The following is a 72,089-nucleotide window of genomic DNA, read 5'->3' as shown; positions in this document are numbered from 1 at the left end:
TACAATACAATGGAAATGAAACTGAAACCAACGACAGTCACAGGCAGAGAAATACTGATGAATGATGAATGGAATATTTCATTACATTCACCCCTTCTATAGATTTAGTCTGTTCAGGGGTTTGATAGTCCTCTGCGACCGACGTGGCTGTTGTGGTGCCACGGGTGTTGGCTGGGTGTCCCCGGTGGCCTCCTGGGTCTCTGCCGGGGGTGCCTCCAGGGTTGTTGAAGTGGTAGTTGGTGGGGGTACCGTTGGTCGATGTTCTTCCGGGGGTGATGAAAGAGTAGTGGGTGGGTAAGAGTTGCTGTGGTCGTTGTTGCTGCCGTTGTCGTGGTTGTTGTCGTTACCGGCTGGGGCGACGTCTTTTATGGACACGGTGTCCTCCCATCCGTTGGCGTGCCGGACATACGCGTATTGGGGGTTGGCGTGGAGTAGGTGCACTGACTCCACGAGAGGGTCCGTCTTGTGGCCCCTCACATGCCTTCGCACGAATACCGGACCTGGGGTGGAGAGCCATGATGGCATGGATATGCCTGAGGTGGATTTCCGGGGAAAGACAAACATTCGCTCGTGAGGCATGGCATTAGTGGCAGTACACAATAGCGACCGTATCGAATGGAGCACATCTGTGAGGACTTCCTGCCAGCGGGAGATAGGGAGGCCTTTGGTCCTTAGGGCTAGAGTGACTGCTTTCCATACTGTCCCGTTCTCTCGCTCCACTTGACCATTACCCCGGGGGTTGTAGCTGGTGGTACGGCTCGTGGCGATCCCCCTGGACAGCATGTACTGGCGTAGCTCTTCACTCATGAAGGACACCCCCCTATCCGTATGGATGTAGCTCGGCATACCGAACAGGCAGAACAGGCTGTTGAGGCATTTAATGACCATGGCGCTGGTCATGTCTGGGCCGGGGAAGGCGAATGGGAAACGAGAGTATTCGTCCACAATGTTCAGGAAGTAAACATTGCGGTCGACGGATGGGAGGGGGCCCATGAAATCTAAGCTGTGCCGCTCAAAGGGCCGTGTAGCTTTGATTAAGTGGGCTCTATCTGGATGGTAGAACCAAGGCTTGCACTCAGCGCAATTGCGACAGTTCCTGGTCAGGGACCGAACTTCCTCAATCGAGTAGGGTAAGTTGCGGGACTTTATGAAGTGGAACAGCCGCGTGACCCCTGGGTGGCAGAGGTCATTGTGGAGGGTCTGTGGCCGATCCCCGGTGGCGCTGGCACACATCCCTCATGAGAGGGCGTCGGGGGATTCGTTAAGAGCCCCTGGCCGGTAAATGATGTCATAATCGAAGGTGGAGAGCTCGATCCGCCACCTAAGAATCTTATCATTTTTAATCTTCCCCCTCTGTTTATTATTGAACATAAATGCTACCGACCGCTGGTCGGTAAGTAGGGTGAAGCGTTTGCCGGCTAGGTAGTGGCGCCAGTGGCGCACTGCCTCCACGATGGCTTGGGCCTCTTTTTCTATGGAGGAGTGTCTGATCTCAGGCCCCTGGAGGGTCCTCGAGAAGAAAGCTACGGGCCGCCCCGCCTGTTTGAGGGTGGCCGCCAAGGCAAAGTCAGACGCATCACTTTCCACTTGAAAGGGAGTGTTCTCGTCCACTGCCTGTAGCGTGGCCCGCTCAATATCATGCTTAATGCTTTTGAAGGCGGCATGGGCCTCAGCAGAGAGCGGAAAAGAGGATGCTTTCAAGAGGGGGCGGGCTTTGTCGGAGTGGTTGGGGACCCATTGGGAATAATAAGAAAATAACCCCAGGCACCTTTTCAGGGCTTTGGGAGTGTTGGGCAGGGGCAGCTCCCGTAGGGGGTGCAATCGGTCGGGCCTGGTCCAATTTCCCCATTCTCCACCACGCTGCCTAGTATGCAGAGGCGCGTGGTGTTGTAAACGCACTTGTCCTCCTTGTAGGTGAGGTAGAGTTTTTGTGTGGTTTTCAGGAACCTCTCGAGGTTCGAGTCATGATCCTGCTGGTTGTGACCGCAGATGGTGATGCTGTCGAGGTAGGGGAAGGTTGCCTGCAAGTGGTGGTCATCGACCTCTGGAAGACCGAGACCCCATTCGTCACCCCAAAGGGGACTCTGAGTAATTGGTAGAGGCGTTCGTTCGCCTCGAAGGTGGTGTACGGGCGGTCCTCTGGTCTGATAGGGAGCTGGTGGTACGCTGACTTGAGGTCGATGCTGGAGAACACCCGGTATTGGGCGATTTGGTTCACCATTTCTGATATGCGGGGTAGCGGGTCGGCGTCTATTTGGGTGTACCTGTTGATCGTTTGGCTATAGTCGATCACCATCCGTTTCTTCTCGCTACCCCTTACCACCACCACTTGGGTGCGCCACGGGCTATTGCTGCGTTCAATAATGCGCTCTTTCAGGAGCCTGTCTACCTCGGTCGCGATAAACCACTTGTCCTCCCAGCTGTACCTCCTGCTTTTGGTCGCTATTGGCCGGCAGTTAGGGGTAAGGTTCGCGAATAGCGAAGGCAGCTTTACCTTCAGGGTAGCCAGACCGCACACTGTGAGGAGCGGCTGGGACCCACCGTAATTGAGCGTGATGCTTTGGTGGTAGCACTGGAAATCCAGGCCCAAGTTCACGCTCGCACGTAGATTCTTCATGATTAATACTTTAAAATTACCGTATACAGTTCCGTTAATGGACAATTGTACCGTGCAGTAACCCATAATGGTCGATGTCTGGGATTTATCAGCCATAGAGTTGGTACCCCGAGTAGGGACCACCTTTAGGGAGAGTTGTTGCACCAGTTCAGGGTGGATAAAACTCTCCGTGCTTCCACTGTCAATTAAACATTTAACCCTGCACCCGTTTACCTCGATGTCCACCATTGATTTGGATAGTGGGTGCAGCCTGGTCTGGTCCACTGTGACCGATGCCACTGTAGGGCCCTGATCGAGACAAGATGGCGTCCACGCTGTCTGCTCACAAGATGGTGGACCCCACGAGGTCGGGCAAGATGGCGTCCAAGATGGCCGCTCCCACGGTGCACACGCGGCGGTGGTGGGTTTTCCGGCGGGGTTCCCTCTGCACACCTTCCCGAAGTGCCCCTTCTTACCACCCTTAAAGCAGGTGGTGCCTTTCACCGGGCACAGGTTTCTGGTGTGCTTCGGCTGCCCGCAGAAGTAGCAGTTGGGCCCCCGACGCGTCGTGGCTGTCGTATGGCATCTGGGGGGAGAGCGGGGCCCCGACGGTGTCGGGCTGCCGGGCGGGGAAGAGGCCTTCCAAGATGGCGGTGCCCTTGGTGCACACGTAGCGGCGTGGACGGCGTGGGCTGAAGAGTAGGCATCCGAGTTTCTCTGGGCCACATCCAGGGATCGTGCTGTGTCTGCAGCCTGTTTCAGGTCCAATCCCGTTTTTTCCATCAGTCTCTGCCGGATGTAAGTGGAGCTGAGGCCTGTGATAAAGGCATCGCAAACAAGCTCGTCAGTGTACACTGTGGCTTTTACATCTTGGCACTTGCAGTCTTTGCCAAGCGTTTTCAGGGTGCCTAGGAACTCCTCCACCGACTCCCCAGGTCGCTGTGTGCGAGTAGCGAGCAGATGCCTAGCATACACCTCATTCGTAGGCTGCTGGTAATGCACCTTTAAGATGTCGCAGGCGGCCGGGTATGTGTCGGCGTCTTGGATGAGGGGGTAAACCCGGTGGCTTACCCAATTCCGCAGAATTCCGAGTTTCATACTCGCAGCGTCCGTAGCGTCTTTGACGGCTGCGGAATTGTCCAGGAAGAATTCCATACACATAAACCAGTGTCCGAAGCATGCCGATGCGTCCGAAGCATGCTGGTCCAAATCCAAACGTTCGGGTTTCAAGAGTTGATCCATTGTGTTGAAAATTAAGTCAATAAAATTGATGTGCCTCAATAAATCCGAGACTCGATGTTAGCGAAACAAAACAAGGCTTTTATTGACTTAGAAGGCAACACACAGAGGAGAATGTATCTTCCATCCAGAGGTCTGCCGTACTGGATGTGCTGCAGGCTGGGCCAGCCTACATAGGAGCCAGGTATGTGTGGAGCCCTACACATAGTACAATACAATGGAAATGAAACTGAAACCAACCACAGTCACAGGCAGAGAAATACTGATGAGTGATGAATGGAATATTTCATCACAAAGATGTTGTTAGATTCTTTTCTCAAAATCTACAACATTACCGCCTCCACCATTATACTTTGTCTCGGCCTGGTCTCATCCTTCACTTCAGCTTGTCCACTTGCCCCTCTGCTAAGCCTCGGTTCTGAGATAATCACACAGCTGCCTTGATGGCTGTCAGTTCACAAATCTCTGCTTCTTTTTCACACTGCTCATAGCAGCTAGTATTGCAGTCCTGCCAGATAAAATGTGTATAATCTTTGCAAGGCAATGTTGCATGATAGAAAAGCAATTGTTAACTTTTTTCGAGTGTACGAAGTGCAATGCCTGCGTTTCAAGATGCACTGCTTTCAATTTGAACAATTATGCCAGCCGAATGCAGCTTGCAAAGAAAATGTTGAGCAATCTGCTGTGCAGTCAAACGAAGCACTGGACAACACATATCTTTCTGCCCCGCTTATTTGGAACGGGGAATGAGATGTTGAGCCTATCATCTGATGTTGAGAACAATAAATCAACCGTCATTTATTCAGGCAGCAAACGGTCCACTAACCGTGGTTGGTATGCAGATGCCAAGCTTGTATGTCCCAAATTTCCAGCAGTTGGGGCAACAAGAATTCAGGTTCGACCGAGATTTGAACTCGGATCGTTGGATTCAAAGTTCGGAGGGCTCACCATTACACCATGGAACTGTTGCCAAAGAAATCATTCGATTCTATTCTCAAAATCAACAACATTACCGTCTCCACCATTGTACTTTGTCTCGGCCTGGTCTCATCCTTAACTTCAGCTTGCCTGCTTGCCCCTCTGCTAAGCCTCGGTTCTGAGCAAATCACACAGCTGCCTTGATGGTTATCGGTTCACAAATCTCTGCCTCTTTTTCACACTGCTCATAGCAGCTTGTAATGCAGTCCTGCCAGGTAAAATGTGAATAATCTTTGCAAGGCACTGCTGCACGAAAGATAAGCAATTGTTAACTTTTTTCGAGAATACGAAGTGCAATGCCTTCGTTTCAAGAAGCACTGCTTTCAATTTCAACAATTATGCCAGCCGAATGCATCTTGCAAAGAAAATGTTGAGCAATCTGCTGTGCAGTCAAACGAAGCACTGGAAAACACACATCTTTCTTGCCCCGCTTATTTGAAACTGGGAATGAGAGGTTGAGCCTCTCATCTGATGTCGAGAACAATAAATCAACCATCATTGGTTCAGGCAGCAAACGGTCCAGTAACCGTGGTTGGTATGCAGATGCCAAGCTTGTATGTCCCAAATTTCCACCAGCTGGGACAAGAATTGAGGTTTCATCGAGATTTGAACTTGGATCGCTGGATTTAAAGTTCAGAGCGCTCACCATTACAACATGGAACCGTTGCTGAAAAGTTCATTAGATTCTTTTCTCAAAGTCAACAACATTACCATCTCCACCATTATACTTTGTCTCGGCCTTTTCTCATCCTTAATTTCAGCTTGATCACTTGCCCCTCTGCTAAGCCCCGGTTATGAGCAAATTACACAGCTGCCTTTATGGCTATCGGTTCACAAATCTCTGCTTCTTTTTCACACTGCTCATAACAGATTGCATTGCAGTCCTGCCAGGTAAAATGACTATAATCTTTGCAAGGCACTGCTGCACGAAAGAAAAGCAATTGTTACCTTTTTTCGAGAATACGATGTGCAATGCCTACATTTCAAAAAGCACTGCTTTTAATTTCAACAATTATGCCAGCCGTATGCAGCTTGCAAAGAAAATGTTAATGAGAGGTTGAGCCTATCATTTGCTGTCGAGAACAATAAATCAACCGTCATGGATTCAGGCAGCAAACGGTCCAGTAACCGTGGTTGGTATGCAAATGCCAACCTTGGGTGTCCCTAATTTCCAGCAACTGGGACAACAAGAATTCAGGTTCCACTGAGATTCGAACTCAGATCGCTGGCTTCAGAGTCCAGAGGGTTCACCATTACACCATGGAACCGTTGCTGAAGGAGCTATTAGATTCTTTTCTCATAATCAACAACATTACCGACTCCACCATGATACTTTGTCTCGGCCTCGTCTCATCCTTAACTTCAGCTCGCCCACTTACCCCTTTGCTAAGCCTCGGTTCTGAGCAAATCACACAGCTGCCTTGATGGCTATCGGTTCACAGATCTCTGCCTCTTTTTCACACTGCCCATAGCAGCTTGTATTGCAGTCCTGCCAGGTAAAATGAGTATAATCTTTGCAAGGCAGTGCTGCACGAAAGAAAAGCAATTGTTAACTTTTTTCGAGAATACGAAGTGAAATGCCTACGTTTCAAGAAGCTCTGCTTTCAATTTCAACAATTATGCCAGCCGAATGCAGCTTGCAAAGAAAATGTTGAGCAATCTGCTGTGCAGTCAAACGAAGCACTGGACAACACACATCTTTCTGCCCCGCTTATTTGGAACTGGGAATGAGATGCTGAGCCTATCATCTGATATCGAGAACAATAAATCAACCGTCATTGATTCAGGCAACAAACGGTCCAGTAACGATGGTTGGTATGCAGATGCCAAGCTTGTATGTCCGAAATTTCCAGCAGCTGGGACAACAAGAATTTAGGTTCTACCGAGATTTGAACTCAGATCGTTGGATTCAAAGTCCAGAGAGCGCACCATTACACCATGGAACCGTTGTTGAAGAGGTTGTAAGATTATTTTCTCAAAATCAACAACATTACCGTCTCCACCATTATACTTTGTCTCGGCCTGGTCTCATCCTTAACTTCAGCTTTCCCACTTGCCCCTCTGCTAAGCCTCGGTTCTGAGCAAATCACACAGCTGCCTTGATGGCTATCGGATCACAAATCTCTGCCACTTTTTCACACTGCCCATAGCAGCTTGTATTGCAGTCCAGCCAGGTAAAATGAGTATAATCTTTGCAAGGCACTGCTGCACGAAAGAAAAGCAATTGTTAACTATTTTCGAGAATACGAAGTGCAATGCCCACGTTTGAAGAAGCTCTGCTTTCAATTTCAACAATTATGCCAGCCAAATGCAGCTTGCAAAGAAAATGTTGAGCAATCTGCTGTGCAGTCAAACGAAGCACTGGACAACACACATCTTTCTTGCCCCGCTTATTTGGAACTGGGAATGAGAGGTTGAGCCTATCATCTGATGTCGAGAACAATAAATCAACCGTCACTGATTCAGGCAGCAAACGGTCCAGTAATCGTGGTTGGTATGCAGATGCCAAGCTTGTATGTCACAAATTTCCAGTAGCTGGGACAACAAGAATTCAGGTTCCACCGAAATTTGAACTCAGATCGCTGGATTTAAAGCACAGAGTGCTCACCATTACACCATGGAACCGTTGCTGAAGTAGGCATCAGATTCTTTTCTCAAGATCAACAGCATTACCGTCTCCACCATTATACTTTGTCTCGGCCTGGCCTCATCCTTAACTTCAGCTTGCCCACTTACCCCTCTGCTAAGCCTCGGTCCTGAGCAAATCACACAGCTGCCTTGATGGCTATCGGTTCACAAATCTCTGCCTCTTTTTCACACTGCCCATAGCAGCTTGTATTGCAGTCCTGCCAGGTAAAATGAGTATAATCTTTGCAAGGCACTGCTGCACGAAAGAAAAGCAATTGTTAACTTTTTTCGAGAATACGAAGTGCAATGCCTACGTTTCAAGAAGCTCTGCTTTCAATTTCAACAATTATGCCAGCCGAATGCAGCTTGCAAAGAAAATGTTGAGCAATCTGCTGTGCAGTCAAACGAAGCACTGGACAACACACATCTTTCTGCCCCGCTTATTTGGAACTGGGAACGTGTGGTTGAGCCTATCATTTGCTGTCGAGAACAATAAATGAACCGTCATTGATTCAGGCAGCAAACGGTCCAGTAACCGTGGTTGGTATGCAGATGCCAAGCTTGTATGTCCCAAATTTTCAGCAGCTGGGACAACAAGAATTCAGGTTCCACTGAGATTTAAACTCGGATCGCTGGATTCAAAGCCCAGAGTGCTCACCATTGCTCCATGGAACCGTTGCTGAAGAGGTAATTAGATTATTTTCTCAAAATCAACAACATTACCGTCTCCACCATTGTACTTTGTCTCGGCCTGGTCTCATCCTTAACTTCAGCTTGCCTACTTTCCCCTCTGCTAAGCCTCGGTTCTGAGCAAATCACACAGCTGCCTTGATGGCTATCGGTTCACAAATCTCTGCCTCTTTTTCACACTGCTCATAGCAGCTTGTATTGCAGTCCTGCCAGGTAAAATGTGGAAAAATCTTTGCAAGGAACTTCTGCACGAAAGATAAGCAATTGTTAACTTTTTTCGTGAATACGAAGCGCAATGCCTACGTTTCAAGAAGCACTGCTTTCAATTTCAACAATAATGCCAGTCGAATGCAGCTTGCAAAGAAAATGTTGAGCAATCTGCTGTGCAGTCAAACGAAGCACTGGACAACACACATCATTCTTGCCCCGCTTATTTGGAACTGGAATGAGAGGTTGAGCTTATCATCTGATGCGGAGAACAATAAATCAACCATCATTGATTCATGCAGCAAACGGTCCACTAACCTTGGTTGGTATGCAGTTACCAAGCTTGTACGTCCCAAATTTCCAGCAGCTGGGACAACAAGAATTCAGCTTCCACCGACATTTGAATTCAGATCGCTGGATTCAGAGTCCAGAGTGCTCACCATTACACCATGGTACCGTTGCTGAAGAGCGCATTAGATTCCTTTCTCAAAATCAACAACATTGCCGTCTCCACCATTATACTTTTTCTCGGCCTGCTCTCATCCTTAACTTCAGCTTGCCCACTTGCCCCTCTGCTAAGCCTCGGTTCTGAGCAGATTACACAGCTGCCTTGATGGCTATCGGTTCACAAATCTCTGCTTCTTTTTCATACTGCTCATAGCAGCCTGTATTGCAGTCCTGCCAGGTAAAATGTGTGTAATCTTTGCAAGGCACTGCTGCACGAAATATAAGCAATTATTAACTTTTTTCGAGAATACGAAGTGCAATGCCGACGTTTCAAGAAGCACTGCTTTCAATTTCAACAATTATGCCAGCCGAATGCAGCTTGCAAAGAAAATGTTGAGAAATCTGCTGTGCAGTCAAACGAAGCACTGGACAACACACATCTTTCTGCCCCGCTTATTTGGAACTGGGAATGAGAGGTTGAGCCTATCATCTGATGTCGAGAACAATAAATCAACCGTCATTGATTCAGGCAACAAACGGTCCAGTAACGATGGTTAGTATGCAGATGCCAAGCTTGTATGTCCCAAATTTCCAGCAGCTGGGACAACAAGAATTCAGGTTCTACCGAGATTTGAACTCAGATCGTTGGATTCAAAGTCCAGAGACCGCACCATTACACCATGGAACCGTTGCTGAAGAAGTTGTTAGATTATTTTCTCAAAATCAACAACATTACCGTCTCCACCATTATACTTTGTCTCGGCCTGGTCTCATCCTTAACTTCAGCTTGCCCACTTGCCCCTCTGCTGAGCCTCGGTTCTGAGCAAATCACACAGCTGCCTTGATGGCTATCGGTTCACAAATCTCTGCTTCTTTTTCACACTGCTCAGAGCAGATTGTATTGCAGTCCTGCCAGGTAAAATGTGTATAATCTTTGCAAGGCACTGCTGCACGAAAGAAAAGCAATTGTTAACTTTTTTCGAGAATATATCTAGCAACCGTAATTGTAATTTTAACTAGTTATTATTTAGTTGTTAAATGAATGTTATGTACTGTTTATCTGAAAGGGGAGGAATTGTTATGTATGTACCTTTAAGGGAAGAACTGGTCTCAGACTGCAGAACCGGCAGTGACCACCCCTGTATAACAGGCCCTAGCAGGCTTCTGTAGCTTCAGTTTCCATGTTGTCTCCATTCAGTATAGACTTGTTATAATCAACTCCTGCAGTCCGTGTCTCAATTATACACGGACATAATAATCACAGGCACGGCTATCAATCAATTCATTGCCAGTATGAAAAATGCAATATTTGAAACTTAGCAACGTGTGCAAGACTGGAATCAGAGAGTCTATGGCCCATGATAATTTGAGCATTAAGATGTTCATTAGCCCTTCCTGTATTGCTCATTAGCCCACTGTGTGAGGGACTACGAACCACGGGCATTTTCAGTTCTGTGTGGGACTCAGCACCGTACCAGCAGCTGAAGATTGAACTTGATTTGGCTCGTGATCCGTGCGGCTCAGTGAGACTTCGGACCGACTCTCCCTTCACAACCCATCAGCGTGGAGAAAAGAACAGGGAATTTTACACATGTGTTGTGCTCTGTAACTTTATTTGAATATTCCATTGCATTTCACGCTGTGTCCAACACGGTGAGGTCCCCCGTGCTGTGTCAGCTTTGTATCTTTATCAACACTCCAGCTTTACATTAACACAACCTGAGCTCCGAGATCTGGTCTGGTCACATTACCCGAAGTGAGAATGAGTGACAGGGGCAATGCCACCCGGGGATAGAAAATCCTCCAAAATAACGACAGAATACTACATTTGATGTGAAGCCGAAATAACTCAGTAGGAAAGCGTTAGACTGAAAATTTGAAAGTCCCTGGTTCGATCACGGGTTTCGGCAGGTTTTAGTTACTTTTTTCTCCTTCACTACAAGAGGAGCGAATCAGCAGAGATTTTACGCATCTGATGCCGAGTTTCCCAAACGAATGGCAAGGAAACCACATTGGATCATGCTGGATCCGGCTCCAACCGTCCGATGCAGGTTCGAATCCAGTCGGAGTCCCGCCGTATGCTTTTTATACCGGGACAGTGTTTGAGGGAGGGGCTGTGGTGTGATAATAAATTTTAGAATGAGGTTTGTTAGACCATAGAGCTCTCTTTCTGTTACTTTTGATTTACTCACTGCCCAGTTGTATATACGAACAGTTATCAATGTTTAAGCGATGTGGTGTGTTCAAAGTTTGTGCCGTAACTCGGCCACACAGTGTGAGCCTAAAAGACAATCTGCCAGGCTGGGTTCGAGCCTGCCCAACGAGAGCATTGCGGTCGGTTAGCTCAGTTGGTGAGAGGGTGGTGATACTAACAGCAATGTCGCGGGTTCCATCCCCGTACGGTCCATCCGAAATTTTTTATAATTTTACGCTTTTCCCGCACATTTAAAATACAAACTTTATAAGGAAGCCAATGCACACAAATTCTCACGGGGGATTTATTTGGATTAACATCCATTGCACCTTTGCCATCGGGGCTGGAAACTTGCTGCAGTTTCCCTGGTGGTCTAGTGGTTAGGATTCGGCGCTGTTACTGCTGCGGCCGGGGTTCGATTCCCGGTCAAAAAACAGTGTGCTTTGGGGCTGTTTGAATTACCACCATACAATGCACACTTACGGAGTAATGCTCTCTTCTGATTCAACTTTCCACACTGCTGCTCAACATCACTCTTCATACAGCGATACAAAATGAATTTCCTTGACTTCTGTGAAATGCATGCTGTTTCAAAGTCAGCAGGAATTGATGTCTGTCATCATTAAGACTGGCTGATTGAAACTTTAAACAGTGTCAGGACAGTCACGGTTTTTATCAGTCTTCCGTGAATCTTCTTGCCCACTGCTTCTCCCTAACACACTTCCCTTATCACAGGCACGACGATCAATCAATTCGTTGCCAGTTTGAAAAATGCATCATTTGAAACTTAGCAACGTGTGCAAGGCTGGAATCAGAGAGTCTGTGGGCCGTGATAACTTAACCTGAGCATTGAGATGTTCATTAGCCCTTCCTGTATTGCTCAGTAGCCCACTGAGTGAGGAACAAAGAGACCACAGGCCGGGCATGGAGCTTAGTCATTTTCAGGTTTGTGTGGGTCTCAGCACCATACCTGCAGCTGAAGATTGACTTTGATTTCAGTTTGGCACTTGATCAGTGCGGTGAGAGCGCCGAATCCTAACCAGCAGACCACCAGGGAAGCTGCAGCAAGCCTCCTGCCAGCAAGCACAGCAACACAGTCTTTCCTGCTTGCTCCTTTGAATTTCACGCCAGGCAAACTGTTGGAATGAGGTTTGTTAGCTTAAAGACCTCTTTTACCTGCCCAGCTTCATTCCATAAAACTAAGTCCAGAACCGCCCCCTCCCTTGTTGGGCACGGATGTTGCTTTCCACTTATCAGCCTGACTGAATGCTGTCCAGGATTTCCATCATGCGGGCACAGACTGCTTCATTATCTGAGGAGTTGTGAATTGAGCTGAGCGTCCCAACTTCTGCCCTTACAACGGAGGGAAGGTCTTTGATGAAGCAGCTGAATATGTTGGGCCTAGAACACTGCCCTGAGGTACTCCTGCAGCGATGTCCTGGAGCTGAGATGATTGGCCTCCACCAACCACAACCATCGTAAATTGATCTAGGTGTAACTCCTGCCAGTTGAGAGAGCCCCTGTGATTCCCATTGACTTCAATTTTCCGAAGGCTCCTTGATGCCACAGTCGGTCAAATGATGCAATGATATCAAGGGCAGTCACCTTCAACTCACCATTGGAATTGAGCTCTTTAATCCATGGTGCAACAGAGGCTGTAATGAGGTCTGAAGCTGAGCGGTCCTGGGGGAATCCAATTTGAGAATATGGGAGCAGGTAATTGGTGTGTAAGCCACACCAGCCATCACTTGTGGTGATGATTGAGAGTGGAGTGATTCGGCAGTAATTGTCCGCTTTACATTTGTCCCACTTCTTGTGGACAGGATATACCTGGGCAATTTTCCACTTTGTCGGGTAGATACCACTGTTTTAGCTGTACTAGAACAGCTTCCCCGAGGCGTGGCTATTTCTGGAGCACACGCTTTTAGTGCTGCAGACGGAGTTTTGTCGGAGCCCGTTGCATTTGCTGTAACTAATGACCTCAACTGTATCTTAATATCGCTTGGACTTAATCGAATTGAATGATGACTGGCTTCTCTCAGGATGGTTACAGACACTTCAGCTTTGTCTTTTCTGTTTATTTACTCCATCTAATCATTTTCTTGATTTTAAAACCCTCTGTCAAATTTCCTCTTAGCCGTCTATGCTCTAAGGAGAACAGCTCCAGCTTCTCTGGTCTATCCACGTAACGGCAATCGTTCATCACTGGAACCAATGAAGTAAATCTCTTCTGTGCTCTCTTCAAATCCTTCATGTCCTTCTGAAAGTGTGGCGCCCAGAATAGGACTCAATACTCCAGCTGCAGCCCAACTAGTATTTTATATTGTTTATCCACAACTTCATGCCGTTTGGACATTATGCTTCTATTTATATAGACAAGGATCACACATGGTTTATTAACAGCGTTCTAAACCTGTTCTGCCATCTTCAACGAATTGTTCACAAACACCCCCAGTTATGTCTGTCTGTTAACCCTTTTAAAATTATTCAATTTAGCTTGTAATCTCGCCTTATTCTTCCTACCAAATCATATCAACTCACAATTTTCAGCGTTGAATTTCATCTAAATGTGTCCGCCCATTACAACAGCCTGTCTATGTCCTCCTTTTTTAAAATTCGTTCATGGGATGTGGGCGTCGCTGGAAAGGCCAGCATTTGTTTTCCATTCCTAATTGCCTTTGGGAAGGTGGTGGCGAGCTGCCTTCTTCAACCGCTGCAGTCCGTGTTGTGAAGGTAGTCCCACTGTGCTGTTAGGGATGGAGTTCCAGGATTTTAACCCAGCGACGATGAAGGATGGTGTGTGACTTGGAGGGGAACTTGGAGGTGGTGTTGTTCCCATGCACCTGCTGCCCTTGTCCTTCTAGGTGGAAGAATTCACGGGTTTGGGAGGTGCTGCCGAAAAAGTCTTGGCGAGTTGCTGCAGTGCATCTTGTAGATGGTACTCACTGCAGCCACGGTGCACCGGTGGTGGAGGGAGTGAATGTTTAAGGTGGTGAATGGGGTGCCAATGAAGCGAGCTGCTTTGTCCTGGATGGTGTCTAGTTTCTTGCGTATTGTTGGAGCTGCACTCATCCAGGCAAGTGGAGATTATTCCATCACACATCTTGTTTGTCCCTTGTAGATGGTGGAAAGTGTTTGGGGAGTAAGGAGGTGAGACACTCGCCGCAGAATACCAACCCTCTGACCTTCTCTTCTTGATACACTATTTATATGGCTGGTACAGTTAAGTTTCTGTTCAATGGTGACCCCAGGATACATATGCTGGGGAATTCGCCGATGGTAATACCGTTAATTGTCATGGAACAGTGGTTAGACTCTCGGTTGTTGGAGATAGTAATTGCCTCGCACTTCTGTGGCGCAAATGTTACCTGTCGCATGTCAGCCCAATCCTGAATGCCGCCCTGGTCATGTTGCATGCGGGCTAGGACTGCTTCTTTACCTGAGAAGTTGTGAATTGCGCTGAACACTGTGCAGTTATCATCGAACATCCCCATTTCTGACCTTGAAGGGAGCGCCATTGATGAAGCAGCTGAATATGTATGGGCCTAGGACACTACCATGAGGAAATCCTGCAGCGATGTCCTGGGCTGTGATGATTGAACTTCAACCACCACGAATTGAAGTCTCTTACTCTCTTCCTCACTGTTACATGTTTCGTACCCTCTGCAAATTTCAAAATTTTGCCTATACCCCCAAATCCATGTCGTTAATGTATGCCAAGCACAGCAGTGGTCCGAGTAGTGAACCCTAGGGAACACCAACTTACACCTCTATACATTCTGCAATAACAGCCATTCACCACAAATCGCTGTTTTCTATCCCTTCGCCCCCCTTTATATCCATGCTGCTACTCCCCCTTTTATTGCATGGGTTTCAAATTTGCTCAGATGCCTAATATATGGAGCATTATCAAACGACATTTTAAAGTCAATATTCACAATAACACAATCACTGCCCTCACCCACCCTCTCTGTTACCTCAGCAAAAAACTCAATCATGTATCTCACATAACTCTCTTGCACAAAAATCATTTGACGCTGGGTCAATTGTTAATTTTAAATCTGATATTGATAGATTTATGCTACCCAAAGTAATCAAGGGACATGGGGCAAAGCCCGGTAAATGGAGTTAGGTAATAGATCAGCCGTGATCCCCTTGAATGGCACGAGGGGCTGAATGGCTACTACTACTGTTCCTATGTTGCTATGCTCCTGTGTTCCTAACAGGTTTATTGGGGATCGCCAGCTTATATTTCTGAGGTTATGACGGATTACTGGGTCGACAGCCAATATATCTGTGATTAGGAGGGTTTATTGTGACCAACTGCCTATATATATATGGGTTTATCGCAATTTACTGCAAACTACAGCCGTTATATCTGGGGTTATCAGGGTTCACTTGGATTACCAGCTATATTATTGAGTTTTTCGGGATTTACTGGGATCAACAGCCTATATATTTTGCTGTCCATAGTTTATTAGAATTGCCAGCTTACATGTTCAGTATTTATTGGGAAAGTGTTCCTGTGTAACAGCCTCTGTCTGTAGCATAACACATTCTGCCGAGTCTCCGAGATAACCAGGGCCTCACAATAAGATATATTTAGGTGCAACCTCCAGAATGATAAATGCTTATTGAGATCAGTGACTTCTAGATAAGGTGGCTCTTACAGAGCACGGTTCAGTGAAGTGCACATCGTTCAATGAACATCGTTATATTTTTAAGCAATGCGAGGAGCTCACGGGTTTCTAAGTCATTGAGCTAAAGACAATCCATTCAGCTGTCAGTTCTGCATCCCTTTTCTCATTATCAGTGATTACCCATCAATGCAAGACTGCCGCATCTACACTCTACCCCTGAACATCGGCCTCTCTTAAATTTCTCCCATCTGCCTACCGCTCTTTGACCCCATTCCAACTCGGTGTCGTACCACCAGCTTAATCAGAAAACAATTCCATATCTACCACTGGCACATCTCCCGCCTTAATTTTGACCACATCCCAACCACCACTGAAAAACTCATCCGTGTCTTTTCATCTCCGATCTCAAGACTTCCAATAATCTTCCAGGCGGCCCCCCATCATCTACCATCCATGAAATTAAGAGCATTCTTATATCTGCAACCCATATCATAGCACAGACCAAGGCACACTGCCTAGCACCTCCGTCGTTGCAAAACTGTATTCTGGTATGCAAACGTCTCAAATTTATAATTCATATTATTGTATTTATATCCATCATTGCCCTATAGATTATTCAGGTGCTGCAACTTTCCCCATAAATTTCCCATTCTATACTACCCATCTGCTGTCCACTCCCTTTCCTTTCAGCTGTCTGGGATTCACGTATGAAATTCTCTCATTAACAACAACAGCAGCAACAACTTGTATTTACATAGCGCCATAAACGTGGAACAATGTCACAAGGCGCTTCACAGGAACGGAATCACACAGAATTTGACACCCAGTAACATAAAGAGATAGTAGGACACAAGACTAAAAGCTTGGTCAAAAGTTAGAATTTAAGGGGCGTTTTATGAGGAGAGAGTGTAGAGATTCGGAGGTTTACGGAGCAATTTGTAGAGCCTAGGGCTTAAACGTACTCTTGGCACCTCCCTCTGACCGTTTAATACATTGCTTAACAAACCACCCACTTTGACTGAGAATATGGTCAGTTCTCTTATTTCCTCCTTCTTTGCTATGAGGTGTCCCTCTTGTCTGGTGGAAGCATCGAGAGAGCGTTTTCTCCATTAAATGTGATATGTAAAAAATAAGGTATTTTTGCTGATGAAATATGAATTCCTAGAATTAATATCGTATCATGGCCGTTTGCACAGGTTAGTCAGTCCCACAATGCAATGGTTAATATTATATGGTAGTGGTGATTCAGTGCTGGTCAGTGAGATGGCGTGGCAAGTGCATGGGCTGAATTAGAATCAACAGTTGCGCTTCAATGTGATAGATGGCCAGTTAAAAGGGTAGTGCTGAGCTCAACAGGCAACTCAGTGCTGGTCAGTGGGAAGGAGGGGATAGAGGGCTGAATGCTACAAGGTTAAACAATTGACTCATTACAGGTCAGTGAGATGGGGTTAGTGGTACCGATATTACAGGCTCAATTGGCGAGTCAGTGTAGGTTACTGAGATAGATCGGGTAGTGGAACTGCAGGTCTGAGGCTCAGTGGATGAGTCAATGCTGCTCAGTGAGTTAGAGCGAGGGTGGGCTAAATAGGTGAATTAATGCTGGCCATTAAGATGGAGGGGTAGTGTAAAGGGCAGTACTGGCCACAACAGGCAAAAAAATGTTGGTCAGTGAAATCGAGGGAGTAGTGCGAAGTGCAGTACGAGGGTCTATAGGTGAATCAATGTTGGTTAGTGAGATGGAGATGTACTGGAACAGTAGGTGCTTTTAGGTTCAGTGGGTGAATAGCTGCAGATGATTGAGATGAACACCGAGTAAAGGAACTAGCATTAGGCGCGTCAGAATGCTGAAGGTATATTGAATTGACCTGTACTGTACTGTAAAACCCACTGCTCAGTGAAGGGGTCAAGTTGTGGTTATATATTTGGTGAACTAATTGATACCCCACAGGCCAAAGAGACAATTGCACGAGCAGAACTGAAAGGCGACTGTTGGTCTTTCATGGTAAGAAGTGGGTAAAACACAGGGCATCAGTGAGTAGACGGAGTGAGTGGCAGAGTGCCGCTTTTGCAGCTAAACCATATCACCAGGTTGGAAGTTGCTGAAGGTGTGGGTGGCACGTTTGTTCAGATAATCTCCGTCCAATATCAAAAAAGCACTAAAATGTGACGGTAATATGGTGGAGAACAAACGCTTGATCAGCTGGTCTCAAATCCCTCTCCCTGTTAATTAATCAAAAATATTACATCTTATATCAATCAATAATAAACGATCTCTAGCATTTCTGTATTTAAATCTGGTCAGTGCTTGTTCCAAAGTTGCCTACATTACAACAGTGAGTACAGTTTCTGTCTTTCTTTCTTGCTTTCTTACATTTATTTTTCTTTCTTTATAACTATTTTTCTTTCTTTCTGCGCAACATACATATTGGCCCAGTAATTCCTCTCTCAACGCGTGAGTACGGACGGGGTACTCACGTGTGTGCCCGGAGGAATTGCCAGTTTTCAGCATGCACAGCGCATGCAGGGAAAACCGGCATTTCCTCTCCTCTGACCCAAGGGGTTCAGAGGCTGAACGCGTGCGACTATACAGGCAGCGCGTGCGACTTGGATTTCCTTTATTTTTAGAGTTGCGCAAGTGTAAAACCTCCGGTTTTTACACATTGAAAAACCACACGTAAGTACTTAGTTTTACAGGTAAGTGGTCTATTAATACAATTTATTAAAAAAATTTCCACAGGTTTAATATTTTTAAAGAATTTACAGTAAGGTAAGTTTAGTTTTAGCCCCGATTTTTTAGGTAATAATTTTTTTCAAATTTTAAAATTATTGTTTAAAATAGTTTTTTTACAGTTATTTATGGTTCATTTAAGTAGTGCAATATTTTTTTTTAATTTTCTTTGAAGTTTAAGTAGTGTTTTGGGGCCAGGAGTTTTCATGAGTTTGACAGCTCTTACTTTCAAACTCATGAATGAACTTTTGCAACCTCCCATTGGTTGTCCTGTGCTCACATGATCCCAGCCGGCTCATCGCACTAAGTACGCCGCTGGGTCACGCACGCACAGCGGGTCAGTGAGAGGAAATGCAATGCGGGCCAGGATTGAAATGTCAGCGCGCCGGGTAAGTGCACATCGGGGGCTTGCACGCGCGGCAAGCTCCCGATCCTAATTTCAGGGCCATTGTGATGGATGTCATCAACTGGAATAGATATGTTCTGCGGTGAATGGATTTTATGTTAGATGGGGCCCAGAATAAATGCTCAGGCTATGTTTTATAAATTCTTAGAACAGAAGGAGAATGCTGCAGTGCTGGAAATCTGAAATAAGGGGAGAACATGCAGTAAACAGTCAACAGGTCAGGCAGCATCTGTGGAAACTGCAGCGCAGGGACTGGAGGGTGTGCTGCACACTGGGATTAACATTATTATTTAAGTTCATAAGTTTCCTTTGTTTAGCTTTGTGCTAATGTTCTTTGTTAGTTTTTACCACTAAAAAGGCACAATTGTGTTTTTTTGTTTGACACTGGGACATCCCGGTCTTTCCTTGTAGTTTTACTAAGGAAAGGCATCTATGGAAGTTCTTGTTAGAATTCTAAGACTTGTATGAATATATGAATGTGCAGCCTGTCTCCTGACCTTATGGGTTTGAATGGATTGGGAATTCCGCTCTTCTTGTTAACATTCTTGTTCTGAAATTTGCTGGCGTCATCTGTTTGTTCAATGACTGCAATTAAACCCAATCAGCAGGGGAGCCGACTTTCTGACTGGATGGAATTTCTCTTCAATAAATAAGGGGCTTTTTTTTCAACGTGTCAATTGGAGAATCGCTCCCAGCATCACAACCAACCATCGAATCATCGAATCTAACAGAAAGGGATAAAATGTCTCTTGGTTTTCTAATCAAGCTCAAGATTCTGTGGGTGATTAATGAGATACAAATGATTTATTACCCCTTCCTGGCTGCAGTCGGTGTCCCAGGTAAGTTACTACCTAGGTCAGGTACTTCAGGAACTGGAGAATAAAAGTATGTGACATCTTATTCTGTGTGGGCAGCTCTTTGTTTTATTACTTTCCTTATATGACAGCAGTAACTACACTTCAAATTACTGCTCAGGCAGTATAGCACTATTGGACGTCCGGAGGTTGTGAAAGATCCGATAGAAATGAGAACTCTTCTTTCTTTCCAACTTTCATTCATTCTTTCTTTCTTTCTTTATTTCCTTCTTTCTGTCTTTCTTTCCAACTTTCTTTCTTTCTTTCTTTCTTTCTTTCTTTCACTCTTCCTTTCTTTTACTTTTTCCATTCTTTCCTTTTATAGATTTCCAACTTTCTTTATGTTGTGTGTTTAATGTTGACTCACGTTTCTTTTATTGTTGTCAAAGAAAATCTTGCAATTTTCACCAAATTTTTCCTTCATTCTTTATTTCTTCCTTTTCTTTCTGTTTTCTCTCTTTATTTTTTCTTTCATACTTAATTCCTCCCCTCCTTCATTGCTTCCTTCCTTATTTCTTTCTTTCTTTCTAACTCTCTTTCCTTTTTGCTTTCTTCCTTATTTTCTTGTGTTCTTTCTTTCTTATTTCATTCACTCTTTCTTCCTTTCTTTCCTTTCCTTCACTTTTTCCCATCTTTCCTTCTGTTGTAGATTTCCAGCTGTGTTGATGCTGTGTGTTTAATGCTGACCCAGGTTCCTTTTATTGTGGTGAAGAAACTTTAGCAATGCTCGCAAGCTATTTCCTTCCTTCTTTCTTTCTTTCTTTCTTTCTTTCTTTCTTTCTTTCTTTCTTTCTGTCCTTATTCTGTTCTTTATTTCATTCATTTGCTCTTTACCTTTCATCTCACTTAATTTCATTTTTTTGTTTGGTTCTTTCATTTTTTCATTCTTTCTGTCTTTCACTCTTACCTTATTCCGTTCTTTATTTAATTGTTTCACTCTTTCTCTCCTCCTTACTTAATTTCTTTGTTTCTTTCTTTTAACCTTTCTTTCTTTTTTGATTCTGTCTTTCTTTCTTTCTTCCATTCTTTATTTCATTCTTTTGTTCTTTCTCTTTCTTCTTATTTAATTTATTTTTATTTCTTCTATCCTTTCTTATGTCTTGCTTTCTTTTCATTCTTTATTCCTTCCTTTATTACATTCTATCACTCTTTCTCTCTCTTCTTTCTTAATTTCTTTCATTCTTTCTCCTTTCCTTCCTGCATTTCTTTCTTCATTTCGTTCTTTCTTTCTTTCTTTCTTTCTTTCTTTCTTTCTTTCTTTCTTTCTTTCTTTCTTTCTTTCTTTCTCTCTTTCTTAATTTATTTCTTCTTTCCTTCCTTTCTTTCTTCCTTTTTATTTTTTTCTTCATTTCTCTCTTTCTCTTTCACTCTTTCTTCCTTTCTCTCTTATTTTCTTTCTTTTCCTTCTTCCTTTCTTCGTTTTTTGGTACTTTTCCTCTATTTTTCCCTTTCTTTATACATTATTACTCTCTTTCTCTCTTTCTTCTTTATTGCTTTATTTTCATCTTTCTATTTTTCTCTGGTGTTTGTGTTTTATAATGGCACAGGCTCCACTGATGTGAACTCGCAATCACTGGTTCAATGCAATGACTGGTGCGTCCTAACTTGTCACAATAGTTACATTTCAGCCAATTGCTTTAAGACCCCATTGTTCTTTCAGTCTACAGCAGAAGACATGTCCCGCGATTATTTTCTTTCCTTGCTGTAAATACTGAGTCAGAATGTCAGATGATAAATTGCTTTATGACCTCACACAGTCTTCGGATTCTGCAGGATACTTTCATTTATTTCGTTGTACAAATCAATCCTAACAGATAAATCACAAATGCATCGATGATCCAATATGATTCAGCTGTCTCACTTTCCAACGTTACCTGCTCTATGTCAGTGTCACAGTTTCTGAAATGTTACGACAGAATAGTAAGATTGATTTACTGTTTATTATTACTCAACTCATTTAATGATTTAATTTGAGTAATTAATTAGCATTATTAATTAATCCCATGCATCCGTGGAAAAGTTCTTCATATCTCTTTGTAGGACACTTGCCATTTTGGTACTGTTCATCGTATCTCTCATTTGTATCCACAATGTTTGAAAGGGGAATGTTTTGCGATTGAACCCACTCGATCAATGATTGTGTCATGCTCTGTTCATTAATTGCAAATCGACTGATTTCACAGCATCTGAGGGAGAGAACAAGATTAACATTATTTGTCTAGAATTAAGCTCTTTGCTGAAATCTCAAGATGGTGTGTTATATTATCATTCATATTATGCCTCAATTTACAAGAAATGAGCATTGTTACAAATGTTACATGTAATTCAATTCCAAAACCTACCATGAACTACACTAAATGTTAATTTTTTGCCTTTGTAGATTTAGTGACTCTGTATATACAATTACCGAGCATGGAGCGTAGTGTGACTGTAACTCGTCTGAACCAATGATTGACCATTGGTAATCCAGGAGCAGAGGATCTGACTGTGCCTCACGTCTCACATCCAAAACAAGCAGGGATACTGTATTTAATATGTCAGGCCAGTAGCAGAAAAGTGGAAGAAATACATTACAAGCATTGAATGGGAAGGTTTGATTTCTGAAATTATACTCAAGCGCTCAATGGTTTGAACAAAATTGACCACAGTAATTGCATGAGCAAAGAGTGGGTGTCGCTAGCTACCTGTTCCATTCAGAGTGCTCCTACTAATCACCCACTCCTCTTACTCCCATGCCCTTTTTCGCATCACCCCACCTCAGGACATTTAGTTCAAATATAACACCACTACAACAAACTCACACACACACTGCAATGCAACTTTCAAAATGTCCCAACTGTTGCAAGTGAGGCTCCCAATTCCCAATTGGATGCATTTGTATATATACTAAACTCTAGTTTCTGTTTTTAACCTTGGTTTGTTTAACAAATGCGATGCAGTCTTTTCATCCTCTTGAGCCATTCAAATAGATACTGGATGAGTTTTAGCTTCGCTCCATCGACCAGCCTTGGTTCCATATGCCTAAACACCCTTGTCTATCAATAATCTATCACTTTCAATTTGATATTTTACTTGAGCCACAACCTGAAAAGCATTTTTGGGGAGAGAGGTCCCGATTTATACTTCCCTTCTTGTAAGAACATAAGAAAATAAGAAGTAAGAGCAGGAGATGGCCATACGGCCCCTCGAGCCTGCCCGGCCATTCTATATGATGATGGCTGATCATCGACCTCGACTCAACTTTCCCTCCAGATCTCCATATTCCTTGATTCTCCTTGGATCCAAAAATCTATCTCAGCCTGGATTAAAGAAGTGCTTCCTTGAACCCTTGAACGGCCTAGCTTTAATTTTAGTGACTCCGCCAAAAGAGATATTAGGTTACCCCTATATACTCTATCAAATCCTATAATCATCTTAAATGGATCACCCGTAATATTATATACTCCAGGGAATACATTACTAGCCTGTGTAATTTGATCACGTTGTGTCACTTAAATGACGATTCATCGCTGGCACGCTGAGTACAACCCCTATCTCCAGGATGCCCTATCACAGGTAGAATAATCACGATCCATCACTGGATGCAAAGCCGAGCTGCACATTTTCGAAGCATTTCAGGTAATTGTGAAGAACGTTAATGTCCCTGTTATATAACGGACTGTTACTTCCATGCAAACACGAAAAACTACTGTTAATGCCCCGTGTCTTGTGAATGATTATCGTATTTTATTGCTGCACACAGTTAACGTGGTGACAATTGCGATCCTGTCTCGGGGAAAGTGTGGACTCTCCAAATGTGTCACTCACTACCTGGTGGCCATGGCAGCGGCAGATCTACTGGTCGTGATCATCGATCTGATACTGAGGCAGATTCCTATTGTTTATCGGAAAGAATTTTTGTTTTTGAGGGAGGCTAGAGTGTATAATATTCACGCCGTCCTTCTTTATCCCGCCACAGGCTGTTCTGTCTGGTTCACAGTCACTTTCACTTTTGATCGATTCGTGGCCATTTGTTGTCAGAAGGTGAAATCTAATTATTGCACCGAGAAAATGGCGGCTGTGGTTCTAGGCTGTTTGAAGAACATTTTCTGGTATTTTCTAAATACAAGTCAGTATTGGCTTTCTAACACTCCCTGGTTTTGCCGCATTGCCCTTGTTGTATCACGTTCACTGGCCTGGGCCGTGGTTGAATTAATGAATTATATCTTAACGCCATTCATTCCGTTTCTTTTGATTCTACTGTTCAATGCTTTAACAGTCAGGCACATTTTAGTGGCCAGCAGAGCCCGCAGAAGACTCCGGGCTCGGAGCAGTGGCGAGAGTCCCAGTGACCCAGAGATGGAGAGCCGAAGGAAATGCACGATTGTACTGTTCGTTATATCAGGGAATTTCATACTGTTTTGGGTGGTGTTTATGGTCTGTTCTATACTGAGATGGTTGGATTACTTGGGATATCCTGTCCCTCTGCCCACATTTGTACCTGAAATCGGCTTCATGCTCCAGCTACTGAGTTTCTGCACCAACACTTTTATTTATGCAGTGACCCAGAGGAAATTTAGAGAGGAGTTGAGGAGAGGAGTGAAATATCCCCTCGCAATGATGAACAAATTAAATAGATGAGAAGGCCTAACACTTTCTAACAGTATCCTGTATTTTTGTATCATGTGTAGATTTCACTGGGTTCCTTTAGACTTTATATTTTCTGAAACATTTCACAATCTGGTCCAGTATTAAAACGCAAGTTAATATCATAGTTCGGGACCTTGTAGCCTTTTTGCACAAGGACAGGACCTGGACACAAGCTATCTACAGCTGTGGTTTTAGCAGATACTCGCCCAGGAGTGGGTAGCTGCTTCACTCAGTCTCATGCTGAGGTCGCAGTACAAGGGTGTTTTGGGAATGAGTCCTTGTTGTGACTGATTCCAAAATATAGACAAATCGTGTGAAATTTCCCGACATTCAGGCCGTGGTTTGATCCTCAGAGTTATCCTTTATCCGATCTGTGTTAGTCTGTAAAGGAAGACTTGTTTTAAAAATAAAGTTCTGAAAAATTTAAGGCAGCAGGATGGTTGCGATATATATTAATCTCTGTCTCGTCACTGGGAAAGATATTGAAAAGGAATCAATCTATATTAAATTCCAGTCAACCCCATGCGTTCGTCTAAGCCTGTTCTTCATTTTGTACATTTCTGGGCAGATGCCGTTCTGATTAAAGCGAACATATTGCATCCCATTCAGTGTTATGTATGTTTTACCTGTTGTTGAATGAAACAGAATGTGACCTGAAATAAATGACATTTTGCCCAGTGATAATTTAGTCCACATATAGAGTTCTTGCCAAATTAGATGGGAATAACGACCCACATTTTCCGATTCCCTACGTGTGTGTACGAGCTGTGTACACACCAGTCGGGACCTCATAAGTGCCGGATTCACGCATGTGAAGCTCATGCCCTGAAAACCGGCCCTTCCGATCTGTCAAGCATCCTCTCGGCAGATCATGCACCTGCACAAGAGAAGGGCCTCTGCGGGCAGAGAGTTTCGCTTTCTGCAATGTCTCCGCCCGCTGAAATCTCTTTAAAATATTTTGCCTGGTAAAAGGAGGCGTAAGGCCTGCTTTTACCAGCAAAGAGTCTAAAAAAGTAAAAATATTTTTTTTCACTCATTTATCATTTAAAATACCTTTAAAAAAGGTAAGTTTATTTTAGCCCCATAAAATGGTTAATTTTTTTCGAAATAATTACATTTTTGTTTAAAATATTTAATTTAATGTAATTTTAAATAATTTTAAAAACGTGATTTAAAATAAATATATTTATTGTTTTGATATATTTTTCATTGATGCCCATGCATAATTTTGACAGGTCTAAGCTGAGCGACCTGTCAAACATATGAAGGGGATTCCCTTCTTTCATTGGTTCCCCATGGCGCATGTGATCCCAGGGATGCTTGCAGACCACCTGCGCCACTGGGATCCCTGGGCCCTGTGCATTTCGTAGAGCAGAGGCTCAGGAGCAGAACTGTCCAGACCTCCGGAGCCCTCAGGTAAGGCCGCATGCAGGAATCCTCTGATTGGATAATACGGGCCGACATTGCTTAACAACTGGGTTCCTGTGCAGCACACTCCTTGGTCCCGGTATGGGAAACTAGAGAGTTCCGCACAGCACATTCAGGGTTACCGTTACTGTGTTTCCCCATTCCCAATTCCGTATACTCCCCGATTCCGATGCTGCACACTCCTGGATAATGTTAAAGCACATTCCCTAGTCACATTACTGCACATTTCCCGCTCCTGCTACAGCAGTAATAGAAAACCACTTGGAGTTCTCCTCCTGAAAAAGCAAGTTACCGGATCTCTTAAGGAAGTGACTAACTGAACAGCAGTAGACACTTGCAGCAGACCCAAGTTGGCTAGAGTTTGCAAATTTAAATAAGCGTCATACTCTCTGTAAAATGTATATAATGTCTGTGTATTCATTAAACTACTGTTAACTCATTATCATGACATCTTTTTAAATTATCATTAACAAAAACTCTCCAGAATAAACTCATTCCACCATCTCTGTTGTTATTTGTGCCGAATCTTAATTATTGGTGTTGGCATCAGTAGTCCAGCAAGACTTGAGACTGCCTGTTATTTTTCCTGCCTGTGTTGAATAGCTACATACCCGTTGTGTTGAATGGGGTAATACCCGGTGTGTGAAATGTTTAATACCCGGTGATTTGAATGGGTTAATACCTGGTGTGTTAAATGGGTTAATACACGATGTGTTAAATGGGTTAATATCAGGTGTGTTAAATGGGTTAATGTCCGGTGTGTTAAATGGGTTAATAACCGATGTGTGAAATGGGTTACTACCCGGCGTGTTAAATGGGTTGATACCCGGTGTGTTAAATGGGTTAATGTCCAGTGTGTTAACTGGGTTAATGTCCGTTGTGTTAAATCGGTTAATACCCAGTGTGTTAAATGGGTTAATACCAGGAGTGTTAAATGGGTTGATACCAGGTGTGTGAAATGGGTTGATACCCAGTGTGTTAAATGGGTTGATACTCGGTGTGTTAAATGGGTTGATACCAGGTGTGTTAAATGGGTTGATACCAGGTGTGTTAAATGGGTCGATACCAGGTGTGTTAAATGGGTTAATACTAGGTGTGTTAAATGGGTTGATACCCGCTTTACAATAACAGACTGTGGAAAGTAAATGTGATAGATTCACTGTTCAGAAAATAATTTCCCAGAATGCCATAAACGAGATCAGAAGTGCAACCTGTCCCGGTCCTTTCAGCATCCCTGTTCTTCCTGCCAGTGACTTCTAAACCAGGACTCAGAGGAAGGAGCAGTGGAACCCGGGAGAACTAACATAAATATGGGGGAGAAGTATTAAGGTAACGATCTAAGATGAAATTAAAAACTGGACCAATTAAACTAGTATTATTAAAGCATGACTTTTTCCAGCTGCTTCCTCCAGCTAGGATAACATCTTGGACCTTGAGACATCTCCCGATAGCAGGTTGATGATTAGTTGATGCTCCTATACGCCTGCTGCCTTTATCCTTCTCGGTGGCAGAGGTCGTGGGTTTGGGAGTTGCTGCAGTATATCTTGTAGATGGTACACACTGCAGCCACGGTGCACTGGTGGTGGAGGGAGGGAATGTGTAAAGTGGTGGAGGTGCCAATGAAGTGAGTTGCTTTGTCCTGAATGGTGTCGAGCTTCTTGAGTGTCCTTGGAGCTGCACTCATCCAGGCAAGTAGAGATTATTCCATCACACTCCTGACGTGTGCCTTGTAGGTGGTGGAAACCATTTGAAGAGTGAGGAAATGAGTCACTCGCTGCAGATTACCCAGAATCTGACCTGCTCTTGTAGCTAAAGTACTAATATCGCTGTTCCAGTTAAGTTTCTGGTTAATGGTGACCCCTGGAGAGTTGATGGTGGGCGATTCGACGATGGTAATGCCATCGAATATCAGAGATGTGTTTAGACATTTATTCTGTAGATGATCTTTCCTGTCACTTGTGTGGCGTGAATGTTACTTGTCACTTAGCAACTGAAGCCTGATTACTGCCAAGGTTTTACTGCATGCTGGCACGGACAGCTTCATTATCTGAGGAGTACCGAATGGAACTGAACATCCACCCTTCTGACCTTATGATGGAGGGAAAGTAATTCATGAAACAGCTGGAGATGGTTCATCCTAGAACACTGCCCTGAGGTACACCTGCAGCGATGAACTGGGGCTGAGGTAATTGGCCTCCAACAACCACTAACATCTTCCTTTGTGCTGGGTCCGACACCAGCCAATTACTTCCCACTGAATTCAATTTTACTCGGGCTCCTTTATGCCACACACGGTCAAATGCTGCATTGATATCAAAGCCAGTCACACTCACCATATCTCTGGAATTCAGCTCTTTTGTCCTAGGTTCTACCAAGAATGTAATGAGGTCTGAAGCTGCGTGGTCCTGACGGAACCCAATGTGAGCAGAAAATTTTGTGAATAACTGTTGCTTAATAGCACTTTCAAAGGCACCTTCCATCACTTATAAGAAGACTTGAAAGACTTGCATTTATAAAGCACCATTCACGACCACCGGATATCTCAAGGCGCTTTAAAGCCAATGAAGTACTTTTGCAGTGTAATCAGTGTTGCGCACAGCAAGATCCCACAAAGAGCAGTGTGATCATGACCAGATAATCTGTTTTGTTGATGTTGATTGAGTGATACATTTTGGCCAGAACACCGGGGATAACTCCCCTGGTCTTCTGCGAAGTAGCACCATGGGATATTTTACATCCACCTCAAGGAGCAGATGGGGTCTTGGTTCTGCGTCTCATCCAAAAGACATTGTTGGTGAATGCGAGTGGGCTGTCTTCTGTGATGCTGGGGATAACAGGAGGAGGCCGAGATGGACCATCCACTCGGCGCTTCTCGCTGAATTGGTGGCAAACGCTTCAGCCTTGTCGTATTCACTGAGGTGCTGGACTCCGCCCATCATTGAGGCTGGGGCTGTTCATGGAGCTTCCACCTCCTGTTCGTTGTAAAATTGTCCACAACCATTGATGACTGAATGTGGCGGGACTGCAGAGCTTTGATGTGTTAAATTGATTGTGGGATCGCTCAGGTCTGTCTATGGCATGCAGCTTCCGCTGTTCAGCATTCATGTAGTCCTGTGTTGTAGGTTCACCAGGTTGGCACCTCATTTTTATGTATACATTGTGCTGGTCCTTGCATGCTCTTCTACGCTGCTAATTGAACCAGCGTTGGTCACATCGCTTGATTGTAATGGTAGAGTGAGGAATATGCCGGCCATGAGGTTACGGATTGCAGTTGAATACAATTCTGCTGCTGCTAACGGCGCACAACACCTCATGGACGCCCAGTTTTGAAACGCTATATTCTGAACCTATCCCAATTAGCACGGTGTTAGTGCCACACAACACGATGGAGGGTTTTATTAGTGTCATAACTGGACTTTTTCTCCACCAGGAATGTGCGGTGGTCACACCTAACAATGCTGTACTGCTCAGATGCATCTGTGAGAGGTGGATTGGTGAGGACATGGTGAACTCGTTTTTCTCCCCTGTTGTTTGATAATTCACCAGCTGCCGCAGGCCCATTCCTGGAGCTACGTCCTACCGGACACGGCCAGCTCTGTCAGTAGTTGTACTACCGAGCCACTGTAAGCTAGGGGAGTATTTTAATAGAGGAACTAGGAACGTCTAACTTGCTAACACTTTATTAAGTTAATATATTAAACTCGATAAATTAATTAGTTTTAAAAACTAAAAATGAATCAAATAAATTATTTACCTAAATCATTTAAATAATTAAATATATAGAACAATGTTAGATGGAGACGGCAGTGTGGAAGGTGTGTCGCCTCTGCTACATGTGAGAGTTTCTGCAGAGCAGCTTGATTCGAGACAACCATATCTACAGTGCGTGTCTGCATCTCGAGGAACTTCAACTCAAGTTGTTAAGCTGGCCTCCGTGGTACAGGGATTGCGATGCATAAGAAAGGTAAGGAATTACCTATACATTTTGACCCAGGAGGCCGTCACACTGCTTAGGTCAGGTACTGGTTAAGATTGGATTAGTGGTCAGAGACGGGATGATGTGAAAGCGAGTCAGGCAGGTACAAGGGCCTCAGTTGCAGACATCGAGGAGCCTCAGCATTTTCCTTTGTCCAACAGGTACGAGATACTTGCTCCTGGAGTGGCTGAGAACGAAGACTTTAGGGAGAAGGGTCAAATTGACCACGTTACACTCGTACAAGAGGCCATTCAAGATGGGTGGCGTGGAAAGGAATATGGTAGTGGTAGGGTATAGTATAGTCATGTGCATAGATGATGTTCGCTACAGCTCCGGCTGGGAGTCTGGAAGGCCGTGAAGCTTGCCTGGTGCCTGTGTTAAGGACATATCTTTGCGGCTGGAGAATACTTGGAGCATGAACGGGAGGACCCAGTTATCGTAGGAACAATCGAGATAGGAAGAATTAGGAATGTCTTCTGCTGAGGGAGTTAGGTGACACATTATAAAACCAGGACCTCAAAGGTAAAAATCTCTGGATTAGCTGAGTACTGCCTGGTGTCCTGGCCAATGTGTGTTCCTCAAGCAACATCACTGAAATAGATTGTCTGAACAGGATCACATTGCTGTTTGAAAAACCTTGCTTTGCGCAATTTGGCTGCAAAGCATTTTTGATCCTTCCACGATCGTGAAAGGGGTTATATGAAAGTAAGAATTCTTTATATTTCTTATTTGAGCTCCTCCCAACCTTCTCTGCTCCAATGGCGATCTCAAATACAGTTGATCAACTCTCTGCTGATAATCATAGAATTCCAAACTCTGCCCCATCCGGGTGACTAAACCCGGTACGATCCTGATGTTTTCAACCTCCTTGCTTTCATAGCACCTCAAACATCCCCCAATCTCGCGGTTTCAGAACTGCTGATAATTCTCTTGGTCCGATGTGTGTAATTGTGCCGGGGCAGCAGGTTATTGAAATCAGCCCCGTATCAGTGTCGACAGTTAATTGGTGCATCTGATGGTATCTCACTCCCTGCGGGTGATGGAGCAGATGGCAGATCGATTACCTTGCTCTGCTGTCGTGGTGTGAATCTTGCTTTCGGGCGGGAATTTGTGAGAGGTCCGGCTTTCAAATGCCGAAAAGCCTAGATATTTTATTGTCGTATTTTGATTCTGAATTTATGTGAAAATTCCACAGAGTATTTGATGAAATTTGCCATTACCGAATCATGTTGCATGAGATGATGGTGCCTTGAAAGCAGGTACTGTGAGTGGGCCCAGTATTGATAAAGCCCTGCAAGGCTACTATTTAATCTATAACCTCAATCCGATCAGGTAATGCATTCCAAATCCTAAATACTCGTTGCGTAAAATAATTCCTCATGTCGCCTCTGGCTCTTTTCAAAATCAACTTAAATCAGTGCTCTCTGGTTACTGAACCTTCAGCCCTTGGAATCCGTTTCTCTGTATTTACTTTGTCTACACCCTGTCATATACCCCCATGTCCATGTCGTTAATGTATTGCAAAATCGGCAGTGGCCCGGGTTCTGAACCAAAGCGAACTCCACTGTATACATCTGCCCATTCCGATATAAAAGCCATTCACCACAACTACAGAAAATGCTGGAAAAACTCAGCAGGTCAGGCAACATCCGTGGAGAGAACTTGATTTGGCTCGTGATCAGTGCGGCTCAGTGAGACTTCGGCCCGTCTCTCCCTTCACAACCCATCAGTGTGGAGAAAAGAACAGGGAATTTTACACATGTGTTGTGCTCTGTAACTTTATTTGAACATGTCATTGCATTTCACGCTGTGTCCAACACGGTGAGGTCCCCCGTGCTGTGTCAGCTTTGTATCTTTGTCAACACTGCAGCTTTACATTAACACAACCTGAGCTCCGAGATCTGGTCGGGTCACATTGCCCGAAGTGAGGAATGAGCGAGAGGGGCAATTCCACCCGGGGATAGAAAATCCTCCAAAAGAACGACAGAATACTGCATTTGATGTGAAGCTGAAATAGCTCAGTTGGGATGAGCGTTAGACTGAAGATCTAAATGGTCCCTGGTTCGATCCCGGGTTTCGGCAGGTTTTAGTTACTTTCTGTCTCCTTCACTACAAGAGGAGCGAATTAGGAGAAATTTTACGCTCCTGATGCCGCGTTTCCCAAACGAATGGGAATGAAACCCCATCGGACATGCTGGATCCGGCTCCAACCGTCCACTACACGTTCGACTGCAGTCGGGGTCCCGCCGTCTGCTTTTATACCGGGACAGTGTTTGTGGGAGGGGCTGTTGTGCGATAATATATTTTAGATAGACGTTTGTTAGACCATAGAGCTGTCTTTCTGTTACTTTGGATTTACACTCTGCCCAGTTGTATATGCGAACAGTTAACAATGTTTAAGCGATGTGGTGTGTTCAATGTTTGTGCAGTAACTCGGTCACCCAGTGTGAGCCTGCAAGACAATCTCCCAGCCTGGGTTCGAGCCTGGCCAACGGAAGCGTTGTGGCCAGTTAATTCAGTTGGTGATAGCGTGGTGCTAACTAACGCCAAGGTCGCGCGTTCGATCCCCGTACGGGCCATCAGGATGTTTTCATAATTTTACGCTTTTCCCGCACCTTTCCAATACAAACTTTATAAGGAAGCCAATGCACACACAGTCTCACGGGGGATATATTTGGATTAACATCCTTTGCCACCGGGGCTGAGAGACACATCTTTCTGTTCATTTGTCTTTCTGGGTTTGCTGTTGAAAGTTGAACAGGGAGCCTGTTGCCGATAAGGGTCACAGGCAGGTAAGAGACAGACAGAGCGGCTCTGACCGCGCGAGATGGGCAAAAGGCTTCAGTTTAGGACAAATGCATCAATGAATTGTTCGCCCAGCACCGAGAGAGACAACATCCAGAGAAAAACACAGGAGGAAATCGATTTCAAGTGGATGCCTACCCGCTCTTGGTGCCGTGCTTTCGCGAACACGTCTGTTGTGTTCTCATGTAAAAAATATAATTTTGTCCGTACAGTTTGCATGGCGTGAAAGGATCTGAATTGCAAAGTGATGCGCTATCAATTACTCATAAAAGACTGAGAGTTAAGAGAGTAACTAAAGGCTTTTATTAGCGAAGAACAGAGCATGCCTCTCGTGGTTGACTGGGTTCCAAGAAGGCAGGGGGCTGCAGGTCAATCACCTTTATACCTGGGCCTGTGTGGGTGGAGCCAGCCGAGACATGTTGAGGCATGCATAGGTACAACAGTGTGTAACAACAACAACAACAGTGGTTTACCACATTCACCCCTTGATTAAAATTGAGTCCGGCGGGGTGAAGTGTACTAAAGGTTCGTGTAAGTAAGTCTATCAGGTGGCGTTGTATGCCGTCCTGATTGTCATGGTGGCGGCGGTGATGGTGCAGCATCCAACGTTGAGTCTGGCGTCTCATTGAGTGGTTGGGTGGTCAATGACGGGTCCTGGGGCTGCGGCATGCCGTCTAGCAGGGTTGGGTTGTGGGTAGTGGTGGATGGCAATGGTAGTGTTTCAGGGGCACCCAAAGGTGCGAGATCTCGTCTGGGGGCTGTGTCCTCCCGCCCGTCCGGGTACGCTACGTAAGCGTATTGGGGGTAGGCGTGGGTAGTGGAGGGTGGCGAGGGGGGTTTTTCGGGAGCACCCGAAGGTGCGAGGTCTCGTATGGAGACTGTGTCATCCCGCCCGACCGGGTACACCACGTAAGCATACTGAGGGTTGGCATGGAGGAGGCTCACCCTCTCGACCAGGGGGTCCATCTTATGGGACCTCACGTGCTTCTGCAGTAGGACGGGTCTTGGAGAAGTCAGCCATGTCGGTAACGAGATCCCCGATGTGGACTTCCTGGGGAAGGAGAACATTCTCTCCTGAGGGGTAGCATTGGTGGCTGTACAGAGCAGTGACCGAATGGAATGGAGCGCCGCAGGGAGGACTTCCCGCCAGCGAAAGGTCGGAAGGCCCTTAGATTTCAAGTTTAAAAGGAGTGCCTTCCAGTCTGTCGCATTCTCCCTTTCCACCTGGCCATTCCCCCGGGGGTTGTAGCTGGTGTTCCTGCTTGTAGCGATACCTCTCGAGAGCAGGTACTGCCCGGAGTTCGTCGCTCATAAAGGATGAGCCCCTGTTGCTATGAATATAGCTAGGGAAACCGAACAAGGTGAAGAGGTCATTCAGACATTTAATGACCGTGGTACTGGTCATGTCTGAGCAAGGGATGGCAAACGGGAAACGGGAGTACTCATCAATTATGTTGAGGAAGTACACATTGCGGTCGGAGGAGGGGAAGTGCCCTTTTAAATCGACGCTCAGCCGTTCAAAGGGGCGCGTGGCTTTGATCAGGCTTGCTCTGTCTGGCCTATAAAAATGCGGTTTGCACTCGGCACAGATTTGGCAGTTCCTGGTCATGGTCCTGACCTCCTCGATGGAGTAGGGCAGGTTACGGGATTTGATGAAGTGAAAAAACCTGGTGACCCCCGGGTGGCAGAAGTCATTGTGGAAGGTCTTCAGTCTATCGACCTGCGCGTTGGCGCATGTACCACGTGATAGGGCATCTGGGGGCTCATTGAGTTTCCCAGGCCGGTACAAGATATCGTAATTGGAGGTGGAGAGTTCGATTCTCCACCTCAAGATCTTGTCGTTCTTGATGTAGCCCCTCTGCTTGTTATTAAACATAAAAGCTACTGAACGCTGGTCAGTGAGCAGGGTAAATCGTTTTCCGGCCAGGTAATGCCTCCAATGTCGCACAGCTTCCACAATGGCCTGGGCCTCCTTTTCGAAAGAGGAGTGTCGAATCTCGGGGCCCTGGAGGGTCCTTGAGAAAAAGGCCACGGGTCTCCCCGCCTGGTTAAGGGTTGCAGCTAGGGCAAAGTCGGATGCGTCGCTCTCCACTTGGAAAGGGATGGACTCATCCACTGCGTTCCTTGTGGCCTTCGCAATATCTGCTTTTATGAGAGTGAAGGCTGCACAGGCCTCTGCTGTCAGGGGAAGGAGGTGGACTTGATGAGGGGTCTGGCTTTGTCTGCATAGTTGGGCACTCACTGAGCATAGTACGAGAAAAACCCTAGGCATCTCTTCAGTGCTTTTTGGCAGTGGGGGAGGGGGAGCCCCATAAGGGGGCGCATCATGTCGGGGTCGGGGCCGATGACTCCGTTCTCCAATACACAGCCAAGAATGGCAAGGCGCTTGGTACGAAACATACATTTGTCCTTGTTGTATGTTATGTTCAGCCGCTGGGCCGTACGGAGGAATTTCTCTAGATTAACATCATGGTCCTGCTGGTCGTGGCCGCAGATGGTGACGTTGTCTAGATAGGGGAAAGTGGCCTAGAGCGCGTTCTGGTCCACCATCCGGTCCATCTCCCGTTGGAAGACTGAAACCCAGTTGGTGACGCCGAAGGGAACTCTGAGGAAGTGGTAGAGATGACCGTCAGCTTCAAAAGCTGTGTACTGGCGGTCCTCAGCCCTGATGGGGAGCTGGTGGTATGCCGACTGCAGGTCAATCGTCGAGAACACCCGGTATTGTGCTATCTGATTGACGATGTCAGATATGCGGGGGAGTGGGTATGCATCTAGCTGGGTGTAGCGATTGATCGTCTGGCTGTAGTCAATAACTAGGCTCTGTTTTTCGCCAGTCTTCACTACCACCACTTGTGCTCGCCATGGGCTGGTGCTACTTTCAATAATCCCTTCCTTCAGGAGTCTTGCTACCTCGGATTTAATGAAGCTCCTATCCCCAGCGCTGTAATGCCTGCTTTTGGTAGCGATGGGCTTACAGTCGCGGGTGAGGTTAGTGAACAAGGAGGGGGGGGACTTTAAGGGTGGAGAGGCTGCAAATGGTGCGCGGTGGGCGATTTAAAAGCTGCTGGCTGCAGACTGTGAGTGGGCGGAGGGGTCCGTCGTGCGCTAATGTGACACTCTTAAGGTGGCACTGAAAATCCAACCCCAGTAGAACGGCAGCGCAAAGATGGGGCAGGACCAGGAGTTTAAAATTTTTGTATTCTGTGCCCCTTACTGAAAGGGTCACTACACAGTAGCCACCAACGTCCGCTGACTGGGCTTTGGAAGCCAAAGAGATCCGATGTCGCGTCGGCAGGACCGGGAGAGAGTAACTGCGCACCGTGTCGGGGTGGATAAAGCTTTCCGTGCTCCCGCTGTCAAAAAGGCAGGTAGTGGCGCGGCCGTTTACCGTAATGGCCATCATGGACCTGGACAGTTGATGAGGGAGAGATTGGTCCAGTGTCACGGAGGCCAGCGTATGGTTGAGCGAGTCGATGTGGTCGTCAGATGAGGCAGTGGTTGAGTCCGGGTCCCCCGTGGTTGAAGTTGGAGACGTCCGAGATGGTGGACAAAATGGCGGCGCCCATGGTCCCGATCCCCACGCAGCTGGGGGAGCACAAGATGGCGGACAAGATGGCTGCCCCCACGGTTTGCAAGCGGCGCTGCTGGCGTTAGCGGTTTTACCTTTGCTGGCGCTGACATAGTGTCCTTTCTTCCCGCAGCCGGAGCAGGTAGCATTTCTCGCTGGGCAGCGTGCTCTGGGATGTTTTGTCTGGCCACAAAAATAACATTGCTGTGCCTTGGACATCGCAGCAGCAGTTGAAGGTGGTGGTCCCATGACCCAAGGTTGTGGCGTCTACGTTGCGGAGCGGTTAGGGGAGAAGGCGTCCATATTCCTGTGGGCCGCGTCGAGCAAGAGCGCGAGGGACACTGCCTTTCTCAGGTCCATTTCTCCCTTTTCCAACAGTCTCTGCCGGGAGTAGTCGGACCTTAGACTCGCAACGAAAGCATCTCGGATCAGTCCCTCCTTGTGTGCTGTGGCTGATACTTCTTTGCAATCGCAGTCTCGGCCGAGTATCCGTAGTGCCCGTAGGAAGGCCTCCACCGATTCCCCGGGCTGCTGTCTGCGGGATCTTAAGAGGTGCCGGGCATAGACCCTATTTACCGGGCATGTGTATTGCCCATTTAGCATACCGATAGCCGCCGCGTAGGACGTCGTGTCCTGGATTATTGTATAAACTTGGCAGCTCACCTTTGAGGCCAGGATTTCCAACTTGTTTTCGTCCAGGGTCACTGTTGAGGCTTGCAGGTAGGCCTCGAAGCAACGCAGCCAATGCGTGAATTTGCTAGCCGAACCCGCTTCTTGGGGGTCTAGGTCCAGGCATGTTGGTCTGAGGGCTCGCAGCAGCTCCTGCTGCTCAGCGTTTGGTGCAGCAGCCTGCTGGTCAGCGTTTGGTGCAGCAGCCTGCTGTTCAGCGTTTGTCGACATTTTCTTTTTGCGAATAAAATTGATGCGCTATCAATTACTCATAAAAGACTGAGAGTTAAGAGAGTAACGAAAGGCTTTTATTAGCAAAGAACAGAGCATGCCTCTCGTGGTTGACTGGGTTCCAAGAAGGCAGGGGGCTGCAGGTCAATCACCTTTATACCTGGGCCTGTGTGGGTGGAGCCAGCCGAGACATGTGGAGACATGCATAGGTACAACAGTGTGTAACAACAACAACAACAACAACAACAGTGGTTTACCACACAAAGGAGCAGGCAGGAAAAACTGCGTTGATGTGCTTGCTGGCAGGAGGCTGGCTGCAGCTTCCATGGTGGTCTAGTGGTTAGGATTCGATGCTTTCATCACCGCGACCCGGGTTCGATTCCCGATCAGAAAACAGCGCGTTTTGGGGCTGGTTGAATTGCAACCATGTAACGCACCCTTACGGAGCAGTACTCTGCCCCTGATTCAACTTTCCGCACCGCTGCTCAACATCACTCTTCATACAGCAATACAAAATACACATCCTTGATTTCTGTAAAATGTGTGCTGTTTCAAAGTCAGCAGGAATTGATTTTTGTCAAATTTAGACTGGCTGACTTTAAATGTTGCCAACATTTAACTGCAGCTCACAGTGTCAGGGCAGTCACGGTTTTAATCAGTCTTCCGTGTATCTTCTTGCCCACTGCACCTCCCTAACAAACTTAGCTTATCACAGGCACGGCTATCGATTAATTCATTGCCAGTGTGAAGAATGCAAATTTTGAAACTTATCAACGTGTGCAAGCCTGGAATCAGAGAGTCCGTGGCCCGTGATAACGTGAGCATTAAGATGTTCATTAGTCCTTCCTGTATTGCTCAGTAGCCCACTGTGTGAGGAACTAAGAACCACGGGCATTTTCACTTCTGTGTCGGGCTCAGCACCGTACCTGCAGCTGAAGATTGAACTTGATTTGGCGCGTGATCAGTGCGGCTCATTGAGACTTCGGCCCATCTCTGCTTCACAACCCATCAGTGTGGAGAAAAGAACAGGGAATTTTACACATGTGTTGTGCTCTGTAACTTTATTTGAACATGTCATTGCATTTCACGCTGTGTCCAACACGGTGAGGTCCCCCGTGCTGTGTCAGCTTTGTATCTTTATCAACACTGCAGCTTTACATTAACACAACCTGAGCTCCGAGATCTGGTCGGGTCACATTGTACGAAGTGAGGAATGAGTGAGAGGCTCAATTCCACCCGGGGAGAGAAAATCCTCCAAAAGAACGACAGAATACTGCCTTTGATGTGAAGCCAAAATAGGTCAGTTGGGAGAGCGTTAGACTGAAGATCTAAAGGTCCCGGGTTTCGGTAGGTTTTAGTTACTTTCTGTCTCCTTCACTGCAAGAGGAGCGAATGAGGAGAAATTTTACGCTCCTGATGCCACGTTTCCCAAACAAATGGGAGTGAAACCACATCGGACATGCTGGATCAGGCTCTAAACATCCGCTGCAGTTTCGAATCCAGTCGGGGTCCCGCCGTCTGCTTTTATACCGGAACAGTGTTTGTGGGAGGGGCTGTGGTGCGATAATAAATTTTAGAATGAGGTTTGATAGACCATAGAGCTGTCTTTCTGTTAGTTTCGATTTACACTCTGCCCAGTTGAAAATACGAACAGTTAACAATGTTTAACCGATGTGGTGTGTTCAATGTTTATGCAGTAACTCGGTCACCCAGTGTGAGCCTGAAAAGCAATCTCCCAGCCTGGGTTCGAGCCTGGCGAACGAGAGCATTGTGGCCGGTTAGCTCAGTTGGTGAGAGTGCGGTGCTAATAATGCCAAAGTCGAGTGTTCGATCCCCGTGTGGGCCATTGGGATGTTTTCATAATTTTATGCTTTTCCCGCACATTTCCAATACAAACTTTATAATGAAGCCAATGCACACAGACTCTCACGGGGGATATATTTGGATTAACATCCTTTGCCACCGGGGCTGAGAGACACATCTTTCTGTTCATTTGTCTTTCTGGGTTTGCTGTTGAACGTTGAACAGGCGGCCTGTTCCCGATAAGGGTAACAGGCAGGTAATAGACAGACAGAACAGCTCTGACCCTGCGAGATGGGGAAAAGGCTTCAGTTCAGGACAAATGCATCAATGAAATGTTCGCCGGCACCGAGAGAGACAACATCCAGAGAAAACCACTGAAGGAAATCGATTTCAAGTGGATGCCTACCTGCACTTGGTGCCGTGCTTTCGCGAACACGTCTGTTGTGTTCTCATGTAAAAAATATCATTTTGTCCGATAAGTTTGCCTGGCGTGAAAGGATCTGAATTGCAAAGGAGCAGGCAGGAAACACTGCGTTGCTGCATTTGCTGGCAGGAGACTTGCTGCATCTTTTACTGGTGGTTTAGTGGTTAGGATTCAGGCACTTTCACCACCACAGCCCGGGTTCGTATTCCCGATCAGGAAACAGTGCGTTTTGGGGCTGTTTGAATTGCCACCATACAGCGCTGAAATAGCTCAGTTGGGAGATTGATTAGATTTGAACATACAGATTTTCGTATCTGGAGTTAGATGCGCTACCGTTGCGCCATGAGGTCCACAACATAACCATGGATGCTCATAGTTTGTATATATACACCTTCCACAAACACTGTTTCATTCCTCCTGCCTTCTCCTGATTCCTCAGTGTCATGCACAGAAGCGCCTGATGCCCTCATTTGTTTAAAGTAACAAGCAGACACAAACACAGGTATTCGTTCAAAATCTACCCGCAGGTGGCCACAGACACAATAAACAGAGCCAGAGAGACAGACAGAATCGGGAATATCCGGGAAATAGACAAGAGATATTGACAAGGACTGAAGCGATTTGCGATCAGAAATTTGCCTGAACCCCTGTGGTTAATGAATGGGATTTTGCTGCTTGAGCTCCTTATACGCCTTGGGCTTCTGGAGAACTAGTTTCGTAGTTTGCAGAAACGCGGCTCAGACATGCTGTTGTGACCGGGCCGGAGCAACAAGGTTCCTGACTGCAATCAGCGACAAGGCAATACTATTTCAACAAGCTCGGCTAGCTCAGTCGATAGAGCATGAAACTCTTATTCTCAGGATCGTGGGTTCGAGCCCCACGTTGGGCGGTAGTTATTTTGTTAAACTTTTATGTTGCTTTCAAAGCGTCATTAATTAAGCGATATCCTTGTTTTGCAGAATGAAAGAAATGCGAACTGAGAAAATACTGCAGATGCTGGAAATATGAATTGAAACAGAAAATGCTGGAGATACTCAGCAGGTCAGGCAGCATCTGTGAAGAGAGAAACAGAGGTAACGTTTCAGGTCGATAACCTTTCGTCAGAACTGGAAAAAAAAGGTAATGGAACAGATTTTTAAGCAGTGCAGGGGATTCAATGAGATCATGGCTGATCTCCTGCCTCAAATCCACTCACCGGCCCTATCGCCATATCCCTTGATGCCCTTACCAGTCAGAAATCTACCCACTTCTGTTCAGAATATACCCAATAACTGAGCCTCCACAGAACTCTGGGGAAGAGAATTCCAAAGATTCACCACTCTCTGTGTGAAGAAATGTCTTCTCTCAGTCCTGAATGGCCTAACCTTTATCCTGAGGCTGTGTCCGCTGGTTCTAGCTCTCCAGCCAAGGGAATCATTCTCCCAGCATCCAACCGATCAAACCCTGTAATAATTTTGCATGCTTCATGAGATCTCCTCTCATTCTTCCGAATTCAAGAGATTACAGGCCTAGTTTACTCAATCTCTTAACACAACCGCTTCCCCGAGGCGTGGCTAGTTCTGGAGCACACGCTTTTAGTGCTGCAGACGGAGTGTTGTCGGAGCTCATTGCATTTGCTGTAACTAATTAGCTCAGCTGTTTCTTAATATCGCTTGGAATTAATCGAATTGAATGAAGTCTGGCTTCTCTCAGGATGGTTACAGACACTTCAGCTTTGTCTTTTGTATTCATCCATCTTTTCTGTTTATTTAATCTATCTAATCGTTTTCATGATTTTAAAACCCTCTGTCAAATTTCCTCTTAGCCGTCTATGCTCTAAGGAGAACAGCTCCAACTTCTCTGGTCTATCCACGTAACGGCAATCGTTCATCACTGGAACCAATGAAGTACAAATGCATCAATGATTAGTTCGCCCCGCACCGAGAGAGACAACACCCAGAGAAAAACACAGGAGGAAATCGATTTCAAGTGGATGCCTACCCGCACTTGGTGCCGAGCTTTCGCGAACACGTCTGTTGTGTTCTCATGTAAAAAATATAATTTTGTCCGAACAGTTTGCCTGGCGTGAAAGGATCTGAATTGCAAAGGAGCAGGCCTGAAAAGCTGCGTTGATGTGCTTGCTGCCAGGAGGCTGGCAGAAGCTTCCCTGGTGGTCTAGTGGTTAGGATTCGGCGCTTTCACCGCCGCGGCCTGGGTTCGATTCCCGGTCAGGGAACAGTGCGTTTTGGGGCTGTTTGAATTGCCACCATGCAGCGCACCCTTACGGAGCAATGCTCCGCCCCTGATTCAACTTTCCACACCGCTGCTCAACATCACTCTTCATACAGCGATACAAAATATACATCCTTGATTTCTGTAAAATGCGTGCTGTTTCAAAGTCAGCAGGAATTGATTTCTGTCAAATTTAGACTGGCTGACTTTAAATGTTGCCAACATTTAACTGCAGCTCACAGTGTCAGGGCAGTCACGGTTTTCATCAGTCTTCCGTGTATCTTCTTGCCCACTGCACCTCCCAACAAACTTAGCTTATCACAGGCACGGCTATCGATTAATTCATTGCCAGTGTGAAAAATGCAAATTTTGAAACATACAAACGTGTGCAAGCCTGTAATCAGAGAGTCCGTGGCCCGTGATAACTTGAGCATTAAGATGTTCATTAGCCCTTCCTGTATTGCTCAGTAGCCCACTGCGTGAGGAACTAAGAACCACGGGCATTTTCACTTCTGTGTGGGGCTCAGCACCATACCTGAAGATTGAACTTGATTTGGCTCGTGATCAGTGCGGCTCAGTGAGACTTCGGCCCATCTCTCCCTTCACAACCCATCAGTGTGGAGAAAAGAACAGGGAATTTTAAACATGTGCTGTGCTCTGTAACTTTATTTGAACATGTCATTGCATTTCACGCTGTGTCCAACACAGTGAGGTCCCCCGTGCTGTGTCAGCATTGTATCTTTATCAACACTGCAGCTTTACATTAACACAACCTGAGCTCCGAGATCTGGTCGGGTCACATTGCCCGAAGTGAGGAATGAGCGAGAGGGGCAATTCCACCCGGGGATAGAAAAACCTCCAAAAGAACAACAGTATACTGCTTTTGATGTGAAGCCGAAATAGCTCAGTTGGGAGAGCGTTAGACTGAAGATCTAAAGGTCCCGGGTTTCGGTAGGTTTTAGTTACTTTCTGTCTCCTTCACTACAAGAGGAGTGAATGAGGAGAAATTTTACGCTCCTGATGCCGCGTTTCCCAAACGAATGGGAGTGAAACCACATCGGACATGCGGGATCCGGCTCCAACCGTCCGCTGCAGGTGCGAATCCAGTCGGGGTCCCGCCGTCTGCTCTTATACCGGGGCAGTGTTTGTGGGAGGGGCTGTGCTCCGATAATAAATTTTAGAATGAGGTTTGTTAGACCATAGAGTTGTCTTTCTGTTAGTTTCGATTTACACTCTGCCCAGTTGTATATACGAACAGTTAACAATGTTTAACCGATCTGGTGTGTTCAATGATTGTGCAGTAACTCGGTCACCCAGTGTGAGGCTGAAAGACAATCTCGCAGCCTGGGTTCGAGCCTGGCCAACAAGAGCATTGTGGCCGGTTTGCCCAGTTGGTGAAAGCCTGGTGTTAATAACGACAAGGTCGCGAGTTTGATCCCCGTACTGGCCATCAGGATGTTTTCATAATTTTACACTTTTCCCGCACATTTCAAATACAAACTTTATAAGGAAGCCAATGCACACAGACTCACGGGGGATTTATTTGGATTAACATCCATTGCACCTTTGCCACCGGGGCTGAGAGACACATCTTTCTGTTTATTTGTCTTTCTGGGTTTGCTGTTGAACGTTGAACAGGTGGCCTGTTCCCGATAAGGTTAACAGGCAGGTAATAGACAGACAGAGCAGCTCTGACCCCGCGAGATGGGCAAAAGGCTTCAGTTCAGGACAAATGCATCAATGAAATGTTCGCTGGCACCGAGAGAGACAACATCCAGAGAAAACCACTGAAGGTAATCGATTTCAAGTGGATGCCTACCCGCACTTGGTGCCGTGCTTTCGTGAATACGTCTTTTGTGTTCTCATGTTAAAAATATCATTTTGTCCGAACAGTTTGCCTGGTGCGAAAGGATCTGAATTGCAAAGGAGCAGGTAGGCAAACACTGCATTGCTGTGCTTGCTGGCAGGAGACTTGCTGCAGCTTTTCTGGTAGTCTAGTGGTTAGGATTCAGGCACTTTTGCCACCGCGGCCCGGGTTCGATTCCCGGTGAGGAAACAGTGTGTTTTGGGGCTGTTTGAATTGCCACCATACAACGCTGAAATAGCTCAGTTGGGAGATCGATTAGATTTGAACACACAGATTTTCTGATCTGGAGTCAGATGCGCTACCGTTGCACCATGAGGTCCACAACATAACCACGGATGTTCGTAGTTTGTATATATACTCGTTCCACAAACACTGTTTCATTCCTCCTGCCTTCTCCTGATTCCTCAGTGTCATGCACAGAAGCGCCTGATGCCCTCATTTGTTTAAAGTAACAAGCAGAAACAAACACAGGTAATTCGTTCAAAATCTACCCACAGGTGGCCACAGACACAATAAACAGAGCCAGAGAGACAGACAGAATCGGGAATCTCCGGGAAATAGACAAGCGATATTGACAAGGACTAAAGCGATTTGTGATCAGAAATTTGCCTGAACCCCTGTGGTTAATGAAAGGGATTTTGCTGCTTGAGTTCCTTATATGCCTTGGGCTTCTGGAGAACTTGTTTCGTAGTTTGCAGAAACGCGGCTCAGACATGCTGTTGTGACCGGGCCGGAGCCACAAGGTTCCTGACTGCAATCAGCGACAAGGCAATGTTGCTCCAACAGAACCGGCTAGCTCAGTCGGTAGAGCATGAGACTCTTAATCTCAGGGTCGTGGGTTCGAGCCCCACGTTGGGCAGTAGTTATTCTGTTAAACTTTTATGTTGCTTTCAAAGCATCATTAATTAAGCGATATCCTTGTTTAGCACAATGAAAGAAATGCGAACTGAGAAAATACTGCAGATGCTGGAAATATGAATTGAAACAGAAAATGCTGGAGATACTCAGCAGGTCAGGCAGCATCTGCGAAGAGAGAAACAGAAGTAACGTTTCAGGTCGATAACCTTTCGTCAGAACTATAAAAAAAAAGGTAATGGAACAGATTTTTAAGCAGTGCAGGGGATTCAATGAGATCATGGCTGACCTCCTGCCTCAATTCCACTCACCGGCCCTATCGCCATATCCCTTGATGCCCTTACCAGTCAGAAATCTACCCACTTCTGTTTGAATATACCCAATAACTGAGCCTCCACAGCACTCTGGGGAAGAGAATTCCAAAGATTCACCACTTTCTGTGTGAAGAAATGTCTTCTCTCAGTCCTGAATGGCCTAACCTTTATCCTGAGGCTGTGTCCGCTGGTTCTAGACTCCCCAGCCAAGGGAATCATTCTCCCAGCATCCAACCGATCAAACCGTGTAATAATTTTGCATGCTTCATGAGATCCCCTCTCATTCTTCCGAATTCAAGAGATTACAGGCCTAGTTTACTCAATCTCTTAACACAACCGCTTCCTCGAGGCGTGGCTAGTTCTGGAGCACACGCTTTTAGTGCTGCAGACGGAGTGTTGTCGGAGCTCATTGCATTTGCTGTAACTAATCAGCTCAGCTGTTTCTCAATATCGCTTGGAATTAATCGAATTGAATGAAGTCTGGCTTCTCTCAGGATGGTTACAGACACTTCAGCTTTGTCTTTTGTATTCATCCATCTTTTCTGTTTATTTACTCTATCTAATCGTTTTCTTGATTTTAAAACCCTCTGTCAAATTTCCTCTGAGCCGTCTATGCTCTAAGGAGAACAGCTCCAACTTCTCTGGTCTATCCACGTAACGGCAATCGTTCATCACTGGAACCAATGAAGTACAAATGCATCAATGATTTGTTCGCCCCGCACCGAGAGAGACAATATCCAGAGAAAAACACAGGAGGAAATCGATTTCAAGTGGATGCCTACCCGCACTTGGTTCCGAGCTTTCGCGAACACGTCTGTTGTGTTCTCATGTAAAAAATATAATTTTGTCCGAACAGTTTGCCTGGCGCAAAAGGATCTGAATTGCAAAGGAGCAGGCATGAAAAGCTGCGTTGATGTGCTTGCTGCCAGAAGGCTGGCAGCAGCTTCCCTGGTGGTCTAGTGGTTAGGATTCGGCGCTTTCACCGCCGTGGCCTGGGTTCGATTCCCGGTCAGGGAACAGTGCGTTTTGGGGCTGTTTGAATTGCCACCATGCAGCGCACCCTTACGGAGCAATGCTCCGCCCCTGATTCAACTTTCCACACCGCTGCTCAACATCACTCTTCATTCAGCGATACAAAATATACATCCTTGATTTCTGTAAAATGCGTGCTGTTTCAAAGTCAGCAGGAATTGATTTCTGTCAAATTTAGACTGGCTGACTTTAAATGTTGCCAACATTTAACTGCAGCTCACAGTGTCAGGGCAGTCACGGTTTTCATCAGTCTTCCGTGTATCTTCTTGCCCACTGCACCTCCCAACAAACTTAGCTTATCACAGGCACGGCTATCGATTAATTCATTGCCAGTGTGAAAAATGCAAATTTTGAAACATACAAACGTGTGCAAGCCTGTAATCAGAGAGTCCGTGGCCCGTGATAACTTGAGCATTAAGATGTTCATTAGCCCTTCCTGTATTGCTCAGTAGCCCACTGCGTGAGGAACTAAGAACCACGGGCATTTTCACTTCTGTGTCGGGCTCAGCACCATACCTGAAGATTGAACTTGATTTGGCTCGTGATCAGTGCGGCTCAGTGAGACTTCGGCCCCTCTCTCCCTTCACAACCCATCAGTGTGGAGAAAAGAACAGGGAATTTTACACATGTGTTGTGCTCTGTAACTTTATTTGAACATGTCATTGCATTTCACGCTGTGTCCAACACAGTGAGGTCCCCCGTGCTGTGTCAGCATTGTATCTTTATCAACACTGCAGCTTTACATTAACACAACCTGAGCTCCGAGATCTGGTCGGGTCACATTGCCCGAAGTGAGGAATGAGCGAGAGGGGCAATTCCACCCGGGGATAGAAAAACCTCCAAAAGAACAACAGAATACTGCTTTTGATGTGAAGCCGAAATAGCTCAGTTGGGAGAGCGTTAGACTGAAGATCTAAAGGTCCCGGGTTTCGGTAGGTTTTAGTTACTTTCTGTCTCCTTCACTACAAGAGGAGTGAATGAGGAGAAATGTTACGCTCCTGATGCCGCGTTTCCCAAACGAATGGGAGTGAAACCAGATCGGACATGCTGGATCCGGCTCCAACCGTCCGCTGCAGGTGCGAATCCAGTCGGGGTCCCGCCGTCTGCTCTTATACCGGAGCAGTGTTTGTGAGAGGGGCTGTGGTGCGATAATAAATTTTAGAATGAGGTTTGTTAGACCATAGAGCTGTCTTTCTGTTAGTTTCGATTTACACTCTGCCCAGTTGTATATACGAACAGTTAACAATGTTTAACCGATGTGGTGTGTTCAATGATTGTGCAGTAACTCGGTCACCCAGTGTGAGGCTGAAAGACAATCTCGCAGCCTGGGTTCGAGCCTGGCCAACAAGAGCATTGTGGCCGGTTAGCCCAGTTGGTGAAAGCCTGGTGTTAATAACGACAAGGTCGCGAGTTTGATCCCCGTACTGGCCATCAGGATGTTTTCATAATTTTACACTTTTCCCGCACATTTCAAATACAAACTTTATAAGGAAGCCAATGCACACAGACTCACGGGGGATTTATTTGGATTAACATCCATTGCACCTTTGCCACCGGGGCTGAGAGACACATCTTTCTGTTTATTTGTCTTTCTGGGTTTGCTGTTGAACGTTGAACAGGTGGCCTGTTCCCGATAAGGTTAACAGGCAGGTAATAGACAGACAGAGCAGCTCTGACCCCGCGAGATGGGCAAAAGGCTTCAGTTCAGGACAAATGCATCAATGAAATGTTCGCCGGCACCGAGAGAGACAACATCCAGAGAAAACCACTGAAGGAAATCGATTTCAAGTGGATGCCTACCCGCACTTGGTGCCATGCTTTCGCGAACACGTCTTTTATGTTCTCATGTTAAAAATATCATTTTGTCCGAACAGTTTGCCTGGTGCGAAAGGATCTGAATTGCAAAGGAGCAGGTGGGAAACACTGCATTGCTGCGCTTGCTGGCAGGAGACTTGCTGCAGCTTTTCTGGTAGTCTAGTGGTTAGGATTCAGGCACTTTTACCGCCGCGGCCCGGGTTCGATTCCCGGTGAGGAAACAGTGCGTTTTGGGGCTGTTTGAATTGCCACCATACAACGCTGAAATAGCTCAGTTGGGAGATCGATTAGATTTGAACACACAGACTTTCTGATCTGGAGTCAGATGCGCTACCGTTGCACCATGAGGTCCACAACATAACCACGGATGTTCGTAGTTTGTATATATACTCGTTCCACAAACACTGTTTCATTCCTCCTGCCTTCTCCTGATTCCTCAGTGTCATGCACAGAAGCGCCTGATGCCCTCATTTGTTTAAAGTAACAAGCAGGCACAAACACAGGTAATTCGTTCAAAATCTACCCGCAGGTGGCCACAGACACAATAAACAGAGCCAGAGAGACAGACAGAATTGGGAATCTCCGGGAAATAGACAAGCGATATTGTCAAGGACTAAAGCGATTTGTGATCAGAAATTTGCCTGAACCCCTGTGGTTAATGAAAGGGATTTTGCTGCCTGAGTTCCTTATACGCCTTGGGCTTCTTGAGAACTTGTTTCGTAGTTTGCAGAAACGCGGCTCAGAGATGCTGTTGTGACCGGGCCGGAGCCACAAGGTTCCTGACTGCAATCAGCGACAAGGCAATGTTGTTCTAACAGGCCCGGCTAACTCAGTCGGTAGAGCATGAGACTCTTAATCTCAGGGTCGTGGGTTCGAGCCCCACGTTGGGCGGTAGTTATTTTGTTAAACTTTTATGTTGCTTTCAAAGCGTCATTAATTAAGCGATATCCTTGTTTTGCACAATGAAAGAAATGCGAACTGAGAAAATACTGCAGATGCTGGAAATATGAATTGAAACAGAAAATGCTGGAGATACTCAGCAGGTCAGGCAGCATCTGCGAAGAGAGAAACAGAGGTAACGTTTCAGGTCGATAACCTTTCGTCAGAACTATAAAAAAAAAGGTAATGGAACAGATTTTTAAGCAGTGCAGGGGATTCAATGAGATCATGGCTGATCTCCTGCCTCAATTCCACTCACCGGCCCTATCACCATATCCCTTGATGCCCTTACCAGTCAGAAATTTACCCACTTCTGTTTTGAATATACCCAATAACTGAGCCTCCACAGCACTCTGGGGAAGAGAATTCCAAAGATTCACCACATTCTGTGTGAAGAAATGTCTTCTCTCAGTCCTGAATGGCCTAACCTTTATCCTGAGGCTGTGTCCGCTGGTTCTAGACTCCCCAGCCAAGGGAATCATTCTCCCAGCATCCAACCGATCAAACCGTGTAATAATTTTGCATGCTTAATGAGATCCCCTCTCATTCTTCCGAATTCAAGAGATTACAGGCCTAGTTTACTCAATCTCTTAACACAACCGCTTCCCCGAGGCGTGGCTAGTTTTGGAGCACACGCTCTTAGTGCTGCAGATGGAGTGTTGTCGGAGCTCATTGCATTTGCTGTAACTAATCAGCTCAGCTGTTTCTTAATATCGCTTGGAATTAATCGAATTGAATGAAGTCTGGCTTCTCTCAGGATGGTTACAGACACTTCAGCTTTGTCTTTTGTATTCATCCATCTTTTCTGTTTATTTACTCTATCTAATCGTTTTCTTGATTTTAAAACCCTCTGTCAAATTTCCTCTTAGCCGTCTATGCTCTAAGGAGAACAGCTCCAGCTTCTCTGGTCTATCCACGTAACGGCAATCGTTTATCACTGGAACCAATGAAGTAAATCTCTTCTGTGCTCTCTTCAAATCCTTCATGTCCTTCTGAAAGTGCGGCGCCCAGAATAGGACTCAATACTCCAGCTGCAGCCCAACTAGTATATTATATTGGCCCAGAAATTCCAGAACGGGGCTTGCAGCGCGTGCAAGCCCCGTATTTACACTTAACCCGCGCTCGTGCCGATCAGCTTCTGGGACGCCTGAACTTGCAGAAATAGAAAGCACATTCCCGGGCAGCGTATGACGTCACGCCGCCCAGGAGTGCAGCCAGCGCGAAGCCAGGAGCGTGCAGTGTAAGTGAGATACGCCCCTTGAGGTCTCAGTTTCACTGGACACGCCCCCAATGTTTCTGTCAAGCTGCTAAGTATTTTTACATGCAAAGCAGCAGTTTTAATAGGTTTTTGGAAGTTTTTTGAAGATTTTGGTAACTTTAATAAGCTTTTTAAAATGTTTACATTATTTTGAGTAATCTGAAATAGTTTCAAAGAGAATTAAAGCAATTTAAAGACTTTTAAAAGCCCTAAAAGAATTTTTTTAATTTCATTTATTTATTTAGCAATGTCGTCGTCATACGTGTCTTCACACTGTTCCCTTTGGGGATCTGTATGAAGTGGTGGAATGATTTATGGCCATGATTAACGCTCATTCCGTGACCGTAACCATCTTTGAACCAGCCATTAGGGCGGTTAGTCCTATAGCGGGAGGGTTTTACGGGCTCCCACAAGCTATACAAGGAGGGGGGGCCACCCACACCCACGGACGCAAATATCCCACTGGATGTCAACCCAGAATTTAGAGCTGGAGCTCCGACTCCACTTGCCAGGACTGTCTGGAGCAGGGTTCAAAACCCTACCCTGATCTGGCCCAGCGGCGGGGATCCTACCACTATGACAAAGGCCCAATCCAATTAGCAACGTGAAATGGCAGCATAGGGCTCCAGTCACGGGGAGGGAAAAGGCGCAGGAAATGTTTGGGTGTCACCTTTTGTGGGTGGACATCCAGCAGTAAGCATCCCCGCCGCTGGGCCAGAAGGAGTAGGGTTTTGAACCCCACTCCAGACAGTCCCGGCAAGTGGAGTCGGAGCTCCAACTTTAAATTCTGGGTGGACATCCAGCGGGATACTTGCGTCCGTGGGTGTTGGTGGCCCCCCCCTCCTCAGATGGGTTGTGGGAGCCCGTAAAACCCTCCCACCATAGGACTAACCACCCTAATGGCTGGTTCAAAGATGGTTACGGTCACGGAATGAGCGTTAATCACGGCCATAACTCCTTCCACCACTTCATACAGTTCCCCAAAGGGAACAGTGTGAGGATACGTACAATGATGACCTCTTGCGCAACGCACCTCCTTGGGCCCTCAGTCGCAGATGCGAGGGGGCAAGTCGTGCAATTGTTAAATTTTTTATTTTATTGACATGTAAAATGTTGGCCCAGTAATTCCCTTCCAAATGCGCTCGTACGGTCGGGGTACTTACGCATCTGGCTGGATGAAATGCTGGTTTTCAGCATTCACAGTGCATGTGGGGAAAACCGGCATTTCCTGTCCTCTGAACGAAGGGGTTCAGAGGCAGAACGCGTGCGACAGCACAGGCAGCACGTGCGCAGTATAATTCGCCGCTTTCATTAATGCTTTCAGTGAGGTCCAGTCATTACAACTTACACATGAAAAAGGCATGGGTACAGTTGCTCCACAGGCTGCGGAGGAAGCTATTTCTTATCGTGGAGCTTCTGAAAGTATGTATGTCTGTATATATTCCTTTGCGTGTTATGTATATATTCCTTTATTTATGTGTATGAATGTATTATTTAATTATGACTTTCAGAGAAAGTAACTTACTGGAAAATCATAATTAAAAACATACATTCATACACATTAGTAAAGGAATATAAAACATACATACATATACGTAAAGGAATATATGTGGACATACATACATAACTCATTCTCACATTCCATTCACACAGCCACAATTGCTCCTTCTACCTACCGTTCTGAAAACCCTTTTAAAAAAAAAAATTAAACTTTAAAACTTACTTAAAATTTCTTAAAATAACTTCCCTCCCTTTCCCAAACAAAAATATTGCATTTCAAAAGCTCCACGATAAAATATATCTTCCTCCGCAGCCAATGAACAACTTTACACTTGCTTTTTCCAAGTGTAACTTCTAAGGACTTACCCTCACGGATTCCATGAATGAAATCCACGAAGTTCACTGCGCAAGCGCTGCCTGTGCAGTCGCACGCGCTCGAGGTCTGGAAATGCCGGCGTTCCCCACATGCGCTGTTCATGCTGAACGCCGGCATTTCCAACGGCCAGAAGCGTGAGTAAGCCGACCGTACTCACGCTTTTGGCCTGGAATTTCTGGCCCAATGGTTATCCACAACTTCATGCCGTTTGGACTTCATGTTTCTTTTTATATAAACAAGGATCACACATGGTTTATTAACAGCGTTCTAAAGCTGTTCTGCCATCTTCAACGAATTGTTCACAAACTCCCCCAGTGATATCTGTCCGTTAACCCTTCCAAAATTATTCAATTTAGCTTGTAATCATATCAACTCACAATTTTCAGCATTGAATTTCATCTAAATGTGTCCGCCCATTACAACAGCCTGTCTATGTCATCATTTTTAAAAATTAATTAATGGGCTGTGGGCGTCGCTGGAAAGACCAGCATTTATTTTCCATTCCTAATTACCTTTGGGAAGGTGGTGTCAAGCCACCTTCTTCAACCGCTGCAGTCCGTGATGTGAAGGTAGTCCCACTGTGCTGTTAGGGATGGAGTTCCAGGATATTAACACAGCGACGATGCAGGACGGTGTGTGACTTGTAGGGGAACTTGGAGGTGGTGCTGTTCCCATGCACCTGCTGCCCTTGTACTTCTAGGTGGAATAAGTCGCGGGTTTGGGAGGTGCTGCCGAAGAAGCCTTAGCGGTTGCTGCAAAGCATCTTATAGATGGTACACACTGCAGCCACCGTGCACTGGTAGTGGAGGGAGTGAATGTTTAAGATGGTGAATAGGGTGCCAATAAACGAGCTGCTTTGTCCTGGATGGTGTCGAGATTCTTGCGTGTTGTTTGTGCTGCTCTCATCCCGGCAAGTGGAGAGTATTCCATCACACTCCTTGTTTGTCCCTTGTAGATGGTGGAAAGTCTTTGGGGAGTCAGGAGGTGCGACACACGCCGCAGAATACCGACCCTCTGACCTGCTGTTGTTGCCACAGTATTTATGTGGCTGGTACAGTTAAGTTTCTGGTCAATGATGACCCCCAGGATGCTGATGGTAGGTGATTCAGCGATGGTAATACTGGTATATATCATGGGACGGTGGTTAGACTCTCGGTTGTTGGAGATAGTAATTGCCTGGCACTTCTGTGGCACGAACGTTACCTGCCACATATCAGCCCAATCCTGAATGCCATCCAGGTCATGCTGCATGCGGGCTTGGACTGCTTTCTTCTTATCTGAGAAGTTGTGAATTGCGCTGAACACTGTGCAGTTATCATCAAACATCCCCATTTCTGACATTATCTTGAAGGGAGGGTCATTAATGAAGCAGCTGAAGATGGTTGGGCCTAGGGCACTACCATGAGGAAATTCTGCAGTGATGTCCTGGGCTGTGATGATTGACCTTCAATCAACACGAATTGAAGTCTCTTACTATCTTCTTCACTCTTACATATTTCGTATCCTCTGCAATTTTCAAAATTGGGCCTATACCCCCATGTCCATGACGTTAATGTATGCCAAGCACAGCAGTGGTCCGAGTAGTTAACCCGAGGGAACACCAATTTTCACCTCTATACATTACGCAATAACAGCCATTCACCACAACTCGCTGCTTTCTATCCCTTCGCCCCCTTTATATACATGCTGCTACTTCCCCTTTTATTGCATGGGCTTCAAATTTTCTCACATGCCTAATATATGGAGCTTTATCAAAAGATTTGTATTGTCCATATACACAACAGAAAATGCACTGCCCTCACCCACCCTCTCTGTTACCTCAGCAAAACACTCAATACAATATCTCATAAAGCTCTCTTCCGCAAAAAACGTTTGATGCGGGGTCAATTGTTAATTTAAAATCTGATATTATTAGATTTCAGTTACCCAAAGTTATCAAGGGATATGGGGCAAAGCCAGGTGAATGGAGTTAGGCAATAGATCAGCCGTGATCCCCTTGAATGGCTCGAGGGGCTGAATGGCTACTACTACTGTTGCTATGCTCCTGTGCTCCTAACAGGTTTATTCGGGATCGCCTGCTTATATTTCTGGGTTTATGACAGATTACTAGAATCGACAGACAATATATCTGTGATTATGAGGGCTCATTGAGAACAACTGCCTATATATATATATGGATTAATCGTAATTTACTGTAAACTCCAGCCAAGATATCTGGGTTTATCTGGGTTCACTTGGATTACCAGCTATATTATTGGGTTTGTCGGGATTTACTGGGATCAACAGCCTATATATTTTGCTTTCCAGGGTTTATTAGAATTGCCAGCTTACATGTCCAGTATTTATTGGTAAAATCTTCCTGTGTAACAGCCTCTGCCTGTTGCATAACACATTCTGCTGGGTCTCCGAAATAACCAGCGGCTCAGCATAAGCGTTATTTAGGTGCAACCTCCAGAATGATAAATGCTTATTGGGATCAGTGAGTTCTGGATAAAGTATCCCTTAGAGAGCACGGTTCAGTGAACATAAGAACATAAGAAATAGGAGCAGGAGTAGGCCAATCGGCCCCTCGAGCCTGCTCCGCCATTCAATAAGAACATGGCTGATCTGCTCCTAACCGCTAATCTACAATCACAGAACCACCTCCTGAATCTAACAGAATTAGACACACGAAATAGGAGCAGGATCAGGCTACACGGCCTCTGGGCCCGCTCCGCTACCCACAGGGCCATGTCCGATCCGAACCTAGACTCATGTCCAAATTCCTGCCCGCTCCCCATAACCCTTAATTCCCTTTACTTCTAGGAAACTGTCTATTTCTGTTTTAAATTTATGTAATGATGTAGCTTCTACAGCTTTTTGGGGCAGCATATTCCATGGACCGACCACCCTCTGACTGAAGTAGTTCCTCCTCATCTCAGTTTTGAAAGAGCAACCCCTTATTCTAAGACTATGCCCCCTAGTTCTAGTTTCGCACATCATCGGGAACATCCTCCCCGCATCCACCCGATCCAACCCATTCACAATCTTATATGTTTCAATAAGATCGCCTCTCATTCTTCTGAACTCCAATGAGTAGAGTCCCAATCTACTCAACCTCTCCTCATATGTCCATCCCCTCATCCCCGGGATTAACCGAGTGAACCTTACTTGCACTGACTCGAGAGCAAGTATGTCTTTTCTTAAGTATGGACACCAAAACTGTATGCAGTATTCCAGGTGCAGTCTCACCAATACCTTGTAGAACTGAAGCAATACCTCCCTATTTTTATATTCTATCCCCCTAGCAATGCAAGCCAACATTACATTGGCCTTCTTAATCACTTGCTGCACCTGCATACTAACCTTTTGAGTTTCGTGCACCAGGACCCCCAGATCCCTTTGTACCTCAGTACTTTCCAGTTTCTTGCCATTAAGATAATAACTTGCTCTATGATTTTTCCTGCCGAAGTGCATAACCTCACACTTTCCAGCATTGTATTCCATCTGCAAAATCTCTGTCCACTTATTTTGCCTGTCTATGTCCCCTTGCAGGTTTTTTATGTCCTCCTCACTCTCTACTTTCACTCCCATCTTAGTATCATCTGCAAACTTTGATATGCTGCACTCAGTCCCCTCCTCCAAATCATTAATATAGATTGTAAAGAGTTGGGGAACCAGCACTGACCCCTGCGGAACACCACTAGTTACTGATTGCCAGTCTGAGAATGAACCATTTATCCCAACTCTCTGCCTTCTGTTAGATAGCCAATCCTCTATCCGTGCCAGAATATTACCCCCAATCCCGTGATTTTCTATCTTAAGCAATAATCTTTTGTGTGGCACCTTGTCAAATGCCTTTTGGATGTCTAAATACACTATGTCCACTGGTTCCCCTTTATCCACCCTATATGTTACTTCCTCAAAGAACTTCAGCAAATTTGTCAAACATGACTTCCCCCTCATAAAACCATGCTGACTTTGTCCTATTAAATTATGTTTATCCAAATGTCCTGTTACTGTCTCCTTAATAATGGACACCAAAATTTTACCTACCACAGATGTTAGGCTAACTATAGTTTCCAGCCTTCTGTCTACTGCCCTTTTTAAATAAGGGTGTTACATTAGCAGTTTTCAAATCTGCCGGGACCTTTGCTGAGTCCAGGGAGTTTTGGAAAATTATTACCAATGCATCCACAATCCCTACCGCCACTTCCCTCAAGACCCTAGGATGTAAGCCATCAGGTCCAGGTGATTTATCCACCTTGACTCCCATTTATTTACTGAGTACCACTTCCTTAGTGATTTTGATCGTGTTTAGCACCTCCCCCCCCTATAGCCCCCTGTTTGTCCAGCGTTGGGATATTCTTAGTGTCCTCTACTGTAAAAATTGATACAAAATATTCATTCAGTTTTTTTGCCATCTCCATATTTCCCACCATTAATTTCCCGGTCTTATCCTCTAAGGGACCAACATTTACATTAGCCACCCTTTTTCTTTTTATAAAACTATAAAAACTCTTACTATCTGTTTTTATATTTTTTGCTAATTTACTTTCATAATCTATCTTCCCTTTCTTAATCAATCTTTTTGTTATTTTTTGCTGTCTTTTAAAGTTTTTCCAATCCTCTATCCTCCCACTAGATTTGGCTAACTTATATGCCCTTGTTTTTAGTCGAATACTATCCTTAATTTCTTTACTTAGCCACGGATGGCTGTCTTTTCTTTTACACCCTTTTCTTCTCAGTGGAATATAGAAGTGCACATCGTTCAATGAACAGCGTTATATTTTTAAGCAATGTGTGGAGCTCATGGGTTTCTATATCATTGAGCTAAATACAATCCATTCAGCTGCCAGTTCTGCTTCCCTTTTCTCATTATCAGTGATTACCACCAATCCAAGACTGCCACATTCTCCAACCACACTCTACCCCTGAACACCCGCCTCTCTTTAATTTCACCCATTCTGCCTACCATACTTTGACCCCATTCAAACTCGCTGCCGTAGCACCAGCTTAATCAGAAAACAATTCCATATCTACCTCTGGCACATCTCCCACCTCAATTCTGGTCACATCCCAACCACCACAGAAAAACTCATCTGTGTCTTTTCATCTCCGACCTCAAGAATTCCAATAATCTTCCAGGCGGCCCCCCATCATCTACCATTCATGATATTGAGAGCATTTGTAAGGTTTTGCAAACATTTCGAAAATTACCGCAGCCCCAAAAATTATGTTTTTGATTAAAGAAAACCTGGGTGGAATATACCTTAAAACTCAGGGTATCAAAATGGCTGTCGGACCTCGTGGTAGAAGACAAAAGGCAGTCTGTCTGTATCTCATCAAGCACGTGCCGACAAAAGGACTTGAAATCACCAGCCTGTGTGAATGCATGAACTAGTTAAAACTGTCAGTCAACTGCAGTTTAGGAAATTTCACCCACAGGACAATGGATGTTTGTGTACATAACACTCTACAATGTTGACACAAAGGCTTATGTACTTACAGCTGTCAATCAATTGCGGTTGGACTGACCACAGGACAATGGGTTTGTTTACAAACCATTTGAATGCTGTTGACTGAAATTCAGTAAGACATATAAACTGAGCAAATACCAGTCAAATTAATGGGGTAATACATTCAAACCCATGCAGTCAATGAGGACTGTTCGACCGCATTTGTATAGCCCAAATACATCCGGATTTGGGCGCAAAGATTACGGCTCCGAATGGGTATAAAAATAGCCTCTCAGGAAGCCATCTCCCTCTCTCTCTGCCGCCTCGCCTCCGTGCTCTGCCTGCAAGAAGGACAACTCAACAGCCCGCCCAAAGAAGTGGAATACCAGCAGTTACTTTTAAATACTGGGGTATCTCTACTTCGGGGCGGTGAAGAATATAAGACCGCAAGGGCATGGAGCAGGCGTTCACTGGTGAGCATAGATTTTTCTGGCCCATTAAAAGGCAACCTAGATAGGTATTAGGGGTTGGAATTAAGGTGAAGTTTTGTTAAATTGTAATTTTAGTCAATTTTCCCTCGATGTGTCCGTTTTCTCCTCCCCTATTAAGTTAAAGTGTGCTGCATTAAGTAAAAGTCTGCTGTATTAAGCAAAAGAGTTGTGGTGATTATTCTTGTTTTATAAGAAGCATTGTAATTGGTTGCCTGTTTACCTGCCTTGAGATATACGCTGTAAACTTATTGGTGAGTTGATTACATGTGACCTGTGGTGGCCATCTTAAATTCAGTTTTCTACAGTTTGGTTGAGACTGGGTGCTCAACATGTACTTGCTGGTTTTTTAAGGTTAATAAAGCCTAGCTTTTGAAAGGCAATCTACTCTTTATTTCAATTTATTAACCTTTTGCTATAATGGAACGATATCTTCGACCGGAACGATTTAATGCTGACCCTAATTCTGCAGGAGTGGATGATCAATGGAAACATTGGTATCGTACATTTAAAAACTTTTTGGGTGTGTTGGATCAGCAATCTCTAAATAAGTTGGATATACTAATCAACTACATTGCTCCGGATGTGTATAAGTATATTTTGGACTGTGAAAGTTATGAATTGGCTATTGCTACGTTGGAATTTTTTTTTGTTAAACCCAAAAATGAGGTATTTTCACGTCACCTTTTATCTGCCCGTAGGCAGCAGGCGGGAGAATCCTTGGATGCTTATTTACAAGCACTCCGGCGCCTTGGTGCTAACTGTAATTATAAGGCCGTGTCTGCAGAAGAACATAGGGAAGAGTCGGTACGGGATGCATTTATTAATGGATTACTGTCTAGATCAATTCATCAGCGGTATTAGAAAATAGGATCTTGGATCTCAAGAGTGCTTTTGAGCAAGCCTCTACATTGGATTTGGCTCAGAGAAGTTCGGATTCTTATGCTCTTTTTGATCGTCCTGCGACCGTGGTTTCAGCAGTTCCGGATGAAAGGGAGTTATGTGGATTTAATAGGAGTGGTTTACCAGATTCCAAAACAGTTTCTACTTCGGCAGCTGTTGCCTCTAGGATTCAGAAGTGTTATTTTTGCGGGAACGCCCGGCACCCCCGTCTGAATTGCACTGCCCGGGAGGCTGTGTGTAGTAAATGTGGCAAGGGAGGTCATTACGCACGTGTTTGCAAATCGGTTGCCTCCTCTGCGACCATTCAGCCTTTAGATAGGGCGTTTATTGCATCAGTTTCTGCCGCCTTTTCCCATGGCCTAAACAAAGCTATAATTATGGCCCAAGTTAATGGGTTAGAAGTGAAGGCCCTTATAGATACGGGCAGTACTGAGTGCTTTATAAGTCTACAGTTTGTGAGGGAGAAGCGTTTGAAAATTTCGCCTGTTTCCTATCAGGTGTGTATGGCTCAGACGACTCTCACCTCACAAGTAGCTGGTTGTTGCCTTGTGAAATTAATTCTCCTTGGTAATACGTATACTGATATACGCCTATCCGTTCTGCCTAATCTCTGTGCGGACATTTTGATTGGTCATGATGTGCTTCAATTACATTAGTCCCTCAGTCTTTCTTTTGGAGGAACCAAGCCACCTTTGTCTATTTGTGGATTAACTTCTTTATTTATTTCTCCATTATCACTTTTTTCCAATTTGATGCCGGACTGTAAGCCAATTGCTACCAAGTCAAGAAGGTATAGCAGTCAGGATAAAGAATTTATTAATTCTGAAGTTCAACGTCTTTTATCGGAAGGAATCATTGAACCTAGCTTTTCGCCCTGGCGGGCACAGGTAGTTGTCACCACTAATGAGAGACATAAGAAGCGAATGGTGATAGACTACTCTCAAACTATTAACAGGTATACTCAATTAGATGCGTACCCCCTGCCTAAGATTGATGAGCTTATCAATAAAGTATCTCAATATAAGGTTTTTAACACTATTGACCTAAAGAGTGCTTATCATCAGATTCCTATCGCTAAGAGGGACAAACCATATATGGCTTTTGAAGCTGGCGGAAAGCTGTTTCAGTTTTGCCGAGTACCATTCGGTGTTACTAACGGTGTCGCCTGTTTTCAACGGGCAATGGATGCTTTTATAAGTGATAACTCTCTCTCTGACACCTTCTCATATTTAGATGACATCACGGTGTGTGGCAAATCAAGGGTGGAGCACGATTTTAATCTAGAAAGATTCCTTCAAGTTGCGGAAAAAGTTGGCTTAACTTTCAATAAAGAGAAGTGTATCTTTTCGACCACCGAGATAAATTTGCTGGGGTATATTATCTCGGGATACAAGATTAAACCAGATCCAGAACGGCTGCGACCACTGATTGATTTACCTTGCCCTACTAATTCTAAGGCCTTGCAACGAGTTGGTGGACTGTTTTCTTATTATTCTAATTGGATTGCAAACTTCTTGCAGAAGATCCGGCCCCTTATTCGGGTTATGACATATCCTCTATCATGGGAGGCCAGGATGTGTTTTGATAATCTTAAAAAGGATATCCTTGGAGCAGTTGTGCATTCTATTGATGAGCAGGTTCCCTTCATGATTGAGACGGACGCTTCCGATTTTGCAATTGGGGCTACCCTGAACCAAAATGGAAGACCTGTGGCCTTTTACTCACGTACTCTGAGCAATAGTGAGCAGAGACATTCATCAATAGAGAAAGAGGCGTACGCAATAGTAGAAGCACTGCGTAATTGGAGACATTATTTATCTGGGCGACATTTTACGTTAATAACTGACCAAAAATCTGTGTCCTTCATGTTTGATGTCAAACATTTCGGAAAGATTAAGAATGATAAAATAATGAGGTGGAGGATCGAGTTGGCATGCTACCATTTCGATATAGTCTATCGTCTGCGGAAGGATAATGTTGCCGCTGATGCGCTGTCGAGGGCTTATTGTTCTGTGCTTCACGGAGATACACTTATTAATCTTCATAATGCTTTGTGCCATCCTGGTGTTACGAGGATGATACACTTCGTATGCAGTAAGAATTTGCCCTTTTCAGTTGAAGCCGTCAAGCGGATGACTTCGTCATGCTCTGTCTGCGCCCGGTATAAACCGAATTTCTTTAAGCCTCAACGAGCTCATCTTATAAAGGCTACTTCTCCCTTTGTACGCCTGAGCGTTGATTTATAAGGGGTCTCTTCCTTCAACGACTCAGAATCGATATATATTTACTGTTGTGGATGAGTTTTCAAGGTCCCCTTTTGCTTTTCCTTGTGCAGATGTATCAGCTGCTACAGTTATTAAAAGTCTGACTCAACTTTTTGTCATCTTTGGGATGCCTGCGTATATCCATTCGGATCAGGGAAGTTCTTTTATGTCTTCCCAGTTGAAGGAATACCTCCAGAGTCGGGGAATTCTACTTGCAGAACGACCCTGTATAATCCCCAGGGTAATGGACAGTGCAAACGATAGAATCACAGAAGACCCACAGTGCAGATAGAGGCCATTTCGGCCCATCGAGCCTGCACCGATACATATCCCACCCGATCCCTGTAACTCCTACACATATCCCACCCTATTCCTGTAACCCCACGTATTTAATCCCCCTAACACTAAGGGTCAATTATATCATAGCCAATCAACCTAAACTGCACATCTTTGGACTGTGGGAGGAAACCGGGGCACCCGGAGAAAAACCACGCAAACACGGGGAGAATGTGCAAACTCCACACAAACAGTCGCGCGAGGCCGGATTCGCACCCGGGTCGCTGGTGTTGTGAGGCAACAGCGCTAACCACTATGCCACCCCAGATACAATAGGGTGATTTGGAAGGCAGTTATGTTGGCTTTGACATCTCGGAACCTTAAGAATGCACAGTGGGAAATGGTACTGCCTGATGCCCTGCATTCCATTAGATCATTGCTTTCAACGGCTACTAATGTGACTCCCCATGAAAGGCTCTTCAACTATCCGCGGAGATCCACTACCGGATATTCGGTACCTTCATGGCTTACTATGCAGGGACCTGTGCTGCTCCGATGCCATGTTAGACTGTCAAAGTATGATCCTTTAGTGGAGGAGGTGGAGCTATTGGAGGCAAATTCCCAATATGCTCACATTCGATTCCAAGATGGGAAAGAAAGCATGGTTTCAGTCAAAGACTTAGTTCCTTGTGGTGGCCAGCCCTCTCCTGAGGACATTAACAATAGCCATAATTCAGATAATGTTGATGTCGTCACAGATACTACGAACATTTCCAATCCTATTGCAGACACTTATAATTCACTTAGTCTGCCCCCGATGGATGTTCATGACCCCCCCAGTCTACCTTTTAATGGGACTTCCAATCCGGGAACCGTTGATAATCGGGATATTGATAGCCTCCCTGCAAAAGATATTTCTGTGTCTCCTGGTGTGGGAGGGCAAGGAACTCCACCAAGGCTAAGAAGGTCGACATGAACAAGATATCCGGTCGACCGATTAAAAATGGACTTTTAAAATAATTAATAATTTAATAGTAAAATTTTAAAATTGTTGAAGGCATTATACATGTATTGCTCTAGTCATAAATAACTAATTGTAAACTGTAAAGGCTACCTAGGTTGAAGTGTATTTTAAAAGGAGGGGTGAATGTGGTGATTAGTCTTGTTTTATAAGAAGCATTGTAATTGGTTGCCTGTTTTCCTGCCTTGAGATATATGCTGTAAACTTATTGGTTAGTTGATTCCATGTGACCTGTGGTGGCCATCTTAAATACAGTTTTCTACAGTTTGGTTGAGACTGGGTGCTCAACATGTACTTGCTGGTTTTTTAAGGTTAATAAAGCCTAGCTTTTGAAAGGCAATCTACTCTTTATTTCAAGAGTGCTGTACTAAGCAAAGGTGTGCTGTAGTAAGCAAAAGAGTGTTGTATTAAGCAAAAGAGTGATGTATTGAGAAAAAGTGTGCTGTGCAAAGCAAAAGGTGTGCTGTAGTAAGCAAAGGTATACTGTATTAAGTAAAAGTGCTGTATTAAGCATAGCTGTGCAGTATTGATTATTTTCAATTTATTTCTTTTATCTCAAAAAATACTGGTCTTCTTTGCACCCAACCAAGAGTCTCGTTTTGTCTACACCGCTACTGAATAAGTCCGGTGGTCAGAACCAGAAAAGGGGAGTGATTCTAAACCGCACGGGGCTCTGGAGCAGCTCAGATACTTCTGACTGGCCAGAGACACGAACCCCACTTTATAACCCCCCCTTTTAATTTCTACGATATGGCGACCACAGCAGGACCGTCGGCAACAGTATGCGATGTAGCAGACGGTGGTTTGGTTCTGGAGAGTGCAGCAGTTATTGGGTTTATTTTTATCCCACTGATCTGTTTGTGGTTAGGTACCCGCAGGCTTAGGGAAGTTAGAGCAGAGAGTTTGGATAAGGAAAGGGAGCTTGAAGAATACCAGGCCAAGATAGAGCGCCTGGTGGTCCAGTTTAGTGAGGCCAAAAGCCACACGAGTTACGAATTAGAGTACCTGAAGTGCCTAGTTGCAGAGGCCAAGAGCAATGAGATGAGGGTGCGGGAGGAGAACGCCCGTCTCATACAATAAGTAATAGAGCAAGAGGAAACGTTTAGGGAGGTAAAGGCAGCGTATAAGCTGGCCTGCGACCAAGGGTTTGAGAAAGCAGATCATGGCCCCTGAAGGGAAGAGATAGAAAGCTTGAATATGGCTTTAAAGAGGGCAAAGGGGATGATATGTCTTATCAGCCCGAAGACAGGTCAGTCGGATTTTACCGACAACCCTAATAGAACCGCCCCAAAGTCAACACCCAGAACAAGGTCGGTCAGTGAATCAGAGGTCCCACGACCGCCACCCACAGCTCCGAGCTGTCAGGAGCTCTGGCAGCAAAGGGGTGGAGGATGAGGTGGTAGAGGAAGCACAGCAGGCCCCGCTAGATAGGCCGGGACCAGGACCAGTGTAACCCCTCCGACAATGGAGGTACAGTCCGCCGGTTGATGAAGATGACCCAGAGGCCATCCAGAATCAGTTTGTGGTGCCATATGGCTCCCACCAGCTCAGGGACATGGTTAGCCACATCCCCAAGCTCACTAAAAAGGGAGACCCCTCACTGCACTTCAGGGAGGTAGAACAGGCAACTTGTGTTAATGACTGCGATGATGCAGAGCAAGCAAAAATGCTGCTGTTTTCCCTGGGAGGTGATCTCCTCCAGGTCCTATCTGGCGAGTGCAAAAGGGGGCAGGAAGAATATGAGGATCGGAAGAATGAGATATTGGAGGCCATGGGACTCCGCCCGGGTAGAAAGAATGGTGCAGCTCCCAGGGGAGTCCCCGCAGGTGTTCGCAGACAGGCTGTGGCCAGTCTACCAGAGCGCATGCCCGGGAATGCCAGGGCGAGCAGCACTGGACCCAGTCCAATTGACTCACTGGCTCCGTTGTCTTATGACAAAGAGACTACCCCAGATCCAAGCCCAGGTCCTGGCTTGGTTTGACCCCCAAAACCCCCAGACCACCGAAGAAGTAGTGATCCGCCGGCTCACAGTAGTCTTCAGAAACATGAGGTGTTTCAAGGTGCCCCATCCCAAGGCAAAAGTCCATGAGGTTAAACCTGGGAGCCAGAGTAAGAAAAAGTGGCACTAGGAGGGTAACAGTCCCTCCCAGGCTAGATCAAATTGTTATGGGTGCGGGAAAGATGGTCACTGGAGAAAAGACTGTAAGAATCCCTGGAAGGAGTACAAGGGAAAGGATCCCACAGCCCCAGCCCAAAAGGCAGGCCAGATATCCCTCCCGCTGTGATTAAGTCATTTTTACAGTCCCTACGGTCTCTTCTGACTGGCCAGGGGAGAATAGCACCGGTGCTTTGAACCTGTCTGCCCCATTCCACTCCCAGCAATGACTAGAGCCAGTGCAACATGTTGACCTGTGTCTCCGCGAAAATGCTGAGGGGAGCAGGCCCTATGATAAGATGAGGTGAAGACGGTGCAGGGGAGATATTCGATGGACATTGGAGCCTCCAGCACGGTGGTCCACTCGGAAGACCTGACCAATTCATCCCGGTCTAACAAGGTCCCATTTAGCTTAATGGGACCCACAGGGAAACAGGCAACTGGGAGTGAACCTGAGGTCAGAAGTCCTCAGCCCGCAGCAGGTACAAGCTCACAGGCTGCACAGGCAGGCGCTGTGGCTTGTGTTAGGGGAGGAGCCAATCATGACCAGTGTAAGTTGTTTTAGCAGTGGGACAAGGAAGGAGAGTTCTGGGACCACTGTAGAGCAAGTCCGGTAGCTGCAATCCGTGACAAGGGAGGCACACATGGTATAGTTTTGGCCCCGGACCAAAAGCATGTCGAAGCCCCAGGATTCCGCCTTTAAGGCCGCCCTGGTAAGGGAAAAGGATTTAGAACAGGATTACTGGCAGGCTGCCAGTTATATTAAACAATGCAGGTTGTTTGAGCTGGGGCAGGGAAACAGACAGCTGGGGTTGTACCTGAGGTCAGAAATCATCAGCCTGCAGCGTGTACACACACACAGATTGCACACGCAGGCACAGTCACGTGCGTGAGAGAAGTTCCCCAGCACTTGGCCTGAGTGATTCCCCCTCTCTTGTGGGACTCTGGGGAGGAGCCTGAACCAGGTTTCAGACCTGAAGGGGAAGTCTCTCAGCCACCAGCAGCCGGTGGCAAGGGAGGGACCCGAAGGAGAAGGTCCCCAGCCAGCAAGGAGTGTGTCCCGAGCTAAGGGTCCACTCCCCAGGGTAGCCCCACCATCGAGACTCCCTAGGAGATCTCTTCAGGTACCCCAGCGCAAGGAAGTATGGTCACCAGCTTTCCAGTGGAATAGGACGGACTCCCGAGTCAGGGAGAAGCCAAAAGACAGAAGTCCCCAACCAGCAGCCATAAGTTGCGAGGGACCAGAAGTTGGAATCAGTCCAGCCACGCCACAGGGAGCAGCCTGGGGCAGCCCAAACAGGGATTTGGCTGGCCGCCCAGAGACGGGTGGCGCTTGTATATAGCTTTGTACAAAAAATGTGTTTCGAAGATTAAGTTAGAATGTGTTAATTTAAATTTTATATTGCAATTCGGTAGTGTTAATTATTAGAGTATAAGTTTTAAGTATGGTACCGTTCCAGAGCATTGCAATATGTGAGCCAAGGTCGCGGGACCCGATCTCACTCCCCCGATCCAGGGGACCTGGCAAGACTTTCTTTTTTTAAAGTCTTTTTCAGAGTTCCGGTAGGTACAGAGGACCATCGTGTCTTTGGATGCTCGAGGAAAGGAGCAACCATAGCCCATGAAAAGAGGGGTCTGCAGGAGGCAGATGCCCACAGCGTTTAAACTTTTATTGGAAACCCAGATTAAGATTAAGAGTTTACAAAAGCCTGTTAATTATTTTATATATTTGCATTATGTACTGGGCCCAACTCGAAAGGAAATAATGTGTGAATATAATTCCTAACTGTGAGGCTGTACTAGTTGTTTAGAGTTAATTGAACAAATGGCATATGCCTATGAATTGTTGTATTTGTAGATTGTGAAAGTTTGAAAAACAGTTATGGCTGGAGGATGGTGCCATTTAATAAAGTGTCAGGCAATTGCCTTTTTTTTTTAAAAGAGTAAGCTCGTTTTCTTCCATTTGTATTTTTAGCAGATATGTTTTGGCTTGGTGGTAATCCCATTGAAGATGTTGTATCGTGCTAAAACTATGTCACAAGTGGTGCAGGGGCATTGGACCTCCTCCATGCTTGAATTATTGTGAATGCTCAGTGGTGCAGTGGAATTGGATCCCCTCCCTGTTTGAATTATTGTAAGTAATCTTGTTTTTCTGTCGATAGATGCCTACCGTGTACTGCGTTTCTGTCTGGGTAGGGGAGGTGGCGTTGTCGGGGGATGAAAGATAGATAAGTATAAGGGAAGGTTGTTTGTGGGGGGTCAGAAATTATTGATCAACTTCGGACAGGATACTCCACGGAAGTTTTAGTATCCGATGGGGGACGGTAAGGTTTTGCAAGAATTTAGAAAATTTCCACAGCCCTGAAGATTATTTTTTTGATTAAAGAAAACCTGGGTGGAATATACCTTAAAACCCAGGGTATCAAAATGGCTGTCAGACCTCGTGGTAGAAGACAAAAGACAGTCTGCCTGTATCTCTTCAAGCACGGGCTGACAAAAGGACTTGAAATCACCAGCCTGTGTGAATGCATGAACTACTTAAAACTGTCAATCAACTGCAGTTTAAGAAATTTCACCTACAGGACAATGGATGTTTGTTTAGAGAACTCTCTACAATGTTGACACAAAGGCTTATGTACTTAAAGCTGTCAAACAATTGCGGTTGGACTGACCACAGGACAATGGGTTTGTTTACAGAGCATTTGAATGCTGTTTACTGAAATTCAGTAAGACACTTAAACTGAGCGAATACCAGTCAAATGAATGGGGTAATACATTCAAACCCATGCAGTCAGTGGGGACAGTTTGACCCCTTTTGTATAGCCCAGATACATCCGGATTTGGGCGTGAAGATTACGGCTCCGAATGGGCTATAAAAATAGCCTCTCAGGAAGCCATCTCCCTCTCTCTCTGCCGCCTCGCCTCCGTGCTCTGCCTGCAAGAAGGACAACTCAACAGCCTGCCCAAAGAAGTGGAATACCAGCAGTTACTTTTAAATACTGGGGTATCTCTACTTCGGGGCGGTGAAGAATATAAGACCGCAAGGGCATGGAGCAGGCGTTCACTGGTGAGCATAGATTTTTCTGGCCCTTTAAAAGGCAACCTAGATAGGTATTAGGGGTTGGAATTAAGGTGAATTTTTGTTAAATTGTAATTTTAGTCAATTTTCCCTCGATGTGTCCGTTTTCTCCTCCCCTATTAAGTTAAAGTGTGCTGCATTAAGTAAAAGTCTGCTGTATTAAGCAAAAGAGTTGTGGTGATTATTCTTGTTTTATAAGAAGCATCGTAATTGGTTGCCTGTTTACCTGCCTTGAGATATATGCTGTAAACTTATTGGTTAGTTGATTCCATGTGACCTGTGGTGGCCATCTTAAATTCAGTTTTCTACAGTTTGGTTGAGACTGGGTGCTCAACATGTACTTGCTGGTTTTTTAAGGTTAACAAAGCTTAGCTTTTGAAAGGCAATCTACTCTTTATTTCAAATTATTAACCTTTTGCTATAATGGAACGATATCTTCGACCGGAATGATTTAATGCTGACCCTAATTCTGCAGGAGTGGATGATCAATGGAAACATTGGTATCGTACATTTAAAAACTTTTTGGGTGTGTTGGATCAGCAATCTCTAAATAAGTTGGATATACTAATCAACTACATTGCTCCGGATGTGTATAAGTATATTTTGGACTGTGAAACTTATGAATTGGCTATTGCTACGTTGGAAATTTTTTTTGTTAAACCCCAAAATGAGCTATTTGCACGTCACCTTTTATCTGCCCGTAGGCAGCAGGCGGGAGAATCCTTGGATGCTTATTTACAAGCACTCCGGCGCCTTGGTGCTAACTGTAATTATAAGGCCGTGTCTGCAGAAGAACATAGGGAAGAGTCGGTACGGGATGCATTTATTAATGGATTACTGTCTAGATCAATTCATCAGCGGTTATTAGAAAATAGGATCTTGGATCTTAAGAGTGCTTTTGAGCAAGCCTCTACATTGGATTTGGCTCAGAGAAGTTCGGATTCTTATGCTCTTTTTGATCGTACTGCGACCGTGGTTTCAGCAGTTCCGGACGAAAGGGAGTTATGTGGATTTAATAGGAGTGGTTTACCTGATTCCGAAACAGTTTCTACTTCGGCAGCTGTTGCCTCTTGGATTCAGAAGTGTTATTTTTGCGGGAACGCCCGGCACCCCCGTCTGAAGTGCACTGCCCGGGAGGCTGTGTGTAGTAAATGTGGCAAGGGAGGTCATTACGCATGTGTTTGCAAATCGGTTGCCTCCTCTGCGACCATTCAGCCTTTAGATAGGGCGTTTATTGCATCATTTCTGCCGCCTTTTCCCATGGCCTAAACAAAGCTATAATTATGGCACAAGTTAATGGGTTAGAAGTGAAGGCCCTTATAGATACGGGCAGTACTGAGAGCTTTATAAGTCTTGAGTTTGTGAGGGAGAAGCGTTTGAAAATTTCGCCTGTTTCCTATCAGGTGTGTATGGCTCAGACGACTCTCACCTCACAAGTAGCTGGTTGTTGCCTTGTGAAATTAATTCTCCTAGGTAATACGTATACTGATATACGCCTATCCGTTCTGCCTAATCTCTGTGCGGACATTTTGATTGGTCATGATGTGCTTCAATTACATGAGTCCCTCAGTCTTTCTTTTGGAGGAACCAAGCCACCTTTGGCTATTTGTGGATTAACTTCTTTATTTATTTCTCCATTATCACTTTTTTCCAATTTGATGCCGGACTGCAAGCCAATTGCTACCAAGTCAAGAAGGTATAGCAGTCAGGATAAAGAATTTATTAATTCTGAAGTTCAACGTCTTTTATCGGAAGGAATCATTGAACCTAGTTTTTCGCCCTGGCGGGCACAGGTAGTTGTCACCACTAATGAGAGACATAAGAAGCGAATGGTGATAGACTACTCTCAAACTATTAACAGGTATACTCAATTAGATGCGTACCCCCTGCCTAAGATTGATGAGCTTATCAATAAAGTATCTCAATATAAGGTTTTTAGCACTATTGACCTAAAGAGCGCTTATCATCAGATTCCTATCGCTAAGAGGGACAAACCATATACGGCTTTTGAAGCTGGCGGAAAGCTGTTTCATTTTTGCCGAGTACCATTCGGTGTTACTAACGGTGTCGCCTGTTTTCAACGGGCAATGGATGCTTTTATAAGTGATAACTCTCTCTCTGACACCTTCTCATATTTAGATGACATCACGCTGTGTGGCAAATCAAGGGTGGAGCACGATTTTAATCTAGAAAGATTCCTTCAAGTTGCGGAAAAAGTTGGCTTAACTTTCAATAAAGAGAAGTGTATCTTTTTGACCACCGAGGTAAATTTACTGGGGTATATTATCTCGGGAAACAAGATTAAACCAGATCCAGAACGGCTGCGACCACTGATTGATTTACCTTGCCCTACTAATTCTAACGCCTTGCAACGAGTTGGTGGACTGTTTTCTTATTATTCTAATTGGATTGCAAACTTCTTGCAGAAGATCCGGCCCCTTATTCGGGTTACGACATATCCTCTATCATGGGAGGCCAGGATGTGTTTTGATAATCTTAAAAAGGATATCCTTGGAGCAGTTGTGCATTCTATTGATGAGCAGGTTCCCTTCGTGATTGAGACGGACGCTTCCGATTTTGCAATTGGGGCTACCCTGAACCAAAATGGAAGACCTGTGGCCTTTTTCTCACGTACTCTGAGCAATAGTGAGCAGAGACATTCATCAATAGAGAAAGAGGCGTACGCAATAGTAGAAGCACTGCGTAAATGGAGACATTATTTATCTGGGCGACATTTTACGTTAATAACTGACCAAAAATCTGTGTCCTTCATGTTTGATGTCAAACATTTCGGAAAGATTAAGAATGATAAAATAATGAGGTGGAGGATCGAGTTGGCATGCTACCATTTCGATATAGTCTATCGTCTGGGGAAGGATAATGTTGCCGCTGATGCGCTGTCGAGGGCTTATTGTTCTGTGCTTCACGGAGATACACTTATTAATCTTCATAATGCTTTGTGCCATCCTGGTGTTACGAGGATGATACACTTCGTACGCAGTAAGAATTTGCCCTTTTCCGTTGAAGCCGTCAAGTGGATGACTTCGTCATGCTCTGTCTGCACCCGGTGTAAACCGAATTTCTTTAAGGCTCAACGAGCTCATCTTATAAAGGCTACTTCTCCGTTTGAACGCCTGAGCGTTGATTTTTAAGGGGCCTCTTCCTTCAACGACTCAGAATCGATATATATTTACTGTTGTGGATGAGTTTTCAAGGTTCCCTTTTGCTTTTCCTTGTGCAGATGTATCAGCTGCTACAGTTATTAAAAGTCTGACTCAACTTTTTGTCATCTTTGGGATGCCTGCGTATATCCATTCGGATCAGGGAAGTTCTTTTATGTCTTCCCAGTTGAAGGAATACCTCCAGAGTCGGGGAATTCTACTTGCAGAACTACCCTGTATAATCCCCAGGGTAATGGACAGTGCAAACGATAGAATCACAGAAGACCCACAGTGCAGATAGAGGCCATTTCGGCCCATCGAGCCTGCACCGATACATATCCCACCCGATCCCTGTAAACCCCTACACATATCCCACCCTATTCCTGTAACCCCACGTATTTAATCCCCCTAACACTAAGGTCAATTTATCATAGCCAATCAACCCAACCTGCACATCTTTGGACTGTGGGAGGAAACCGGGGCACCCGGAGAAAAACCACGCAAACACGGGGAGAATGTGCAAACTCCACACAGACAGTCGCCCGAGGCCAGATTCGAACCCGGATCGCTGGCGTTGTGAGGCAACAGCGCTAACCACTATGCCACCCCAGATACAATGGGGTGATCTGGAAGGCAGTTATGTTGGCTTGGACATCCCGGAACCTTAAGAATGCACAGTGGGAAATGGTACTGCCTGATGCCCTGCATTCCATTAGATCATTGCTTTCAACGGCTACTAATGTGACTCCCCATGAAAGGCTCTTCAACTATCCGCGGAGACCCACTCCCGGATATTCGGTACCTTCATGGCTTACTATGCAGGGACCTGTGCTGCTCCGACGCCATGTTAGACTGTCAAAGTATGATCCTTTAGTGGAGGAGGTGGAGCTATTGGAGGCAAATTCCCAATATGCTCACATTCGATTCCAAGATGGGAAAGAAAGCATGGTTTCAGTCAAAGACTTAGCTCCTTGTGGTGGCCAGCCCTCTCCTGAGGACATTAACAATAGCCATAATTCAGATAATGTTGATGTCGTCACAGATACTATGAACATTTCCAATCCTATTGCAGACACTTATAATTCTCTTAGTCTGCCCCCGATGGATGTTCATGACCCCCCCAGTCTACCTTTTAATGGGACTTCCAATCCGGGAACCGTTGATAATCGGGATATTGATAGCCTCCCTGCAAAAGATATTTCTGTGTCTCCTGGTGTGGGAGGGCAAGGAACTCCACCAAGGCTAAGAAGGTCGACATGAACAAGATATCCGGTCGACCGATTAAAAATGGACTTTTAAAATAATTAATAATTTAATAGTAAAATTTTAAAATTGTTGAAGGCATTATACATGTATAGCTCTAGTCATAAATAACTAATTGTAAACTGTAAAGGCTACCTAGGTTGAAGTGTATTTTAAAAGGAGGGGTGAATGTGGTGATTAGTCTTGTTTTATAAGAAGCATTGTAATTGGTTGCCTGTTTTCCTGCCTTGAGATATATGCTGTAAACTTATTGGTTAGTTGATTCCATGTGACCTGTGGTGGCCATCTTAAATTCAGTTTTCTACAGTTTGGTTGAGACTGGGTGCTCAACATGTACTTGCTGGTTTTTTAAGGTTAATAAAGCCTAGCTTTTGAAAGGCAATCTACTCTTTATTTCAAGAGTGCTGTACTAAGCAAAGGTGTGCTGTAGTAAGCAAAAGAGTGTTGTATTAAGCAAAAGAGTGATGTATTGAGTAAAAGTGTGCTGTACAAAGCAAAAGGTGTGCTGTAGTAAGCAAAGGTATACTGTATTAAGTAAAAGTGCTGTATTAAGCATAGCTGTGCAGTATTGATAATTTTCAATTTATTTCTTTTATCTCAAAAAATACTGGTCTTCTTTGCACCCAACGAAGAGTCTCGTTTTGTCTACACCGCTACTGAATAAGTCCGGTGGTCAGAACCAGAAAAGGGGAGTGATTCTAAACACACGGGGCTCTGGAGCAGCTCAGATACTT

General features: G+C 45.3%; 6 non-coding genes across 6 annotated transcripts; all 6 read left to right on the top strand.

Moving 5' to 3' along the window:
- Nucleotides 1–31,647: 31,647 nt before the first annotated feature.
- trnaf-gaa (transfer RNA phenylalanine (anticodon GAA)) lies at nucleotides 31,648–31,722 on the top strand. The gene has a single exon. It is a non-coding gene; the product is annotated as a tRNA-Phe (tRNA).
- Nucleotides 31,723–39,956: 8,234 nt separating this feature from the next.
- Nucleotides 39,957–40,029, top strand: trnak-cuu (transfer RNA lysine (anticodon CUU)). Its single transcript has one exon. It is a non-coding gene; the product is annotated as a tRNA-Lys (tRNA).
- A 1,254-nt stretch (nucleotides 40,030–41,283) lies between these two features.
- Nucleotides 41,284–41,355, top strand: trnae-uuc (transfer RNA glutamic acid (anticodon UUC)). The gene has a single exon. It is a non-coding gene; the product is annotated as a tRNA-Glu (tRNA).
- Nucleotides 41,356–44,004: 2,649 nt separating this feature from the next.
- trnak-cuu (transfer RNA lysine (anticodon CUU)) lies at nucleotides 44,005–44,077 on the top strand. Its single transcript has one exon. It is a non-coding gene; the product is annotated as a tRNA-Lys (tRNA).
- Nucleotides 44,078–45,332: 1,255 nt separating this feature from the next.
- On the top strand, nucleotides 45,333–45,404 carry trnae-uuc (transfer RNA glutamic acid (anticodon UUC)). Its single transcript has one exon. It is a non-coding gene; the product is annotated as a tRNA-Glu (tRNA).
- A 2,648-nt stretch (nucleotides 45,405–48,052) lies between these two features.
- On the top strand, nucleotides 48,053–48,125 carry trnak-cuu (transfer RNA lysine (anticodon CUU)). Its single transcript has one exon. It is a non-coding gene; the product is annotated as a tRNA-Lys (tRNA).
- Nucleotides 48,126–72,089: the final 23,964 nt, after the last annotated feature.

The sequence above is a fragment of the Somniosus microcephalus genome, unplaced genomic scaffold, assembly GCF_052327205.1.
Source record: "Somniosus microcephalus isolate GS21.2 unplaced genomic scaffold, FLI_Smic_1.0 unresolved_chr4, whole genome shotgun sequence".
In the NCBI taxonomy this organism is placed as follows: Eukaryota; Metazoa; Chordata; class Chondrichthyes; order Squaliformes; family Somniosidae; genus Somniosus; species Somniosus microcephalus.
This window is presented reverse-complemented; position numbering and strand designations above follow the sequence as displayed.